The 72,089-nt window shown below is 35.7% G+C and overlaps 1 protein-coding gene and 1 non-coding gene across 3 annotated transcripts; one reads left to right on the top strand and one right to left on the bottom strand.

Annotated features, from left to right (window-relative positions):
• The first annotated feature begins 13,403 nt into the window (after positions 1 to 13,403).
• YTHDF3 (YTH N6-methyladenosine RNA binding protein F3) lies at positions 13,404 to 55,098 on the top strand. 2 transcript variants are annotated; one of them, XM_063079675.1, is made up of 6 exons: positions 13,404 to 13,737; positions 14,222 to 14,246; positions 17,665 to 17,810; positions 20,445 to 20,530; positions 29,510 to 31,108; positions 51,967 to 55,098. In XM_063079675.1, the coding sequence occupies exons 3-6, from the start codon at positions 17,753 to 17,755 to the stop codon at positions 51,988 to 51,990; spliced, it is 1,767 nt and encodes a 588-aa protein (XP_062935745.1). In that variant the 5' UTR covers positions 13,404 to 13,737; positions 14,222 to 14,246; positions 17,665 to 17,752; the 3' UTR covers positions 51,991 to 55,098. The 2 variants fall into 2 exon arrangements, with proteins under 2 accessions (XP_062935745.1, XP_062935746.1); XM_063079676.1 differs by lacking the exon at positions 17,665 to 17,810.
• LOC134364248 (small nucleolar RNA SNORA64/SNORA10 family) lies at positions 41,586 to 41,714 on the bottom strand. The gene has a single exon (XR_010021808.1). It is a non-coding gene; the product is annotated as a small nucleolar RNA SNORA64/SNORA10 family (small nucleolar RNA).
• Positions 55,099 to 72,089: the final 16,991 nt, after the last annotated feature.

Genomic DNA, 72,089 nt, shown 5'->3' on the forward strand with positions numbered 1-72,089 from the left:
GAAGGAAGGAAGGAAGGAAGGAAGGAAGGAAGGAAGGAAGGAAAAGACCATAATAATATGTTGAACTTTCAGAAGGAGAGAACAAACCTAAGTATACTAGAGATGGGAGGAGGAAGGAAGGGCAGTTGGGGGTGATGGTTCAGTTAAAGAGCATAAAGAAAAATTATGATTTGTAATAAAGAATATGCTAATAATATAACAATTAAAAATAATATGTAAAATTTTTTTAAATGAAAAATAAAATGTTTTAGATACCATGCAGTTTTAAGTCCCAACATGCCTTGCTCACTCCAACACTAGTGTCCTGCCACTGGGCCCAGGGGCACTCCTCACGAGGCTGTCTAAGCCCACATCTCTCACTGACATACCACACAGCCACTTCCTCTGAGTCTCACTGCCTCCCCGGAGCCTATCCCAATAGTAAGGACATGAGACCTTGAGCACCCAGCTGGGTGCTGAGCTCACAAGGTGCAGCCTCTTTCTCTAGGGCCCTCCTACACCTCTCTTCTTGGACTCTCCAAACTTCTCTTAACCGTAAGGATTCTTGTTTGTGAAGAGAGTATAGAGATGTGGAAGAGGAAGAGGAAGCTGTATTCCTACTGATAATATCTTCCAAGTACCTCCCAACCCTTTTGTCTATTTATTGTTTTTTTTTCTTTTTATCTTTAGACCTCTGCTTTTAAAACTGAAAAGCCAGGAAGAGAATCCTCCCCACCCCCTTTTCTTTTTGTTTTCTGTAGCCACATTCCTTCCCTGAGTATAAAATGAAGAGTCTAGCTGCTGCTTACATATGGGAAAAGGATCAAGAAGCAAAGGGAAAATGTTGAGAAAAGAAAGGGTTTAGATAAAAACTGATAAATATTGCAGAATCAGTATTCTGCTTCATATTTGTAAGTAAAATTTTGACTGCTGAATGAAAGATTCATGATAGGTTACTAAAGGGGAATTTAGGATTATTTGCATATTCTTACTGTGAGAAGGTAGTAAAGTACAATCACCACGCTCTGTCTAGAACATCTCTCACATCCTCTCAGAGAGAACTATCATCCGGTGAGTCCCTGTGGGGCACCAGGAGCTGGGCACACGATTCCCAACAACCCTGTGAGGGAGGAACAATGATTCCATTTTAAAATGAAACTGAGGAAATGATAAATCACTTATGGCTACATGGCTATGGGGTAGCTCTGCAAGGATTTGAAACCAGATAAATAAGTGAAAAATCTACACATTCTCATTATTTTTTACTGCCTCTCATAGAACTCTGTACTCATAGTTTGGTCCAACATAAAATTTTATCATTCTTTCTCATCTTATTTTTTTATGATTTAAAAAAATTTTTTCAAGATGTATTCTTACTTTTTGAAAATTAAGATTGTCTGACATTCTTGAAGGAGATCCATAAGTTATTGTGTTAGTTTTCTAGAGTTGCCATAACAGAGTACCACAATCTGGGTGGCTTAAAACCACAGAAACTTATTGTCTCACAGTTTTGTGCATTATAAGTCCAAAATCAGGGTGTCAGCAGGGCCACGCTTCCTGTGAAACCTGTGGGGGAAAATCCTCCTTGCCTCTTCCACGCTTCTGGTGGCTTGCTGGCAATCCCTGGCATCCCATGGCTCAGAGATACAGCACATCAGTCTGCTCCTATCATCTCATGACATTATCACCTTTTCTATCTGTGTCTCTGTGTCTTGTCTCCTCTTCTTATAAGGACGCCATTCATATTGAATTAAGGGCCCACCCTACTCCAGTGTGACCTCAATCTTAACTAATTACATCTGCAACAACTCTTTTTCTAAGGACACATTCTGAGGTCCCGAGGGTTAGGACTTCGATGTTTCTTTTTGAGGGACACAATTCAGCCCATAACAGCTATGTTCTAAGTACTTTAACATTAAGTTGTTGTAATTTAAACAGGAATAGTCACTATTTTATATACAGTGAGCTAAGAACTGGTGATTAACATCCCATAAAGCTAGAAGAAAAACAGGTATTAGTAAATAGCTAAACTTTTCATACAGCCACATACTTTCGGATTTAGTAAGTTTTAAGACTAAGTTTGCAAGGAGTATATAAAATGTTAAATACTTAAAATTTTAGTATCTAAAGATTAGTTTATAATAAACACTATTGATATATGTTTGTAAAGTATTTAATGATTTCATGAAGTGTATTTGGATGCAATTTCTCACTTAACCCTCAAAATGAACCTAACATATTTTTATCTATTTTAAAACTTATGAAATTAAAATAGGCAGTGTTAAATACTTGTTCAAATCATACAGTCTGAAAAAGCAGACTTGGGGCATGAACCTAGATTTTCTTAGTAAAATTCTGAAGCTCTTACCAGACATCTTGGCACATTTTAATATTTAATGATGAAAATAATGATAACAACTAACATTTATTGAATGCTTACCATGTGCCAGGGAGAGTGCCAAGCATTGAACATACTTACAGCTCATTTAATCTTTCCAAGAACACTAAGAGGCAAATACAAAACCAAAGCACAGGGCCGAGCCTGTGGCGCACTTGGTAGAGTGCTGCGCTGGGAGCGTGGCGACGCTCCCGCCGCGGGTTCGGATCCCATATAGGAATGGCCAGTGCGCTCACTAGCTGAGTGCTGGTCACGAAAAAGACAAAAAAATAAAAATAAAAAATAAAATAAAAAAATAAAAAAAATTATTAAAAAAAAAAAAAAACCAAAGCACAGAGATGGTGAAGAATTAGCCCAAGGCCACACTGCTAGTAAATGCTAAAAGCCAGGGTACGAACTCAGATGGTCCTATTCCAGAACCTGCCCTCTTTATCGTTTATATATGACCTCCCTGACCTTGTGAAGCTTTCTGAGACAAGTCTCTGTTCCAGAGTTCTTGTCACCAGTGTCCTTACTACACCATTACTAACCATCATCAGAGTGATTATCAGCACATCACAAACCCATATATGACTACCCAGTGACTTTAAGCAAGTTAATATCTCCAAATGTCAGTTGTGTCATGTGTAAAATGAAGGTATACCTGCATGAAAGCTAAATTAAATAACACATGTTAGTGATCTAACACACATCAGCCATATGATAGGCACTCAATCATATTTTTGAGTCCGACTGATATGATAGTTTATTGTTTGAAAAGTACTCTGGGTTTTTAGAGGAGAGAACAATTAATTTTGACTGGTAAGATCACAGAAGCTTTTACGGGAAAAGGAATGGTTAGTCCTGGAAGAATGGAAAAATGTTAACAAGTGAGGCAGGGCATTCTAGGCAGAGAAGCTGCATAAATCAACCATTCCACAAACTGCCCCTGCCTGGAAGAATGATAGAGATCACAATATTAAGCACTTACATACAGAATTATGGGAACTGTAACTCCCAAATCTGTTATTTTCACTACTGTTGCTAAGTTGTTCCAAAAAATGTCCTTTTTGCAGCTGTCAACAGTTTGTAATTCTCTATTCACATATGTGAACCACCGCCATCTACCAATATATCACTTTTCCTTTTTACCAATGCACTGTCACTCTTGTGGTGGCAGAAATAGCTGTAGTGACTGCATCGGTCCCTCTGGCACTCTCTATCCTAATCTTGAGGCATCTGATCCTTTTCTGCTCTAAGGACTGTCATTCCTGCAGCCAGTGGGCTACCCTGGCCACGAGGAGAGGTGAGTGCTTTGGTTTGGAGCTGGAGAGGAGGGCAGCTCCCGTATTTCCACATCTGCCCTGCTGGTCTGAGGGCCATGGTAGCTCACTTTCCACTATCCATGCTCCAGTGACCCTGGGACAGAACTCTCTAGTCCAGTATCCCATTCACTATTGGGGGTGTGGTGGGGGACAGAGTCAGGGTAAGGTGACTTCTCTGTCAAAGCTCCCCTAAGGTCACTTGCAGAGAATTAGCATCTCTTTACAAGACCACAATTTCAGGATTCGTGCCACCCTTTTCTCCCCATAATACTGATGAATTTCTTTTTCCATGCTCCTTCTCATGATGTTTCCACTATTTGGACTTTTCTTCTTCTTTGCCATATAAATGCCATCCATTCTTCAAGGCCACTTCCTAAGCTGTGTTGATTTCCTAAAACTACTATGGCACTTAGCACATGAATTTTATTATTTTGGAAAAAACAGAGTTCATTCCAAAAAGCTGCCTAAGACTTATTCAGGAAACTGGCCTAACTATCTGAAAATCTGTGTTCTAATTCTAGTTCTATCACTCTATCACTTACCGTCACAATCTAAGTCTAAATTTCTTCTTTTGCAAATGGGTTATGTACTACCTATTCTGCCTCAGAGGACTGAGACAATGCTCATATAAGATGCATGTAAAAACATTCCTAAAAACTGTAAACAATTATCCAACTGAGATATTAATATGAACATATTTTATCTTCCTAACTAGACAACAAGTTCTTTTGAGTATAAAGATCATCTCATGTCTTTTTTGCACGCATCTCCCCCAAATGTCTCAAAATGTGCTAAGACCATAGAAGGCATTCAATATTTGTCGGTTAATAAAACACATATTATTTTTACCAAAAGGGTCTTTTAGCAAGTTTCAGGATCTTTATACACTCAATTTTATTAAACAATATTTAATATAATCAATGTTTAAAAAATCCAATGATTTTTCTGATTTTGTGAATAACAATTACAAGTAAGGTCTTTCTGTACTCTTTTACAATGTAAATCTAATTTTACTGCTTATGCTAGCTTTATTAGAAATATCAGTATTTGTCATTTCAAAATTACAACAGGAATTCTTCACCATTTCCACCTAAAAAATTTTTTAAAAATATTTTATTTGATGTATATATGAAATTCAGGAAAGTACAAATCTCATTTAATAGCACATAATCTTTGAGTTTTTGGTGGATTTAGTATCAACAAAAATGTTGCAATTTTAAAACATTTAAGTTAGATTTGTTTTTCTCATGGGTTGAGAGGTTGTATCTAACTTACTATGACCCAACCACCACTTTTAATCAGCTACAGATGACATATTTGTTGAATGTACATATTGCTTTGTAATATATTTAACTCACTAAAAAAACCACAGAATTTATATAAAATTTTACTTAATAATTCACTGTCATAGTCTGTACCAAGATGGAACACTCATTTACAAAGTGTCAATCACTATGCTTGTAACTTAAAACAATTGATCCTCATTATTCTCGAACTCTGCATTTGTAAATATGCCTACAATCGTTAAAATTTATTTTTAACCTTCCAAATCAATTCTCCAGTGCTTTCATGGTCACAAACATACATATAAGCACAATACAGCAAAAAAATTTGCGTTGCTAGAGGAGGAAGACCATCTCAGCTGAAGTTGAACCAGGAAAATGCTCTGTCTTTTTGTTTTAGCTCTTATACCATAAGCCAAATTTCCTTTTTGTGGTCTATTTACTGCCACGTTGTTCATGTTTTTTATTTTTGGTTGGTGATTTCATTGTTTAAAATGGCTACCAAGCATAGTGCTGAGGGCCGCCTAGGTTTTCTAAGCTCAGGAGGCTGTGTGATGTGCCTTAGGAGAAAATAAGTATGTTAGATAAGTGTGGTTCAGGCAGGGGGTAGAGTACTGTTGGCTGTGAGATGAATGTTAATGAATCAAAAATTTATATTAAATAAGGTGTCTTTAAACAGAAACTGACATAAAACAAGGTTATGTAATTGATCCAGTGATGAAAATGTTTTAAGTAGAGGCTTGCAGGAACCTCTCCTATGCAGTCATCCTGTGGTATTAGTGGAGTGTTGGGTTCCAGGAACCTCAAGGATACCCAAATCCCCTGATATAAAATAGCCTATGATTTTCATAAAACCCATGCACATCCACCAGTATACTTTAAGCCATCTCTGGATTGCTTATAATACCTAATACAATGTAAATGCTATGTAAATAGTTGTTACACCGTATTGTTTTATAAATTTGTGTTTTTTGTTGTTGTATTGTTATTTTTTTGTTTTTTTCCTTCAAATATTTATTTATTTATTTATTTTTTTCCGTGACCGGCGCTCAGCCAGGGAGTGCACCGCTCATCCTTATATAGGATCTGAACCCGCGGTGGCGGGAGCGTCGCCGCGCTGCTAGCGCAGCACGCTACCGAGTGCGCCACAGGCTCAGCCCTTCCTTCAAATATTTTTGATGAGCAGTTGTCTGAATCTGTGAATACAGAACATGCTGATATGGAGGGCCAACTGTACTACCCCTGGGAGTAATGGTTCTGTAACAGCTTATTCAGTGTTTGAGGGGACTTTATAGAATCTAACTGCTGTGTATAACAAGATCGATTGTACATTTGCTTCCTTTTATAAGCAAATTCTTTTAAATTTTTTTATTATGGAAAATTTCAAATAGATAAGCAGAGAGAATAACATAATGAATCCCCAGGGACCTATAACCCAGCCTTAGCCACTCTTAGCCACTCTTGTTTCCTCTTTGACCCCCTGGCCCTTTTTCCCCTGTGGAATTGGACACAAATCCCAGACATTGTATCATTTCAACATTATCTTTTATAGGTTACACTCTTGTAAACTTTTTGTTTTAATTATAACAGTAGAAAATCTGGAAAATAGAAAGCTAGAGAAGAAAATAACCACATAAATTAATACTAAGTTAACATTTTGATTTATTTCTTCTCAGACTTTTTACTAACGAGGATTGTGGAGATTTCTTCTAGACTTTTTATGTATAAATTAAAAGGCTGGAATCATACTGATTAGATTCTTTTTCCATTTAACACTAAAATATTTTTATGTTTAAATATTCTTCAAAAATACAACTCTACACATTCTCATTTAATGAGTCATATTGTTTCTTCAAGTCTGCCTCTTTTAAGAGAGGTGTGACTGCTTATTTATTTTAAATTATGCCTTTTGAGATCATTGTAGATTCATGTACATAGCAAGAAATAATACAGAAGATACAGTATACTCTTTTCCCAGTTTTCCCCAATGTTACCATTTTGCAAAACTATTGCACAATATTACAACCAGGATATTGTCATTGATACAATCAAGACACAGAACTTTCCATATGACCATGAGGAGCACTCATGTTGCTCTTTCATAACAACCTCCTCTTTTTTCCTGTCCCCAACTCCTCCTTAAACCCTAACAACCACTAATCTGTTCTCTATTTTTTTATAATTCTGTCATTTCAAGAATGTTTTATGAGTCAGTTTTGCATTGCTATAACAGAATACCTGAGACTGGGTAATTTATAAAGAAAAAAAAGTTTATTTGGCTCATGATTCTGTAGGCTGGAAAGTCCACAACCAGCTAATTGCATCTGGTGAGAGCTTTATGTTGCTTCGACTCATGGAAGAAAGTAGAAGGGGAGCCAGTGTGTGTAAGATGTCACATGGTGAGAAAGGAAGCAAGAGTGTGCTAAACTGCTAGCTCAGGTCTCTCTTCCTCTTCTTATAGAGCCACCATTTTCACTCCCATGATAACCTATTAATGGATTAATCCATTCATGAGGGCTCTGCCTCCACCAATCCAATCACCTCCCAAAGACCCCCACCTCTCAATACTGCAACATTGGGGGTTAAGTTTCATAATGAGTTTTAGAGGGCACATTTGAACAATAGCAATGTAATATAATCATCATACAGTACATAAACTTTTGGAACTGGCTTTTTTCACTCAGCATAATTCTGTGGAAATTCAATCAAGTTGATACATATGTCAATAGTTCTTTCCTTTTTATTACTGAGTAGTATTCTGGGTATGTATGTAACACAGATTCATTAGCCATTTACCCACTGAAGGACATCTGAGTTTCCAGTTTTGGGCTATTACGAATAAAGTGACTATAAACATTCTTGTATAGGTTTTTGTGTGAATATAAAAGTGCATTTATCTCTTTTTCCTGCTGTAATAAATTAGTACAAAGGTAGTGGTTTAAACAACACAGATTTATTATCTTATAGTTATGGAGGCCAAAAGTCTTTACTCCTTTTGGAGGCTCTAGGGGAGAATCTGATCCTTGCCTTTTCCTTCTGGAGGTTGCTGGCATTCCTTGCCTCGTGGCAGCATTAATCAAGACTCTGCTTCCAATGTCACAAGATCTCTGACTCTGACCCTCCTCTCTCTGTCTTATAAGGGTCCTCGTGGATTACACTGGGCCCACTCAGATCATCCAGGATAATCTCCCCATCTCAAGATCCTTAATTTAATCACATATGCAGAAAACCTCCGCTACGTAAAGTAACGTATTCCCCAATTCCGGGGATTAGGATGTTGGCATCCTTGTGTAGCTACTACGTAGCCAACCATGATGAGTTTTCCTTTCTTCTGGGATAAGTGCCCCAAAGTGCAACTACTGGGTTGTATGGTAGTTGCATGTGAAGTTCTACAGAAAATTGTCAAACTGTTTTCCACAGTGACTACACCAGTTTTCAACCCCAGCAGCAATGTATGAGTGATGCAGTTTCTTTACAACCTCACCAGAATTTGGAGCTGTTACTATTTTTTATTTTAGCTGTTCTAATACGTGTATAATATATATCATCATTGTTTTAATTTGAATTTCTCAAACAACTAAAGATGTTGAACATTTTTTCATGTTTTTTATTTGCCCTCTGTACATCCTTATCGGCAAAATATCTATGTCTCGTCTGTGTCATTTTTAATGCAAATTATCAGAAGTTCTTCAGAAACACTCTCACTATGGGTAATAAAAGAATTAAGGGGTTCTTTGGGTAGTTTTTTGAACTGCATCTTTGAGGAAATTTTAGTGTAGTGGTTCTAAAACTTCAGTGTGTGCCAGAATTACCTGTAGGGTTTACCTGATTTAGTAACTATGGAATAAAGCCCTAGAGAATATGCATTTTTAATAAACTCCCTGGTGATACGGATGCTGTTATCCCAGGACCATACTTTGATATGCATTGCTTTAGGGAAAACTTACGGCTACCTGAAGTGTTTCCTACTGCCTTTTTCTTACTGTAAATTTCCCTGTAGTGGAATATGACAATAAATTGAGAATATTGTCGTACTCAAAAGCGAAATTCTGAAAAAGATAGTGCCTATTGACAAATCCCTGGAGTCCATTCTTCCACTTTCCAGTTACTAATACTCATATTCAGAGCCAGAGGTTCTTGCAGAAAAACATGAAGTTTGTGCTACTTTTAAGATGGCAATCAATATCAATATTCTCTCCTTGGAATTTGTTCCCACTCACAAATATTTAGAATATTTTATTTAGTAAGTGATTTACTAAATTGGCATACATTATCCTTTATACTGTACTTATTAGTGTTTTATGTGTAATAAATTACTGAATTGTCAACTCAAAAAAAAAAGTGAAGTTCAAGAAAGAAAAAATAAAATAAAAAGGGGGAGACATGTCAAAAGGACACAAAAACCAACCTGAGTTCCCAAAGGCCATACTGATATAAGTAAATGGGGGCGAAGGGACAAATCTTTCTTACACATTAATTCTAAATAATGCATGTAGGTACTCTCCCACCCAAGATGTGGAACTTTAACTCCCCTTGAATGTGGGCCAGATTTAATAACTCACTTCCCAAGACCAGAGTACAGAAAGGGGAAAATATGTACTTTGTCATAGAGAAACCTGGCAGACACAACCTTAACCAAATGATCAAGATTAATATCTCCAGCGATAAGTCATAGTGATGTTCTGTAAGATGTATAATGGGATGAGAAAGGCCTTCCTTGTGGTATTGCTCCCCCAAAGCCATAACCCCAGTCTAGTTGTAAGAAAATATCAAACTAACCCCAAATGAGGCATGCTCCACCAAGTATATGCCTAGCACAGTTAAAAAGTGTTAAGGTAATGAAAGACTAGGAAAGACCAAAATTGACACAAATGGGAGGAGATTAAGGGGACATGATGTTGAAATGTAACATAGTATTCTGGAACAGAAAAATAACATTAGTGGGGAAACAGTGGAAATCTGAATAGTCTGCAGTTAGTAATATTGTGCCAATGTCAGTATGGAACCAATATCAGTTACATTGTTGTGTAAGATGTGGACATTAGGGGAAGCTTAGTGAAGGATATATATGAACACTCTGTACTGTCTTTGTAACCCTTCTGTAAATCTATAATTATTTCAAAATAAACAAGATTTAAAAAAAGAAACACAGACTTCTGGCCTCAACCCTAGAGTTTCTGATTCAGTAAATATGAGCTGGGACCTGAGAATGTGCATTTGCAATAAATTCCTAGGAAATGCTACTGTTAGCCCTAGGACAACACTTTGAGAAACACTGCTTTAGGGAAACCTTAAAACTACTTGATGTCTTCTGCTGCATTTTTTATTTATTTGATTTTTTTGTCATTGTAAATTTCCCTGCAGTAAACATAAGAATAAATGAAAAAGTTGCTGGCTTTTCTGTTTCAAAGCAGGTTTACTTACTTATTTATATATTTTGGCTTTATTCAGTATCCTTCTCAGCTGTTAGCAGTTTTACCTTAAGCATGATATTTAAGGATAACTTTCTTTTCTTTTCTTTTCTTTTAATAAGGATGCCTATCTTAAAAAAATCCAACTGTCAGTCTTCAAGTTGAATTTTCCATGTTTAATTTACTTACTATTTATTTATTTACTGTTTTTGGTGGTGGCTGTACAGGGATCGAACCCTGGACCTTGAGTGTTACCAGCAACCACACTTTAACCAACACAGCTAACCCGGCCAACCCCTATGTTATTTAAAGATAACAAAAAGGCTTAGTAATTTTGGCTTAAATACTTGCAAAATTCAAAGATAAGTTTAATGCTGCTAGGCAACAAAGTGAATCTGGGAAATTACTATGCACACAGTTTATCACTATCTTTCACCATCCACTCTCCCCTTCTTCTCATTTTTAACTGAGAATCTGGCCACCCAGAATACATTTTCCAGCTTTCTTTCAACTAAGCATTTTCAGAAAAGTATGTTTTAGTTAGGAAGAAGTACGCGAAAGTGGGAAATACAATTTCTACAAAATATCCTTAAAGGAAAGATATGTGCTTTCTTCACCTTGCCTTCTGCTGATGGAAATGTGATGGCTGGAAGTTGAGCAGCCATCTTGGACCATACGCGAAAAGGTGATGATGGTTGAGTGACAGGCTAGAAAAAGCCTGTATATCTGACACTGCAGCAGCCCAACCCTGGACTGACTACCTCCAGACTGCTTCTGCATGAGAGAAAAACGGACTTCTATCTTAAGTTCCTGTTATTTTGGACCCAATGTCACTTATAGCTGAATCTAATTTTAACTGATACAAGTAGTCATACAGAAGTTATAGTAGTGTGTAATGGAACTTCACTGCATGTACCAGGGTTGGCTTAGGGGCAAATGGGGGCTTAAATTCAGCCTGCCCTCTCCTTTCTAAGCTTTGCAGTGTGTTGTGTTCACCATGAAGCTGACATTCTAGTGGCCCTATACAAGAGTGCAATTTTGCCTAGAATCTAGACGAGAGCAGCATTTTACAAACTGCATACTCCTGGAGGCATTGGAGATGGTCTTAGGTAGTTCCCAGATGTATTTCAAAAGTCTGTTAATATTAAATTTAATGGGTTTATAACTGAGGGTGGTTAGCATTTCATTCAGCAAGTTCAGACCTCATTGCTAGGAAGAAAGGCCTCAAGAAAGGAAGGAGTTTGTTGAGGGGCAGGAATAAAAGAGAACTGAAGCTTATCGGAACATTACGTTGTTAGGCAGTATTATATGATGGCTAGAGCTCTGGAGCCAAACTGCCTATGTCTGTGTTATTTTGGTTATGTTTCTTAACCTCACTGTCTGTCAGCTTTTACCATAGCATGTTACCATACAAGGAAGCTGCAAGGATTAAAATGATTATTACAGTGATTGACACATAACGAGAACTCAATAAATGTAAACTATTACTACCATTCTGGGAATCATTGAGCAAAGGAACCAGGAACTAGCCGTGTACAGCCACAATTTGTTGAAAGTTACTGTGCCAGTAATTGTACATACATGACTTTATTTTACTCATAGGAAACTAAGGCTTAGAAATATTCAGTGACGTTCCCAAGGTTATAAAACTAATTCTTGCCCAGCTAGAATACAAACTCAGATTGGCTGGACTCCAAAGCCATGTTTCTAACTAAGATAACAAAGGAGCAAAGAAAAGGCCTGCAAGATTTCATAAGGTCCCTTTTGTATATTATCTCTCAAGTTTCCCTGCTCATAGCACGTTACCAGCAAACACTTTAAAAAGTTTTGTACGGGAGCGGCGTCTGGGGAAATTGGAGCGATCAAGAGCAACAGCTGAGAAGGTGGGGGCGTCTGGGAAAGTGCCAAGGTGCTCTGCCTGTGGCAAAGAATGGGAGAGCAGGGGAAGCTGCACGGACCAGATCTTAAAAATGCCTCTTGATTTATATGAAAAGTGGCCTCTCAAGATAAGTTTTAGTTCTATTATTCAGTGCTTCTAAAATATGGTTGCTCTGTAAACCATAAATTAATCCTATGATTCGGCAATTTTATACTTTGTAAATTATCACTTATTTGATGGCTTTGAAGTAAAAAAAGAGACATAAACCATTTTCCTTACATGGAGTGGAAGTCACACGTGTAAGGCAAATAATCTTTGCCTTTTTTGCAAAGATATTTCAATAACAATTTCAAATTGCTGCAAATTGGCTTCCTTTGGCATTGCTAATAACGTAGACAAGTAACTTTACCAGTTTCTATCGAAACTAACTTTCCCTCCTGCAACTGTTTATCTTTCCCAAAGCAACTTTGCTCATTTATGAAAATCAACGGAACCGGAATGGAGTGGAACGAAGTCAAAACAGAAGTCCATGAATTGGGTGGCGAAATTTGACTCCAGAGATTACGACTGCATTGAGCAATTCCCTTCGTTCCTTGGGTTCGAAGGGAACTACAGGGACCGGTGCACCTCTTACTACATGTTTCAGTGTTAGAGCTCTAACCTAGCCACTTTCGCTGCACGTGTTGACTCTTTGGGACAGCCGAACAACTCTGTCCCGAGGGCGGCTGAGTCAGCCAGCCGCCCACGCGGGTGTGGATGGCCTTGGGAGTCTCCTGCAGAGGCAGGGCCACTGCGGCCCGCTCACCGGGGTCGTGGGCAACTGCTGCGCCTCCGTCCACTTCGCAGCCAGGAAGGAGCCACGGGTCTCGCGCCTTCGGCCGAGCTCTACAGTCTCCTCCAGCCGCCACCTCCCGCCCCTCTTCTCGCCCCGAGTGCGACGGAACCTGGCTCCCGAGGCCACCTCCGAGCGATACAGAAGGAACCCGCCGAAGGCACCCAGGAAGTTGGCACTAGCAGCCCCCAGCAGCCACCCCCAGCAGCGCATGCGCCCAAGCGCTGGCCGCGTGAGGCCGGTCTCCCGTGACGTGCGATGCGGAGGCGGAGCCAAGGTCGGCGGCGGGAGGGTGGGGTAGGCAGAGCGAGGTGAGCGCGGACGTCAGAGTGGAGAGCGGAAGGTCAGGGAGGCTCGGAGCGGAAGTGAGACCGGGGAGTCTGTCCGCCATTGTGGACCCGAGAAGCGGAGAACCTGAGGGGGAAGAGGAGCGTGCAAGCGGAAAAGACGGGCCCCTTCCGCCGACTCCTGAGCGCGAGGCCCTCTTTTTGGCTTTTCAGCGAGCGGCGGCAGCGGCGGCGGCTGCTGGAACAATCACTCGGCCGAGGGCGGCAGACAACTGCTGTGAGTGCACGGGGAGAGGCCCAGTCGGCGGCGGCGGCGGCGGCTCTCGGGTTGCGGTGAAGAATGTCAGCCACTAGCGTGGATCAGGTGAGGGAGCAGAGGCCTCAGGCTCGGCGAAGGCCCGAGCCGTGGAGCTCCACCCTCCCGTAGGGCTTCGGCTCCTCCCCGTCGCCGCCGCCGCCGGCCCCATAACGGTGCCCTGGGCGCATGTTGCTGCGGCCCTGCCGCCCGGGCTGGGGCGTGCGCCCTGGGCCGGAGCCTGCGGCCCAGGCGGGCGGGCGCGGTGCCGCGGTGCGTGGGGGCGAGGACCGCTTGTAGGGGCCTTAGGACACCTCCTGAGCGCGGCAGACGGGCTGAGACGCGCGAGCTGTGGGAGACGGATTGTGAGTGGCGGGTGGGAGGTTTAAAGGCCGGAGGTGGTTGGGAAACTGGTGGCTGTGGAGGATATGGTGGGTTTTACTCCTACGCGGATCGTTTAAAATAACTTGTCTTTGATAATGTCTTTGATTAACACACTTTCCCTCTCTTTGCTTTTTCTCTTCTTTATCACACCTTTCGTCTTGCTGCACAGAGACCTAAAGGGCAAGGAAACAAAGGTGAGTTTGGATTTTTTTTTTTTCTTCTCAATGTTGCCTTGATGTCACTTTTTCAACGGTGAAGGCTCTTTTCGTTTTTGTTCCATTTTTTTTTAAAATTTTTAATGTAGGATTAGAGAAACATTCCTTACGCCTAAGGCAGCCAAGTGCTATCCAAAACTTTTGTAGTTCCTTGCTTGGAATCCACTTTTCTAGAAACCAAAGGTAGTACAAGAAACAGCTTTCTTACTTGCATTTCAGTTAAGCAGATATTTTCGTGAATGTAGAGGTATTTCTTTAGTTTCGCAGTTTATCGGTGTTATATAACTTCTGCCACAAAAATTTCTACATATGTTCTCAAAGTGTGTTCTCCGAGTGGGCATTTTGTTTGACATGTCTGGATTATGTTGGAGCTTGCAACTCACATAGTGTTACATGTCACATTAATGAAAAATGTACTGTTATTCACCGATTCTGTTGAAGTCAGATGCAATGAGGCAACAAAACGAGAGACATTAAAACTGAACAGACATGTCATCTTGCTGTGTAGTCCTGATTGCAAGGTGTGACTCCACCTGGTATTTTATAAAGGTCTGGGAAGGAAATAATTTGTGAATTTTCTGCCAGGATTATATGATTTACTCTTTAAAAAGTACCATTGAAAGTAAAACATTTAAATAAGTGTATTTTGAATTTGTTAATATGGAACTGCAGTCAGCTGACTGAAACATGAAATTTATCATGTGACATTAAGTGTAGAACAATAACTGCTTTCTTGGGACAGTGCCAGTTACATAACATTACAGCGAATTATATATTTATAACATCTTGTAATAGGGCTTGAAATTACACTAAATAGAATTATGCTTCCTGTTTTTTTGTTTCAGTAACAAAGTGTTACTTAGTAAGATCTACAAGAGTACTTCAAAAAGTTAGTGGAAAGATTCCTATTATCTCTTAATTCTATTTTTCCACAGACTTTTTGAAGTATGCTCCTGTAATAATAGCCTCAGTTCAATGTCTTTGTTGGTTCTCTTTAAATTCTTCTAGCGTTTTTATTTGCTGTTGCAAATTTGGTTAATTTGAAAAGGAATAGGTTCTGTATATGTAGATGAGTTAATTTCCTTTGAGTTGTAGTACTCAATTTATATAAGAATTTGTACATACCAAATACATGGCACTGTATTAGGTAACAAATTTATTGCTTTGTTTTGATTAAAGAGGTGTTTTCTTGCAGTATATAAACATTTAAAATTTTGGAATTTCAGTTTTATTTTTATAATTATTTTATGTGTTGTAATCATAAACCTCAGAATTGGACATTTTGATTTATTTTAAATGAGTTTAGAAAGAATGATCCATTAATTTCTTTTTTTGCTAGTCTGCCCATTAGGAAGTATATAGACTTGGAGATATGTGAAATCTGTGGTCATTATTGCCTAGCATAAATTATTTTATCCTAGATCTGTGGGGAGGTGGCACTTTGCAAGGCTTTTTGAAATGCTAAGTGTTTTGTGTTACCTGCTTTAAGGTAAGTACACAAGTTCTATGAAGTTCTTTGATAAAACAAAATAGAGCATCTACAGTATTATAAGCCAGTACTGTGTTGTTATGTTTGTTTATGACATGATTATTTCACTTAGGTGTGACCTAGTGACATCTTTGATATTATAGGTATAAATTATCTATAAACTACAGTACGTATCCACTGTTTATAAATATTTTTTGGTTATCTAAAAATTTTTAATCCATTAGTATCACTTCTTTTAGGTGTATTTAGACACACACATGCACACACAAAAAGTGTTAATTTGGATACTTCTTTATTCCAAGAAATTTTACTTCTTTCTCCCTTAGTGTTCAGTTCAATAATAGTAATTTTATCGAAGGGTAGAATGATGGTCTGGGATTCCTAGTATTCCTGAGTTCTAGCACTTCCTGTGGCTACTGACTTGCCAAATGGTCTTGAACACATTACACCTTTTTGTCAGAATTTTCCCTCTATAAAATGAAAGTAATAACTTTAGCTATAAATCTTATCATATGTTATGAGGATTGTTGTAATTACAATAGTCCACTGCTCTAGTAGCCATTATATTTTCTGTATTTCTTTTCACCTTTCTCACTTCGTCTGTTTTTAAGGTACAGGAAGACTCCATTGCATGGAGTCTTGTCAGGAGGGAAAAAATGCTATTGGCCTAAGAGTATTGGAAATCATTTCATTGCTTTAAAATGGTAGATGCTACAAGTGCACAAATACACATACATTGCTTATATTTTTATACCTCTGCAGAGAGAATTACAGGGTGAAGGCAGCACCTCCAGTGAACTGATAGAGTGGCTATGTGTGTATTTGAGAAAAACAATTCTGCCTTAACTGACTTGGTTTTCAGGCTAGTAAAATTATTTTACAATTCTGTTTACTTTTATGCAGCAGAAAGCCAAGTTACATTTTTCAAACTACAACCTGAGTATTCTGAGAATATGAGTAGTAATCTTGAATTCAGAACTTAGCATGCTTACGAAAAATACATGTCCCTGAGAAGTTGGGGTTAGTTAAAATTTTGAAAGCATAGTTTTTTTCAGTTGACTTAATATCATTTCAGAGATGCTGTTTTCGTTTTCTGAATTACCTTCAGTTGACAGCATTAGCCTAACACCTGGCTTTACTGTCTTCAACTTTCCGCCAAGTGTTTTTCTGTAAGTCCTTAATGACTTAATGCACTAAATGAGCTAAAAGGAATTCTGTGTCAGTCTCTTTGTTAAGGCAAAAATGCTTTTGTAGTATAAATAATAATAGTAGGTTTACTTGTTTATAAATTTGACTTCTTTTTTAATTAATAGGTTGTCCCTATGTTAAATACCAGAATTTTTTATTGTCTTTGGCAAGGGTAATACCAAAGGATAGTAGAGATTTAAGGATAATTATTGACCCTTGGTCCTTAATGTAATACTGACTTTATGTTACTTTTACTTATTTTTTAACAAGCAGAACTTTTGCTTGTTGAAATAAAGATGTGCTGTGCCTTTACTTATGAGCACTACGGATGGAAGTGTCAGATGCCATACTTGTAGGCTTAGGCCTTGCTGCCACCTTTCTCCTGTTCCTCAGTTTATAAATAGGTAAATTCATGGAAAAGAATTTATCTTTTCCCTTCTCTCCTCTTCCTTCCCCTTCCAACAGAGGGACATGTGCATCGTATTTTACAACTGCAGTTGAAAATAATTAGGTTGAATTTCTCTAAGTTTTAATGTTTTAGAAAAGTAGTGGGAAATGCCTTGTATTTAGGCAATATTCTGTTGTATCCTTTCCCGGTCTTCCCCAGAAATGATTTCAAAGCACTTTATTGTCATTATTTTAGATTTCATTTTATTATTAATCCTCAGAACATTCCTATAAGGAGATAGAGGGTATATGGTATTGTCGCTGTTTTTGTAGGTGGGAAAACATGATGCACAGATCTGTTGACTTTCCTAACTTGATGTAGTCAGGACCAGAGCAAAGAATCACCTGGCTCCTAAGGCCCATGTTCTATCTTGATTTGACTCTGCTTCATAGAGCAGAGGAAACAGGCGAAGAATCATGTAAGTCATCTGTTCTTTTTTCCCCTGAAGAACTTTTACAGACTATGGAACTGGTTTGGATTTTATTACTATTTAATGGCTTTCAGTCTCCAAGACATTAGATTGTATTAAGTGGTATTCAAAAACTTAAATCTTTAAGACAGTTGAATTTTGTAAAGAAGGTATGCTTCTGAAACTCAAGGGCTAGTTATTGTCTTATTTGTAGTCTAATTTAATACAAATTGCTTGTCAGTATATGTGAAATACTTTTAATTAAACGTTTTTTCATTAGATTTGACTTACTGCTTGTAAGTCAATGACTTTTTAGACAATTATGTGTCATTTAAACATGTTTGTAGACTGTATTTACTTAGTGTATGAAAATATTGAGCTGTTCTTAGTGTTGCTTTCTTAGAATTAGGAGAGAACAGAAGAAATGAATTAAGAATAGTAGTATGATATATATTCAGATAAATTTGAAGTAAGCATTTTATTGACTATTAGTATGACTAGATTTCTCAGGATTGAATAGATGCAAGAGATAGATGGTTGTAATTTTGAAATGGTTAGCTGTTTCAAATATTGACTAATGTGTACCAGTGTAATAGTCTGATAGTGAAGAGTTATTTTTTCAAGAATAGACCATGCATAATCATCTTTGACAAAGGAGCTGTAAAGCCAGTGGTGAGGGAGAATAGGTATGTCAGAATCTCTTGACTTGAAATGATTAGCCCAGACTTATACTGGCACCAGAAGTAACCTGAGGAGTCCTGTTTATTTACTTTTCTAGTGGCTGTTACACATTTAAATTCTGGGGAGCGCATTTAGCATTTAACCCTAGCTCTGATGGCAGTCCTTATCAAATACAGTTAAAACTATATCAGTGGAACCAGGATCAAGTTGACCTTTGGGTGCTTTTGTGGCCTCTGAGGGGCAGTGCAATATCATAAGAGGTCTACTTTCGAGGCTTCACAGAGTAACATCGTATCTTTGAGTGATCACTGTTACTCATTGGATGGCAAAAGATTAAGGGATTTCACGTATCTTTGCTCCCAAGCCACTGTTAACTGAATATTACATTTCAGGTGGTCTAAACTTACGGGAAAAGTAGGGGTAATCAAAATGTTCTGGAGGAATATACAACTTAAACTCATCTCTTCCAACTTTAATTTATAATGTTGCAACACTATTTTTGAGCAGTAAATCTTCAAATATTGAGTTTTGTTTTCCTGAGACATTAATTGACATCCATCAGAAACTTTCAACTTTTTTTGTCTCCTGTGTTTCAGTAGTATATTTGCATAGTGCCACTACATCAAGTTTTGGCCTAGTGACACTTCTCCATTAATGTGGTTCTAAAGTCATTTTTAATCCTATTTGGATCTTGTAATATTTCATGTCATATCCTAGATTATTGAACACTGTCATTTAATTCTCAGATGAGATGAGGTAAGTACTATTAATAACCTTTTTGAATAGAGTAGTTCTCAAAGGGTTAGAGAGGTTAAGTCACTAAATGCAGATAACCCATCTCCTCAGTGGTGGACTTAGGATTCAAATACAGTACCTTCTTTCTTTTGGAGTCTTTGGTCAAAAGCATTCTGAGATAGCATCCAGAGAATAACAACTTTATAGAAAGTTTATTGAAATGACCTCTGAACAAATATGGCATTCTAAATTATTCTCTGACTCGTTTTCTCATATATTGCAAGAGTAATCATGGTTATCTTTGGTATCTTAATTTTATTTGTACTTTTATGTGAAAGTCCTCATATTTTTTGGGTTTAGAATTAAGGCCCTCTTTATTTAGATTTTTCATCATTGTAAATATTTATTGTGATATTATTTCAAGTGAATTTTAGCTACTTTCTTTAACTGGAGACAAATGGCATATATTATAACTTCAGATGAATTCTTTATTTACCTTTTAGCAGAATAAGTAATAGGTTTAATTAAAGGTGGAGAACATTCAGAAATCTCTGTATTGTCTACAATACTACATGACATAGTTATTTTAGATTCAAATATAGAATTAGAGAACCCTTTCCAACATTTTTGCATAACAGTTTACTCACTACATTTTTTTTTTTTTTTTTTTTTTTTTTGTCCTTTTTGTGAAGGGTAAGGGGATCGCAACCCTTGGCTTGGTGCCGTCCGCACCGCGCTCAGCCAGTGAGCGCACCGGCCATCCCTATATAGGATCCGAACCCGCGGCGGGAGCGCCACTGCGCTCCCAAGCTCTGCACTCTCCCAAGTGTGCCATGGGGCTGGCCCTTACTCACTACATTTTTGAAGTTGGGATATTTACTTTAAGTTTTTGGTAAGGAGAAGTGTATATATGGCTTGTGTTTATATAATCTTGGGCTTATACAAGAGTACTTAAAAAAGTTCATGGAAAAATAGAAGATAATATGAATCTTTCTATGACATTTTTGAAGTACACTTGCATATATCACAAGATTTCTAACTTTTTTGTGGCACAGAAATATTTTTATACAAAATAAAGTATATCTTTAAGAGCATTCTTAAATGCAAAGAACAAAGAACTCAGGATTACTTTTTCTGAGTTGGCTTGAAAAATATTAAAAACTTCAGGTTGTGCTATGAGTTTCGTAAAGATAATTACACCACTTCTAATACAAGCATGTTTTTTAGTTTCAGTACAAAACGGTTCGATTCATCAAAAAGATGCTGTAAATGATGATGATTTTGAGCCATACTTAAGTAGCCAGACAAATCAGGTAAGTCTTCTGACAGTTTCAGATTTTAGGAAATTAAACTTTTATTAGTGTTAATTGATTTTTCAAATAGACATTTTAATTGAATGAGACTAACCATAACATTAATGAATTCATTCGGTGTGCCTGAATGGTAGTGAATAGCAGTTGCAAGTTTATGGCACGGAGAGTTCTCTTTTAGAAATTATAGGTAGTTGAAACTAGATTATGAAATATAATAGATTTGAAGATGAACATTATTTGTATATTATGGTTTTTTTGGAATATTAAAAGAATTTAATTTTTTAATGTCACTGCCATACTTCATAGCTAAAGCAAGTTAGAAGGCTTAGCTAGAAATTTTTGTACTTGGGGGGGGGATTAGTGTGTGTGCAGCGAGGGGGATTAGTTGCTGCTTGAAAGTTTTGGTTAAATGTAGTATTTTTTACAAGGGATTCTAATTTGATTTCATTGATAATTATTGAAAGTTATAATTTGGTAATGCTAGGGAATAGAATTAAGGGTTTTATAAACACTTGCTTCTATATTGTGTGCATGGAGAATCTCATTGAATCAAGTAACTGGTTTTTGCGAATTTGTGTACAGGAGTAATTTAGATTTAAACATTGAAAAACAATAAAACAATGGTATATCGCATCTGTATACCATTTCTGCTTTCATTTTTCTGTCTTATTAAAAATATGTCTCTGTTAGAAACAAATTAAATTTTCAGAATTAACCAGTTTCTTTACAGAGAACATTCTGGAATAAAACTTCTTTTGTTGTTTTGCTTAGAAAGTGATATATGAAAAATATACTCCTAAATGTACTCTGAAATTGTAACATAGACTTGAAAAAACAAGGAACAAAGTGTTACTACAGAAGTTAACAGTAACAGTTACAGAGAAAATGTGAAAAAGGTAGTTCCCAATTTGTGGAATGTAGGATTATTTTATGACTTTGGAGAGTGGTGGTTGTGTTCAACCTGATCTAAGTCCTGGTCATTTCTCCTTAACCACTCCCTCCTTTTTGCGGAGCTACATTCCTAGCATACATTGGAGGGGGATAAATAAATGAGAATGAAAAACTGGTGACAGAATCTATGAAAGTTGGGCTACTTTTAAAGTAATTAAAAAGTTTATTTCATATTTATATAATCTAACTGTATAATGTCAATAACAAATTAACTTTTCTACCTAAATGTTGTGAGGAGGAGATGTTTTGTTAAGAAATATAGTGCAAGTTTTAAAAGAAATATACTTTTATTATATTCTAGTCCATACAGTAATCTCAGTTAACCTTTATGGTAGTGTTTCCCAACCTTTTCAATGAATTCTAATATGAGGTATAGTAAATGTTCCCCCAAAAGGTCTCCATGATCAGATGAGTTTGGGAAATTCATTGGTCTAAACAACCGTACTATTTTTTGCTACTTGATTTTATAGTTTATATATTATAACGTATAAATGAATTTTTTAAGATAAAGGTATAGTATGAAGGTTCTCTGACTTGTTCAAACTCTATTTTTAAGGAGTTTTAGTGGACTGTAAATGACAGTTTGGGAATTGCAACCTGAAAGAATCCTCTAACTTGTCTTACTTGGTAACAGAAACTTTACAGTTTTTATTATTTGTCACAAGGACTTAGAAGGGTTTTTTGTCACAAGAAAAGTTTTTGTCACAAGGGTTTTTGGCATTCCACAGAGGCACTCCAGGGGCTACTGAGGGGAGGCCAGGGGTGCGGGAATGGTGTGCCCTGGATCCCATCAGTGTGGCCAGAGCCATGCTCCGCTTTTTATCTGTTTTATATATTACAATTCTGCATGAGATTTCACTGTTAAAAAAGTTTTAAAAAGTGTTTGAAAACCTTTTTTTTTAAGGATATAAAGGCATATTTACCTTAGTGAACCCAAATGAATTTTTCAGTTGCACCATTGCACTTTAGGGCAAAAAATTTGTATTAAAAACAAAAAAGTTTTGTTTTAATGTTATATTCAAATGGAAAGATCTTACGTTTTTATATTAAATTATTTTAACTCATACTTTTTGAATCAACATATTCTTATCATAGTTGAAAACCCATTCAGTTTTCAAGTTTGATTCCAGTAAGGCCATATTACCTCTCCGTGCCAGTGTTCAGTAGGTTTTAAGCAGTCATCTTTCTGTGGTACTAAAAATAATGATCCCTAATGAGGCATGTATTTATGTTTTAAAAACCACTAACACTAGAATATTGGAAACTGGGTTTATTATAGAGAAAAATTGAAAATGATCTAAAATCTTAAAGCTTAGTTATTTAAGAATTAGTTACCATAATTACCTAGCTAAAATAAAAAATTTAAAAAAATTTGACTGTAGTAGTGGATTAGTGAAAACTGAATTTATTGATGAAATATCTCGAGTAATTATTGGCAGACTTAAAGTTGTGCAAGTATTTAATAAGTTCCTTGTACAGTGACCTAGCTGAAATAATTGTTTAATAAAAGAGATTTAAATGCCCATTGTTTGTAAAATTAAATTCCTTTATCTGATTTTAAGATTATAAATGAAAACGAATCTTTTGACTGGAAAGTGTTTAAATTTTTGGCTAATGATTTAAGTTGTATACTTAAATCTAATTCACTTCAAACCCAGGGATACTTTAAAACTAGTTGTTGGCCTTTCTACTTCTGTGGCAGCATATTTCTGCCATTTTATACTGTACAGTTTCTTTTCTTTTTTCAATTTTAATTTATCAAAATACAATGTAGTTGATTTGCATGTCCCTTTACCAATTCCTTTTCCCCTTTCCCTCTCTCCCCCTCATCAACATCATATCTGTTCATCTTAGTGTACAGTTTCTTAAGGAATAATTTTTATAGTAATTTTAAAAGTAAATCAGTTTTTCATGTCTTAAAATTAGTTTTCTGTAGTTCTTCAGAATAACTTGATGATTAAGTTTATTGGGAAATTCAGGTTTTAATTGGCAGTGTTAATGATGTCATGTATTTTGTGCATATAAATTTGAAGAGTGAATTGGAACGCTGAAGTTTAAGCTTCTCTGCTTGCATATAATGGGGAAATTAATTCCTTGGTATGTTTATCAGAGAAGTATGGAGAATTAGGAATATAAAGTAATATTTTCAATTTTGTTATATTTTGTCCCTGCCGTCACTGCCCTTAGTTAAGGTTTTCATTATCTGCTTGTTAGAATGATTTTCCTAACTGGTGGTTCTATACTGCCACTCAGTAGTCTTTTTATAATCCAAGTCTGTTTGTGTCAATGTCATGTTAAATAAAGAATTACCACAGTTTCACAGTAGCAGATGCATTTATCTCATGAATCCACTTAAAGTGGCTTCAGTTCCCTTTCTAATCCATCTTTTGTTAACTTTTTCTGTCTAACTTAGGGAAATAGGACTTACCACTATTTTCTGAAAATATAAATATTTCCTGAATATTTCTTTCAGAATCTGTCTTTGTATTTATATGTACATTTTATACACAAGCATAAGTATGTGTACACACACACACACACACTCTCTCTCTCTCTCTCTCTCTCTCTCTCCTATGTATCACTTTCTCCATGAAGTCTTCTCTGATTTCCCAGTTACTTGCTGTCACTTCTTTGTACTAAAGTGTTTTATTTTGCTTTCTTTGTACTTCAGTTACAGTACCTATCACATTGTATGGTAAATATGTCTTTCCCACTACCCCTGTGAAGTGCTCCAGGTTGGAGACCCATGTTTTTTATCTTTTTGTCTCCAGTGACTGGCATCAGTATCTAGCACATCCACAGAAGGCATTCATTAAGTTTTTATTAAATGAATGAATGGATTAAATTATTTGATAGAATTAGAGAATGGTTGATGAAATACTCAGATTGAACATTATGAATATCATATGACATTTTTGTAATTAGATATGCTTGAATTATACTTTTCAAAAGTATTAAAAGGATACTTTTGGTTAATTCTGAAGTCAGTTCACAGAACAAAACAGAAAAACAAAACAGAAGTCAGTTCAGGACTTTAAAGAACCTTACGTTCTAATGGAAAACCATTTTAATTTTTTTCTATGCATAAGTGCTGTGATTGGTCAGTAATGCCTTAACCATTTTTATTGAACCTTTAAGTCATGGTCCAGTTCTCTTTCTTGGAAGTTTGGATAGTTATGGAGTAAAAGTGGATATTAAGTTTTATAACTGAAAGATTGAGGTACAATATTAAAATGTCCTCAGGTCAAGACAGTAACAAAGAACTTTTTCTTATTATTCAAGTTTTCTTGAATTAATAGAAAAATGATTGACCTACATCACAAGGCTAAGGAATAATAGTTATGAATGACTTGGAAATACTAAGGAAGCACACGTTTAGTCTTTTTTTTTTTATTCTAGTGTTCAAATTGGGGGAAAAACATGGTAAAAGGTTTTCCTCATATACATTGATATAACACTTGGCAGTTAACAAAGTTATTTTAAAAAAATCTTCACAATTGAGTTAGTGGCAGGTTTTATCCCCATTTTATTAAAAACGAAAGGGGGTTAGAGAAATTAAATGATGTGATAAGATCATTGACTTAGAAAGTCGGAGAGTAAAGAATTGAGCATGTATTTTCGAGACTGCTATATCACACTGTGACTTGATACTCAAGTTTGGACTAAGTTTGAAATTATACCCTTTGTGGTGATTAATTTGCATATTAAAAAGGCAAGTAAAGTATTAATAAATATAATTATTGTTTGTTAAATGCTTAATGTGTTCTAGGCACTGTATATTTATTTCCCTTTAATAGATGGGAAAGCAATTTAGAGTGTAAGTAACTGGCATTTTTACATAGCTGATGAATACCCGGACTGGGATTAGAACCTATGTACCACATGGCTTCACTTTAACCTTACCTTAGCCTGTCCAGATTGTGTTTCTACATTTATGCTGTGGGTAAAGGGTCTGTGAATCTATTCTCACAGGTATGTTTAATTATATTCAGTGATTATTGTATCATTTTTATATTTACATATTACTGTTATTTTTCCCCTTCCAATTAGTTCTTTGAGTATGGGGAAAATATGAAACATTTCTCATTGCTGTGTTTAAAGAGTAGTATATCTTTAAAAAACATAGTAAAATTTACTATTACTGAAGAATTTCCAAATTATGAATAGACTAAAGAGATTGTTGGACATAAATTGTTAAGTTGACTACACATCTATCATTATAACCAGCTTTGAGGTAAAAGGGTAAGAAGTAAGTTTTGAAATATTATTTTCCATCATCAATGAGTAGAAATTTTATTCCTTTTCACTACCAAGGAGCATTCCTCTAATTGATATTCCACTTAGTTAGCAATTAAAAATTTATCTTACATTTAGTAAAACATACATTAATTTACAATTAATACAAAAATTACAGTTGAAACCTTACTGATTCAAAATTAGTTGATTATATCTTTATCAACTTTCTAGAATTTCTTACAGCTGTTCTTAACTAGAACCAGAACCAAAGCCTTGACTCTTGAAAGGAGATTGCTGAACTTTTATAGAGTTAAGAAAAAAAATCTTCCTTAGCCAAAACTACTAGAAGAATTGAGAAATAAATGGTTAGAAAGCAGACCATTTATACCTATATACTTGATGACTCTAGGTGGTAGTAAGGCTTTGAACATCTCTGTAATCACATAGGGATAGGAGTTGTATCTCTGTTAGCCAAAGCTGATAGACAGTTGTAGCTAATGAGTACTTTTTAAAGAAAGTTGAACTATTTAAACAAAATCACTAATTTAGGGCTGAAGTAGTGAAAATCATTACCCCTATACCCAAGAGGGTTTGGGCCTGTTCTAGCTTCCATGTGACAGAATTGACAAAAATTTGTTCCCCATTAATTTAATAGTATGGGTTTGGGGTTTTTCTTTTTTAGGAATTGGTCCAGATTAGGTCATCAGTTAAACCTGGATTGGTAAACTGTGACCCAGAGGCAATAGCCTGTCTTCTTTGAGAAAACCTTTGAACTGACAGCTTTTTAAAGGGTTGTGGAAAAACAACAAAAACAACAGAAAATAATATGTGATAAAGACCAGCCATTGGACATGGCTTGCAATGCCTAAAATATTTACTCTTTCTCTTTTTAGTTTGCTAACTTCTGAATTACACTATGGGAACTTAGTGTAAACAACTAATTTATTATTTTTTATTATTTATATTATATAGCTTATATAATTATATGTATTTATTATATAATTGTTATATAATTTATTTTTTATTAATTACTATAATGTGTAAACTAATTTATTAGGAACTTAATATGTAGCTGTTGTGTTTCAGCATTTGTCATGGTGAAATAAGAATATTCAGTATAAATTACTAGTATAATTTTGTGGATGCTTTATTATAAAGAATGACTTAAAAACTTTCTGTTTGGTTTGTTTTTTCACTTCCCCATCCCGATAAAGACTTACTGAGTCCAGATTTTAGTGCCAGCATTCAAAATTAAAACTTTGAAACAGATTACTTCTGTCTTTAGCCCAGCTCTCCTCCTCTTCCCCCTGTGGAAATTATTCACTCTCCTGTGTTATTTGTCTTCTTTTCCACTGAACTGTAAGTTTTCTTTCAGAATGAGTATCTCATATCAGTGTTTTTCACAATGTAGACATTCAGTAAGTGGTTGAAATAAATAGTAGGATTATAAATAAAAGGATATATTTAAGTAACTGTTTAAAAAAGGATGAAGGCAGTTTTTTATTTTTCAATCAATTGTATACGTTCATTTATATTGGCTGAACTTCTGTTCATTTTTATTAAACTTTTAAAAGTTTTATATCTAGTGACTTTCTTGACAGTATGAAGCACCACGAGTACTTTTATTTTTAGCAGATACTTCAGTGATCGAATTACGTGTATGAGTGTGTGTGTGTGTGTGTGTGTGTGTGTGTATTTATGGCTTCTCAAGTTTACTCATTAATTTCAAGATTTTTTTTCTTTAAGAAGCATTGTTGGTGTATTTGAGCTTCCCTTGGGCTTCTTTATGTAGGTATATTTAAATATACCAGTCAGTATTTCTAATGTTGCTCTTTGCAATGATGCTACTATTGTGGTGCTTCCAAAAATGCTCTTACTTCCCTTCATGATAATATTGAGAGCAGTCTTTGAATATATTTTCATAAATTATTGAGTATTGTTAAAGAACGTTCAATTAAATAGTAACACATGAGTTTCCAGTTTTGAATACAGTTAAATACACTTAATATCAAGTATATTTGAAAAATCATTTTGTGGGTTTTTTTTTTTTTTTCCTTTAAACAGAAATAAGTGACAGAATTGGGTTTTTTTGTTGTTGTTTTTAAGTCTAGGCTTTACCGGCAGTACTAGTAAACTTTGTCAGAATTTGAATGCAGCCTCTATTTGGTTTTTAAGTTATGTTTGTTTTAGTTATATCAGAGAGTCATTTCAAAAGATAATATGTTAAATTAATATTAAATTTCTTATAAACAGTGGACACTTGCAAGGTGCATCACAAGTTACTTAATAATAATGACATCTCAGTTTTCAATGATAACCTTTAAAAAAAGTAATTTAAATGAGTTCTAGGTAGTATTTGTGATGTTATTGTCACACATTTACATTGGTACACTTTCTTGGGTGGAAAAACAGCCACAGAATAGTCCTAAGAGTGTAATAGCGGAAAAAAATGTGTTAGGAACTTTACTTCAGGGAACTAGAATGTTTATGTAAATTAAGTGAATAATTGGTCTTCAAAATGGTATTGACCCTTGCAAGTGAATACCAGTTGCCCTGATCAGGTATTAGCTAATATTTTTCGTCTTGCTTAATTCTACAGATACTAAAGCTGTGGTCGAAGATTTAAAATTATACCCAAATCAAAGATTGAAAATCTATTGTCAGACTTTTTTTGGCATCAGAAACCCATTTTCAAAGAAAATCCTTAAAATATTTTTTACATTGGCTACTAACTAATCTGAAGTTTTCTTTTTCTTTGATAAAATTTGGTGACTTGATTTTTGGCAAATCAGTAAATGAGTGATTACTTAATGTTATTCAAAATGAAGGTTGATGTAATTGCATTAATTCTGGAAAAAATTTACAAGAACTCACTATTTCTAAATTCAGAAAAAAATTCTGATAAAAAAGTGAGAAGTTTTTTGTGTAAAATTAAAAAAATAGTATAAAGAAAAAAGGTATTTGTTATCCAACCATTAAGAAACCATGATAAGTATGTTTTTTTTTTAAATTTCTTTTTTGAAATGAAAAAGGCAAAGCAGAAAAAAATTAGGATTGTGCTGTAGGCATAATCTTCAGTCTTTTTTTCTTCTCAGGATGTGAGCATTCCTCCATTTACATTTTTCTGAATGAAAACACAAAATTGAATGACCTGGATTTCATTATATAAACTGTAATTTAATTTCTCTATTATTTGAAATTGTTTCTAGGTATAATCTTTGTATGTAAATTGTTGAATATACATCAATTGCTTGAAAAACGGTTGTCTGTAAATGGTAATTTTGCATCTGCAAAATTTATAAATCAGCTTTTTGTAGAAATTAGGGCCTGACTCTGTAATCCCCATGCCACCCCGACATAGCCTTTCTTCTAAAAGCCTTGTAACAAATATATGTACACACACACATAATATATATATATAATATATATATATAATATAATATATATAATATATATATAATATAATATATATATATATTATATTATATATATATATTTCTTTTTGTTGGCCAGGACAAGGATCAAACCCTGGACCTTGGTGTTATTAGCACCATATTCTAACCAACTGAGCTAATTGGCCAGCCCTTATAATAAATATTTTAAAATATGAATACTCAACAGCTGATTTTTTTGTTTGTAAGAATGGATTTGAAATTTTAATCTTGTTGATCTAGAACAGATGCATTTTTTTTCATTTACTTAAAACTACTTTGTTTTAATCTTTTGGTTGTCTTCTTTTCCCCTCTTGTTAAGAGGGCATTTCGCTACTGATTGCAATCTTTTGTTTTGCAGAGTAACAGCTATCCACCAATGTCAGATCCATACATGCCTAGTTACTATGCTCCATCCATTGGATTTCCGTATTCTCTTGGGGAAGCAGCATGGTCCACGGCTGGAGACCAGCCTATGCCATATCTGACAACCTATGGACAAATGAGTAATGGAGAACATCATTATATACCAGATGGTGTGTTTAGTCAACCTGGGGCATTAGGAAATACCCCTCCATTTCTTGGTCAACATGGATTTAACTTTTTTCCTGGTAATGCTGATTTCTCTACATGGGGGACAAGTGGATCTCAGGGACAATCAACACAAAGTTCTGCTTATAGTAGCAGTTATGGCTATCCACCTAGTTCTCTTGGGAGAGCTATTACTGATGGACAGGCTGGATTTGGCAATGATACCTTGAGTAAGGTGCCTGGCATTAGCAGTATTGAGCAAGGTATGACTGGACTGAAAATTGGTGGTGACCTGACAGCTGCAGTGACGAAAACAGTAGGTACAGCCTTGAGCAGCAGTGGTATGACTAGCATTGCAACCAATAGCGTGCCCCCAGTTAGCAGCGCAGCACCTAAACCAACCTCCTGGGCTGCTATTGCCAGAAAGCCTGCTAAACCTCAACCGAAACTTAAACCCAAGGGCAATGTGGGAATTGGGGGTTCTGCTGTGCCACCACCTCCTATAAAACACAACATGAATATTGGAACTTGGGATGATAAGGGGTCAGTGGTAAAGGCTCCACCAACCCAACCAGTTCTGCCTCCTCAAACTATAATCCAGCAGCCTCAGCCATTAATTCAACCACCACCATTGGTGCAAAGCCAACTGCCTCAACAGCAGCCTCAGCCACCACAACCACAGCAGCAACAAGGACCTCAGCCGCAGGCCCAGCCTCACCAAGTACAGCCTCAACAGCAACAGCTGCAAAATCGCTGGGTGGCTCCTCGGAACAGGGGAGCTGGCTTCAACCAGAGCAATGGAGCAGGTGGTGAAAACTTCGGTTTAGGTGTTATACCTGTCAGCGCTTCACCTTCTAGTGTAGAAGTGCATCCAGTGCTGGAAAAGCTAAAGGCCATAAACAACTATAATCCCAAAGACTTTGATTGGAATCTGAAGAATGGACGTGTGTTTATAATTAAAAGCTACTCTGAGGATGACATACATCGTTCCATTAAGTACTCTATCTGGTGTAGTACTGAGCATGGTAATAAGCGTTTGGATGCAGCTTACCGTTCCTTGAATGGGAAAGGCCCACTCTATTTACTCTTCAGTGTGAATGGCAGTGGACATTTTTGTGGAGTGGCTGAAATGAAGTCTGTTGTGGACTACAATGCATATGCTGGTGTCTGGTCTCAGGATAAGTGGAAGGGCAAATTTGAAGTTAAGTGGATCTTTGTCAAAGATGTTCCCAATAACCAGTTACGGCATATTCGCTTAGAAAATAATGACAACAAACCAGTTACCAATTCAAGGGACACTCAAGAGGTACCCCTAGAAAAAGCTAAGCAAGTGCTTAAAATAATTGCTACTTTCAAGCATACCACCTCAATCTTTGATGACTTTGCACATTATGAAAAGCGTCAAGAAGAGGAGGAAGCCATGCGTAGGGTAAGAATATAGTAATTTTTGTGTGTGTGTGTGTGGGGTCTTTCTATTGGGGATGGGGTGCCAGCTGGGTATTCTTCAGTGCCTCTTAATATTACAGTCTGAGTTTAAGAACTTTATTCTAAAGGAAATCAACCACTTAGCTTAAGAAACATAGCTCTGCAAACACCCTTGAAGGGTTCTGTATTTGCCCCATATCTATCATTTCCTCTTTCCTTCCCAAGGGTATCTAACCTTCACACTGAATTTGTTTCTCACGTGTTATACTCCTCAGATAATAAAGGTCATTGAGTGTTCATGAAAGCTGAATGAATTCGGTATTTATAGTTAAACAGACTTTTATGGACTGGCCATGAGCTCTAATTACTAATCTTAAACATTAATTTTATGAGAAAATGTGTTTGGACTTTGAAAAAAACAGCTTTTAAATAAATGTTTGGCTATTATTCATTTTATATTTATGAGAAATAAAACATTTTTTTGCAGTAAAACTCCTGAAGTATTTTTATAATTTGCACACTTAAAGCAGTTTTTCAAAATACAGTGAGGATTTGACTTTAGGAAGGCAGCGTAGGGTTGGGAAGACATGGGCTATAGAATTAGACTGCAGAATTTAATTTCTAATTCTTTTATTTACTCTCTGTGAGACTCAGGGAGACTTCCTGAAATTAACACACCCTGTTTATGCTTGCATCATATTGGCCAGAATTTGTTTTCTGTTCCTTACTGTAACATAAAATTGGGGTCCTATTTTTAGGTAGAAAGAGAATGGGTAGAGTACGCGACTAGCAGATTTTTCCACAGACAATACATTTTTTATTTTGAAAATAAATGGGTAAATTTAGAAGCTTCTCTAGTAAATAATTTGTTACTATGGAAAGTTCCTGTGTAGAAATTAACATAAAGCAGGAACTGTTTCTGTGTGTGAACTTAAATATCTTGTGGCTTCTTGGTTGTGTGCAGCAGAGGAAACCACTTCAACTAACATTTCTCAGTGGAGAGTGATGTTGAAATAATGAACCTAGAGCAGTAGTTTCTAAACCTTAGGGAATATATAGTCATGTGTCACTTGAGAAATGTGTCATTAGGTGATGTCTTCATTATGAGAGTATCATAGAGTTTACTTACACAAACCTGGATGGTATAGCCTACTATACTCCTAGGCTACAAAGCTGTATAGCATGTTACAGTACTTAATACTGTAGGCATGTGTAACATATTGTGTATCTAAACATATCTCAGCATAGAAAAGGTACAGTAAAAATGTGATATAACAGATAAAAAATGGTACACCTGTATAGGGCACTTACCATGAATGCAGCTTTGCAGGAGTGGAAGTTGCTCTGGATAAGTCAGTGAGTGAGTGGTGAGTAAATGTGAAGGACTAGAACATTGCTGTACACTACTGTAGATTTTATAAACACTGTACACTTAGGCTGCGCTAAATTTATAAAAAAAAATAGTATTGTGCTATGACGTTACGATAGCTACGACATTACTAGGTGATAAGAATTTTTCAGCTTCGTTATCTTATGGATGACTGTTGTATATGTGATCCATTATTAACTGAAACATCATTATAGGGCTCATGACTGTAAATATCATTTGGGGTGTTTCTTGAAAATGGGGATTCTTGAGACCACTCCCTGATGTATTTGATAAGGGACCTGGTAGTGTACATTTTTTTTTTTTTTTTTTCGTGACCGGCGCTCAGCCAGGGAGTGCACCGGTCATTCCTATATAGGATCCGAACCCGCGGCGGGAGCGTCGCCGCGCTGCTAGCGCAGCACGCTACCGAGTGCGCCACGGGCTCAGCCCGAGTGTACATTTTTAATAACACTTCGGGTGATTCCTGTGCTAGTGATAACTGCGCTGAATTGTTGGAAACTTTGCTTTGGAGTATACTAATGACTAATTAAGGCTCTGCTGAGTCTTTTAAATGGATTGCTGAATATAATTGAATTTTCTCCCAGTTAAAAGTGAAGTGAGGGGAAAAATGGAAGGATCAAAAGTTGATAATGAGTTTTTGAGCTTAGCAGTTGAATAAATGGTCATATTGTAACTGGTATTACAAATAGTGGATTAGGAGATATGATTTGGAGTATGAAAGGTGGAATGCAGATAAAGATTTTGTTTTGGTATGTGCTGATTTTAAGATACCTTTGAGAAATATAGGCAGTGAAATTTCTTTGACTAGGCAGTTAGAGAGATAGGGGAGTCACAGATTTTGGGGCTTTTTGTTCTTAAACAGTTGATTCTGTGGAAGTGGAATGAGGTTACCCAGAAGAAAAGATGCATGACAAGGATGTTTTTTATCAACTTTTCTTTCTCCCACTACTGAGACAGTCACCCGTGTATGTCTTTTCACTTCTGAAAATTTAGTCCTAGTTTTGTTATTTTTAATATTTTAATGTTATATTGTCTAATATTTTATGATAGTTATATATTGTAGTCATATTATGAGATATTGTAACCATATATACAACAGTGATTAAAACTTTAATTTTATATTTATATAGTTTCATTGTTTACTGCCAGTCTTTTTATAATGTCTAACTTGCTTTTGACATCTTTATTTTGAATCTTATTTTATTATTATTTTTAGGAAGAGTAATTTATTAATATGTCTTTAAGACCTTCCAGATCCAAAAAAAGTCTTTCCTTGGCCATCATAAGCAAACAACAGTTTAGTTGGGTATAGCATTCTCAGGTCGCAGTCTTTTAACTCAAAGTACTGTAGGTTTTGCTTTATAGTTTAATGAATTTATATTACAGAGAAGTCTGAGGGCAACTTATATTTTTTGTGTTTATAAATGGCTGTTTCTGTGTGCATAAAAGGTTTTCCTTTATTCTTGCAATATGAACATATATGTGGAATGTGTATATAATGTATGTCTCTTATTTTCTTTAATCCTTTGTCTACAGGTTAAGATTTTATTTTTGTTTTTTCTTTTCTAGTAATGTCAATATGTTGAAATTGAGTGCTATTGTTTCTTATCTTTATTATTTTTTCATTATTTGGAGAATTTGAATTTCCATGTCCATTAATTTTCCATGTCCATTTGATTTCCTTTGTGTGATTCTTTGATTTGTGAGGTTGTGCATTCTTCAGTGACAGTATTTTGATTGTGCACATTATCACATCCAATTCCCCTTTACTTCTGTTGATTGTTATCTTACCTGTATCCCTTGATCATCTTGATTTTATTGAGCATAAAGATGACTATGTTTAAAGCTTACTTCTGCTTCCTGTAATTATCATTTTTAGAAACTTTTATATCGTTTTTCATTTATATTTTTAAAAATTTATGTATATTAAAATTGTAAATTCCCTTGACCTGCCCCTTTGTAGTCAAGCTCTCCTTCTACCCCTAATTCCTGCCAACCACTGATCTGTTTTCTGTCCCTGTAAGGCATTTTCCATAGTGGCCCATCAATGGAATTATACAGTGTATAATCTTTTAAGACTGGCTTGCTACACGCAGCATACTATCTTTGTAATTCATCTACTGTTGTGTATATCAATTCTGTATTCCTTTTTATTACTAGGTAGTGTTCCATTGTATGGATGTACCATATTGTGTTTATCCAATTCATCCTTTGAAGGATATTTGGGATGTTTCCTCTTTTGGGGAAATGTAAATAAAGCTCCTATCAGTATTTGGGTACATATCTTTAAAGAAATTTTTTAAAAAATCATACACTAAAATCCACTTTTTTTGAGGTACGTTGTATAGCTCATGTAGATTTTATGTAACCACTATTTCAGTTAGGGTACAGAAGAGTTCCATCATCCCCTAAAACCTCCTTGTACTATCATTTTGTATTTACATCTTTCCTTCATGCCTAACCCCTGGCAGCCACTGATCTGGACTTACAGTTTTGCTGGTATCCTTTTTTGTGGAGGAAAAAAGTGCCTCAAGACTCTTTTGGGGCTTTTTGTTTCCTGTTTAGTCATTGAACCAGCGAGAGGATCATCAGGGTCAGTATTTACCTCAAAATAGGTAGGTTTTGTCTTTTGTTTAATTCTTGGTGCTAGTTACATATACTTTCCCCATTGCAAATGTGGAAATGGGAGAGTCATGTAAGTTAACTACCTGCTAATTGATTTCATCAGCTTCTGGATAGTTAAGAGGTAAAGCCAGTACAATGGGTACTGCTAGGTATTTGACTTTTTCTTGAGTTTGAAATCACTATATCAGGAACCAGTTTTCCTTGTTTATTAACTGGTTAGCATATGGAGTACCATGTGTCTTTCCTCAGTTTTCTTCCTGGTTCCCTTAGCTCTTATCCAGGCAGAATTTGTGGATTTTCTCTTTGATACACTTGTGCTTGTACTTGGGCTTTCCAGCATAACTGCTGTCAACTGCTCTTGTCATCTGAGTGATGAAGGATGTGTTCCCAGTCTATTCTAGGTCCTTCCTGGCTTCATCAAAAGGACAATTTAATGGTGTTTTGCTACAATTTCCTTTACTTCTTATGCCTGTATTTTTAAAGTAAAATCCGTTGTAAGTTATTATTATTGTTTTCTTATAATATGACCTCATCTGTTTTGTATTTAGCTGAAGTTTCTCAAAGCTTCTGGTACGTGGAGGTCACATTTTCCCAGCTGTATATCTTAACCCAGCTACAAACAGCACTGATTATAACAGAAAAGATTGATAAGTTTAACTAGATTAAAATCTGTTCATCAAAAGATGCTTTAAAGAAAGTTTTAAAGACATGCTTTTGAAAAGACAAGAAGAAATTTGAACATAGCTAATTAAAAGGTTAGTATCGGGAATATACAAAGAACTCCTGTCAACCAATTTAAGAAAAGATAACCCAATAGAACAATAGGCAAAAGATATGGATAGGCATTTAATGAGAGCAGAAACACATATGACTAATAAGTATATAAAGTGATATTTAGCCTTATTAAAAATTAAGAAATGTAACTACATGAGAAGATATATTCATTCATTTGGCAAAATTAAGAAGTTTGACATTATCAGGTATTGTATTGGTTTTAGATGAACAAGACCTCTTACACATTTGCAGATGGGAGTATAAATTGATACAGCCACTTTGGGAAGCAGTTTTGCATTTTCTAATAAAGTTTTACATTCACATACCATGTGATTCAAGGCCAAATACCTGGGAAATATGTATAAGAATTTCATTAGGAGCACAATCAATCACAGCAAAAAACTGGGAAGAATCCAAATGTCCATCAAGTAGGAAATGGCCAGACACATTGGTGCTTCTGACATAGTAGAATGATTCAACTGTAGCTACATGCAATGGTATGGGTGAGTCTTTTTTTTTTTCTTCTTTTTTATTTGGAAATGATTTTAAATTCCTTTGGGAGAATAAGATTTATATGTGGAACACTCTTACCTAGATTAACCTGTATTAACATTCTTCCCCATTTGCTTTATGTTTTTTTTTTTTTGAACTCCTTGATAAGTTCCATATGTCAGTGCTCTTTCCCCCCAAAACTAGTGTATATTTCATAAGAATAATGATATTCTCTTATATAACCACAATATTCTGCCAGTTGATCCAGAGTCTTTTATTTCTTTTTTCTTTCCTTTAGTAAAATATCCAGTCTAGGATCAGGTTAAATAGAAGTGAAAACAACTTTGAATAGTAAGAATGAGTTTAGAAGGCTTGTACTAACCTGCTTTCAAATCTTTGCCTTCCCTAAGTTTAGGAGAATTTTTTCCTGTGCTTTTAGAGAAGTTTCATAGTTCTAAATTTTACATGTGGGTTTGTGATTATTGTAGCTTTCTTCATTTCTTTTCATGTTTTTCTTTTAAATTTTTGAGCCTGTTTATTATAGTAGACAAGAACTTCAAAAAACTAATTCCATCTCTCTTTATTGCTGGATCTTTCTTATTGACTGCACCCCCCCCCCCCCCCCCCCGATTATTTTGGCAATGGGAATTCCTCAGCTTCCCAGCCAACAAGATTCCTCCTGTGGAGGAGCCAACCTGACATATCCTGTTTGTTTATATAAAACTTAGAATATCAGGCCCTCTATTAGAGTGAGGTGTATTGTTGAAACTTCAAACCGCAGGAGGAATTCATGCATTAGTATTTGTGTAGTTAGTATTTGTGTAGTTCTTCATGCTTGGGTTTGAAAACATAATTTTGATATATTTGAGTAAAATCAAGCTTGATGAAAAATCAAAGAAGACAAACCCATTAAAAGAAATAGATGATTCAGGGAGCAGAAGATAATTTAAAATATCAAATGAAATTGTAATTTGTGCTGTTCAGAAAGATTCCTTATGTAAAAAGAACAGAAAATCAGAAAGTATTCTTGGAAATTAGAAACATGGATGTCAAAATAAAAAATCCATGAGCAGGCAGATTAATAAAATGCTTATGTTTTCGATCCAGTTGATGATCTGGAATTTCAAATCAAAGAAAGTTTCCAAATGTAGAGCAATAGAGATGAAAATAAAAAAAGGGGAAAGATGTGATGGTGAAAAGAGAGGTTGTTTATTATCTCTATAAAGGAGTGTTACAAAGAGTGCAGAAAAAAATTGAAGGTAAGAATAATTAAAAATTTCCAGTGCTAAAAACATGTTCTCAGATGAAATGGCCTCACCAAGTGACCAATAGGATAGTTTAAAAGCTTCCTGAGCAAAGGACAAATTACATACAAAGGAAAGAGAATCAGACTGTCATCAGAATTCTCTCCTTTACAACCCTGGATACTCAAATGTAAAATCTTATTTCATGGTGGAGGGGAGTGGGACACAGAACCTCACCTGTAAAGAGGAGTGCTAAATTGTATCAGTGAAGTGGGGTGGGAGATGGGAGGAAAAATAAAGTTCAGGCTTATAAGAACTTAGCCACATATTCTTCATGAAAAAGTTACATGAAGAAGTATTTCAGCAGAATGAAAAAGGAATTCAAGAAAGATAATACCTGGTAGGACCTGGTTATACTAAAACAAATATCTCAACAGAAACTCTATATGCAAAGTCAGACAGGTCTTCATTGTTTATAGACTAACTCAAGACTTTTGGCATCTCACCCTCTCTACTAATTGGCAGTGTGGTCCTTGGAAGTCTGACAAATGAAATGGGTCCTTGGTTGGGAATCACTGATGGTGGGGTGGTGAAGGAAGCTAGAAATAAAAAAAAATCCAAAAACTTCTAGATAATCTTTGTTTACATTGGAACAAAGATTTCTATTGAAGCAGGACTTGCTTTGCTCTCTGTGGATTCTCTAGCACTCTCTAGCACCTAGAAAAATGCCTGTCACATAGTAGGTTCTAAGTAGACATTTTTTTTTAATGAGTAAATGCTTTGAAAAATCTCTTTCCTTTTGCAAAGTTTGAATGTCGTTGAATTTTTCCTTCTTCATTTGTCTAATCACTGTACTATTTATTTGGTCATTCAAGTTATATAATAAATGCTTCCTATTGTTTTTTCATTTGTAGAAATGGACAATAGAATATAAAAGATTTCCTAGTTAGAACAGAATATTATAAGATGAAGTGGGAAGGAAAGATTTGAAGAAGGGTAAAGAAATGAACTTATTTTCTCATCTCTCTGAAAGTAACAGATAATTATTTGTTTAAAGAAAATATGGAGTAGTGCCTTGAGCATATTAAAGTGGTAAGCACAGCCACTAGAACTAGAAATAGTGTGACTTCTAGTACAGGAAGAAGAAAAGAAAGGTATATAGTACATTTAATGTGACAAATTACTCATCATATGCAATGGGAATTGATAGTGCCTGAATTGATAAAGAAATTTTTGTATTAGTATGCTCTTTGGTTTATTGGCAGCTCATCAGAGGAACTTAAAATAGAAAAGGTAAGAGGAAGATAAGAGATATTTACTAATTACCTTAACTTGACTTCAGAGGAAATTATTTGTATGTATTATTTCTATGGTAAAGCTAGTTTAATTGGAAAATGAAAGAAAGCAAAGAATTAATGAGGTTCTGAGTATTTTTGTCTAGTATAAATTCAAGTAATCTTCATGGCAGTAGAATCTACTATTGACTATTTAGGTAATTCTTTTTTCCAAAATTTCCATTATACTGAATGTTAGTCATTTAGATCCTACTATATCCTTTCATTCTTGTAAATCCTTATTGATCAGGAAATGTAAATAGCTCTTTCAGTTCCACATAGGAATAACTTGTTCTCAATTACCTATAACTTCAAGATGACCAAAACATGGCATTTACCTATTCCAGAAAAAGATTGAGCTCTCTGCAGCTTATGCAGAAATAAGCAAGGCATAATTATGATAAAACCCCTATTAAATAGTTTTAATTTTTAGAGTCTTCTATGTATGTTACTCATGTATGCTATTATTATATCTTTAGTATTTCCAAAGACTAAATTTTAGGGCCCAATAAAATTTTTTTTTTCATGTTTGGAATAACTTTGATTCTGAGCCGATGTTAGATCTGTCTCAAAGTACTCAAGGTGGTGTTAATTTAAAATACATTATTTCAATAGTAAGTATACCTGTGACAACATAAGTAAGCATTTCCCTTGCCGTTCTATACTTATTTTTAATAATGTGGGTTGAAGATTATTTGATTACCTTTTGGTAAGCTTTTCTGTGGTTGTAGTTCTCTGTGGCTTAGTTGACTGATTAACAGAAACATTCAGTACATAAAGTCTACTTTTCCTTTGATCACTGTAAAATTTGAAGAATATTTCTTTGGAAAATAGTTTTGGGCTCAGGATTTAACATATGTGATCCAAGAAACTTTATATTACATGTTCAAGTAAATTTCTCTGGCAAACTTTGTGCTATTTTAAATAGTCAAGATGATTCAATTTTTATTGCAGTAACAGTCTCTCCTGAACTTGGTAAATATTCTTTATAAGCCACAGTGGTGCTTCAGTGAACATTTTTTGATTTTGATATGTTTTTATTTTCTTCCCCAGGTTCTTAATAGTGGCTGTGTTATGTTTCATGGCTGATAAAGAATTTTATGAGTTTTTAGTAAATGAACTACCTATAGCTTATCAGGTTAAACATAGATCTTTGGGAGCTATTTCTCCCATACTGTAATTGTGAACATTCATCATTAAATTGAACGGAATTTTAAATTATTTTATTTTTTTCTTCAGCTAATGCATAAGGACTTAAGGGACCGTATATATTTAACTTAATGTGGATATCAAATATCTTAAGTTTCAGAAAATAACTTAAAGTATTGAATTATTCCTGTTTAATAGTTTATGACATGCAGTTTCTTAATTTAAAATAGATGTGTCTAAGAAAAGAAAATATTATTTCATGAAAAGAGATGTAGTTATTGAAGATAAGATTTATTATTCCGTAAGTGAATACTGAGGTGCTCAGCTGACTTCACATGTTCCTTGGAATGGCTAAGACATTTTTGTTCATCTATGAAGATTTCTCTGTTTATTTTACCCTACACATACAATGAATATTGATGAAGTTAGGAAAAGATGCCATAGCTCCTTTTCCTGACAGTTCTGGATTTATGCTAATATTACATCCTCAGGGCTTTGCTACTGATGGATCAGTGAGTATACGTAGTGCTTGTTCTATTGTGAATTGCTGTATTAGTTACCTATTACTGCCTTACACATTTCACCAAAACTCAGTGGCTTAAAACATACGATTTGCAGCTTCTGTATGTCAGGAATCTGGACACAGCTTGGTTGGGTCCTCAGCTTCAGGGTCTCTTACAAAGCTGCAGTCAAGGCTGGGTCTAGAGTTTCATCTGAACACTTGACTTGTGAAGGATCTGCTTCCAAACTCATGTTGGCAATATTCAGGTCCTCCTCAAGAGTTGTTGGACTGAAGCTTCTCAGTTCCAGTTGACTGTTGGCCAGAGGCTACTCTCTGCTCCTTGCCACATGGGCCTTTCCTACAAAGAGGCTTGCTTCATGAAAGTGAACAAGTTGAGGGCCAATTGCTAGCAGGACAGAAGTTACAGTCTTTTGTAACCTAATTACAGAAGTGATGTCCTATCACCTCTGCTGAATTCTGTTGATTAGAAGCAAGTCACTCATTACGTCTAGCCCTCGCTCAGGGGAGGGGATTATACAAGGGTATAAATATAGAAGTTGCCCCTTATCCAGGGTTTCAGTTTCCGTACTTTCACATTCCACAGTTTCAGTTACCTGCAGTCAATGGCGATCCGAATATACTAAATGAAGAATTTCAGAAACAAATAATTCACTAGTTTTAAGTTAGTTTTCTTTCTTTTTAAAAAGAGGCTTAATTAGCTCTATTTTTCTTGTATAAAAACACTATGTTGTTACCACAGCTGGAGCCTGGATCGTGTGCACAGACTCTGGTGTGGGTCTTTACAAGATGGTCAGTGAATTTCTGATAGGGAGACTTGGTGAACACAGTCTCCTCCCAGTGGTTGGGACTCCGATATGTAGGTTTTGGAGAATAGCACCAAGGGTGGCTTTGGCTAGAGAACAGGAAACATCAGGAGGGGTTTGGTACAGTTCTCCCACCTCAAGGCCAGAAGCTGTCGCACTCCTAGGAACAGAGAAGCCACTTTGAGCAGATGTGCCGTGCATTAGGAGGGCCTTCCTTTCTCTTCCTGAAAATAACCCAAGCATGCACTGGGCCTGTGTGATCAGTGTTAAATTAGTTTTCAGTAGTAGCCTAACACTGTGTCATGATGCCTATATCATTCACCTTATTTTATCTCATCATGTGGGCATGTTATTACCTCACATCATCACAACAAGAGCAGTTATTACAGTATAATAAGGTATTTTGAGAGACCATGTTCACCTAACTTTTATTACAGTGTATTATTATAATTGTTCTATTATTACTTATTGTTGTTATTTTCTTACTGTGCCTAATTTATGAATTAAACTTTTATCATAGGTGTGTATGTGTAGGAAAAAAATGTAGTGTATAAGTTTGGTACTATCTGCAGTTTCAGGCATCCACTGGGGTCTTGGAATGGATCCCCTGCAGATAAGGAGGAACTATTGTACTGGAAGGCAGAGACCATGGGGCACCATGTCTAAAACTGCCTGCCACAACTACTTTCAACATTTTCACAGATGGACCATTGATTATATCAAATTGTGATATCTGATTTGAATTTGTGGTATTCTGGGCAATATTTTTTGAGATCACATCTTCAAGTTTTTATGTGTAAACCAAAATAATTAGACTAAAAGTTTCGTATTTGTCCCTAGTGAATATAATTTTGATTGGGAGTATCAGGAAGTCAAGGTAAATTTTTGAGATGGTCCTTGAAAGATCGGTAGGATTTCATAGTAAAGTCAAGAAAGGCATTCAGAGCACAGAATATTGTGATAAGTTGAAGTAATCTAAAGTAGCTAAAATTTGGGGGAGGGGACAGTATAGAAAATGATAATTTTGGAAAGGTAAATCACGAGTTGACGAATTCTTTATTCAGCAGGCATTTTTGAATAGGTTACCATGTTTTAGACACTAAGGGATAGAGCTCATTATTCCTGTCTTCAAGGAGCTGAATGAAGTCTGGTAGTATTGAGGAGTCATTTTTAAAGTTTTAAGTAGGCAAGTTTTATATTAAAGGTATTTTAAAGATTCACTTTAGAAATATTCAAGCCATTGTGTATATTTATATAGATATGCATTGTTTTCAATTACATGTGGAATAATGAGAATGTTAGTAAAACCTTTATTTTACTACTGTTTTTCCATTTTATTAATAAAAGTGAAATTATGCTTATGTTGTTTATAGCTAGTAGATATAATTTAGCAGATGTTAATCCTTTTTCATTGTAGAAAATCCTCACCAAATTTTACTGACTTCATGATTCTGAGTGAAATTGACTTTACTGTCTCTTGGCCGAAAACTGAATTTATTGAAAGATGTTTCAATTCTAGTATCTTACATATTTGACACACTCAATATTGATGTGCTTTCGAAATAACGTAAGAGAATGGGAAAAAAGCATAGTAGAATCTATAATAAAAGCTACTAGTGAATAATTTTACTTGTGAAAGACAGTCTAAGATATAATAATATAATTACTTTAATTTTATGGTAAAGAATCTAAAATCTGACATCCAAAATGGACTTGTATATGGATTTCTTTGCTTGGCTTTTTAAGAGCCTCTGTTATCAGGCCTTTTTTCCTGAGAATTCTGTAGCACACATCTTGTATTCTAGTCAGCCTGTATCACCATATATTTTGATCCTTCATGTTCTTTTCTTAACTGTGTTCCCTCATTCATTCAACAGATAAAGGTTACCAGTAAGCCAACAAAGATAAGTAACTCTTACTGTAGAATTCCAGTTTGCTTGGAGAGACAAACGTATTTCCTCTCAGGAGAGTTTTGTAGTTTTCAGTGTTGAAGAGCCTGTATGTCTTTTGTTAAATTTATCCCCATGTGTTACATATTTTTTTTGATGCTTTTAAAAATGGAATTATGTTTTGTTTTTATTTTCAAATTGCTTGCTGTAGTTCACAGAAATAGGATTAATTTTTATATGTCCTTATATCAAGTGACATTGCTAAATTCACTTATTAGTTCTTGTATTTCTAATAGAACATTCTTAGGATTTTATATCTAACAGTCATGCCATTTGCAAATTGAGGTTGTTCTATTTCTTTTTGATCATAATGCGTTTTTGCTTTTTTTCTTGATGTTTTATTTTTTATATGGTATTACTTAAACATGAAATTAAGTAAAAACCATAAAAACAAGAATACATATAAACAAAAATTGTGTGATGAGTGGTGTTATTTTGAGCTAAATCACAGCTCAGACCACAAATTTAATTTTATACTCGTGTTCTTGGTTTCATTGAGCCATGTAAACTAACATGTTATGACTGTTCTCCACCGTTTTTCTCTATTTGAACTTCTTAACTCTTCCTTTTTTATAGTACATTTTGAGTTTATTTAATCTTTGGCAGAAATGAATAATTTATGTATTAGACTACATCTATTTTTTTCTTAAACCTGAAATACTTCTTTATTTATAAATACAAACTTGGGCACTGGAGCAGAGAAGATAACATTAGAGTCTCATTAAAATGGAAACGTAAGTTTAAAAAATTTGGAGAGTTGACTTCCAAAAACAGAACCTTTCTATTTCCAAAGCCAAATCATTATCTTTTCCCCAGAGGACTGTATGGTTTTGAATTTGTTTGACAGTGCAGAATTGATTTGTTTTCTTTACAGTCTTTGTCTTTTGCTTTCTTAATGCAAAAGGATCTGTCATGTTGTTGGGACAGTGCATGCTGGAAGTTTATCTCAGTATTATAGCTCTTTAAGGGCTCTGGACTCATGCACAGATGCACAGTTTTTTGAGCAGCTGGGTTTTTTGTTTGTTTTTTAATCCATTGGGTACTGCTCTCTTCTGCTCTTTCGCATGAATTTTTTTTGGGGTTTCGGCCACTTATGCAGATTTTGTTCCTTGTTAAGTCATTAATTTTCCTGAAGAATAGAATCTATTAGACGTTTCAACTTCAGTGATTGTTTATTTATAAACTTCATCTTTTCTTGAAACAGGCACACAGTTTTTTTTGTTTTTGTTTTTAAATAAGTCTGATATATTGACTGCTTTTAGCATTTGGGTGGGTTTAAGTAACATTTTTATCCTCATCAACAATAAAGAGAAGCAGGGCAGTCATTAAATAACATTACCCTATAGAATATATATTCGTATATGTATTTTTCATTTATCTGCATTATGCCATTTGGTATTTGGGAGTTGTATGCAGGTTGTATTTTTCTAACTTTGGTGATTTTTTGGTGGGGAGGGGGTAGTTAGAACCCAAAAAGATACATTCCTTCATTTAATCAATGGTCAAAAGCCATATTAAACAGATATAAAGCCTACACATTACTTATATTTAAGCAGAAATACAAACAGCTTCATTAAAAGTTTACGAACATACCACAAAATATATTTTTACTTAAGCAATTATGTGAATGAGGCTGTTTTTAATTTTCTTCACCAGCAACCCTGTTTTATCCATAGAACAAATATTACTTAACAGTAGCAAAAATGTAAAATTAAATTTTAAACATGAAAATATGCAACAAAAAACAGGAAGTATTTTTATTACTAAAGAGATTAACAAGTTCTCAGGCGCTCAGATACTTTTTGAGGCATATCAAAACACCTACATCAAAAGTTGCATTCATTTGAGAGGTTTCAATATATTTTCAGTACTGAGTCTATTTGTAGCACTTATAGTATATACACAGCAGCATTATATTACTGTTGTTCTTTTTTTTTTTTTGGTGACTGGTACTGGGATCTGAACCTCTGACTTTGGTGTTACTAACACTGAGCTCTAACCAGTGGTTCACATTTAATAAAGACAGATTTAAGTTGTATTCCAAAATTTCCCAGTTCAGCATAAAGCTAATACAATGACAATTACTCATTCTATTTTTTCTTCTGAAACTGAATAAGGAAATTGTCATTTAATCACATAGCATAATGCCATGTTTTCTTTCTTATAATAATAGCATGTTTAAAAAAATACTTTAGATCATGGGTCTTGACTTAGCTGTACAAAGGCTCCTAAATACAGTCCAGTCAAAAAGTTTCCTCTTTGCCGATTCCATTAATTTATAGTTACTTTAGTAGAGATAAATATAGGAACCTACTTCAGATTATTGGACAATACAAATTTCAGTGTGTCGCAATTTATAGTGGTGCAGCACACCACACCCATGGCAAGTCCACATGCTCACCTCTTCCACTTTTTTGAAGGTCTTTTTGGGGGTCTTTTCCAGTTCTTAGGAGGTACTTTACAAGGATACTTTGGGTTTTTAACCCATCTCTGAAAGTTTCTTTACTAAGAGTTTTGGAATTTAACTAGTGAAACATATACAGTTCCAGTCACCCAGTTTTATTTGTCATTAAATAGTTCAAATACAATATGTAATGTTTACAGTTTTTATAAACATCTTAGATGTGTTTTATTAAGATGATTAATGGAATACTGTAGCTTTTCTAGTTATGAAAAAATTGCTCTCTGAAATACTCTTTAGTGATGACGTTTAAAAACTTTATTTTGAAGTAATTTTAAATTTACAGAAATGTTGCAAAGATACTACCAGGAGTTTTTGTATATCCTTTATGCACTGTCCCTTAATGTTAACCTGTACATAATTATAGAACATTTATTTAAACTAAGAAATTAACATTGGTACAATCCTGTTAATGAAATCTGGCTTTTTCGGATTTCCCCAATTTTCCCACTAGTATTCTTTTCCGTTTCAAGATTCGGTCTGGATACCAACATCACATTTAGTTTTTGTGTCTCCTTAGTCTCCTCCAAGCTATTGCCGCTTCTCTATCTTTGTTTGTCATTACATTTTTGAAGAGTCTTGGCCAGGTATTTTGTAAGATGTCCCTCAATTTTGGTTTGACTGATGCTTTCTCATTATTCAGCTGAGATTATGGATTTTGAAGAATACCACAGAATTGATGTGTCCTTCTCATCTCATCATACATAATTTATTACTGGTGATATTAACTTTGATTGCTTGGTTAAGGTGGTGTCTGCTGGATTTCTCCACTACAAATGTCCTTTTTTCCCCTTTGCATCCCTAGAAGCAAATCACTATGTGCAGCACATAACTTGAGAAAAATCAAACACTACCTCATGTAGGGAGGAATATCAAAGAATTTGTGAAATATTTTGTTATTCTTTGTTTCCTTTCCATGTTCCTTTTCTTCTAGAATTTTCAGTTTGTCTTAGATCTGTCCTCCAGTTCACTTATTTTTTCCTTTGTGTATTTCATCTCTTTTTTCCTGCTCTGTGATATATTTCTTGGATTTAATATTCTACTCCAGAAATTAAGCAGTGACTATATCCCCTTTTATTTCATCTCCTGAATTTTTCACCTTGCAAATCAGGTTTCTACGCTACAAAAAGTGTATTTTGTGTTTGTTACATTTGGATCTCAAGTGTCTGCTTGCTTGTTTTCTTTGTTTCTTTTCTTTGTTTCTTTTCTTATCAAGTGTTCCTTCAGTTTTTTATTGTATTTGTGTTCTCAGTGCTTATCTATATTTTCTTTATGGATGTTGTGGCTTCTTAGGCACATAGTTACTTTTTCCCTCTGGCTCATTTGGGCTGAGGTCTGGTTACAGAAATATTGCTAATGGTGATAAACCTACAGATGATTAGAAGGAAAATAAGTCATTTACCTTTAATGTTAAGGGCAAGGTGTTGGTTTCTCTCAGGACATTGAAGAAAGTCTTTGTTTTCCTGTTCTTCCTTAGCTTGAAAGGTAGGGAAGTCTTGGCTCATCTGTTAATGTCTGTCAAAAGGGCTTGAGTTGGAAGTCCTCCTGGGTTCATTTCCATAGGCTAAGTTCTAGTCTTGGCCCTAGGATCTGATGTTGGTCTTCAGTGTATTTATTTTCTCAGTTCAGGGTGGAGAAGAAGCCCTATCCCACCACTTTTTTCTTAGAGACTCAGTAGCCCTCAAATCTTAGAATCTGCATGGTTGAGGCATACTAGTGCTGTAATTGGAAAGGGTGGGGGGACAGTGGGGGGTGATGGATTCTTCTGTAAATCATTTTTGAAATGTTAGTCATTATTAAAAGTAAAAATTGAGTTCCGTGAATCACTTTGGAAAGTTTGTATTCTAAAGAGTGTGTGTCTAAAGTGCCTTTTTCTGAACCATCAGAAGGGGCTTCGTCCTTTGCTTAGGTGTACTGGCTCATGGCCCTTTTCATGTAATTCAGATTTTCTTTATCCCTCTGTTACTTCCCAACAACACACCAGTACACATAATTATGCCAGCTGTGTAATGTATACCTTGTTTTTATAACACCAGAAATTAGTGATACTTAGAGCTTATCATTTCTTAGTCTCACTTGGTCTCTTAGTGGTCTGTAGCTCATAGCATGCCTAGAGGTACCTCATTATATAAAAAAATTTTTTTAATAGTAACAGTGTCAGGCACAGTTTTATATCTTGGTAATATAAATGGGTTTTGTTTTTGGGTTTTTTTGGTCTTAAAGCAGAGATTTAAAAAAAAAAAAAAAAAGGACCATAGACTCCTGGAAGACTTCGTTCTGTTGATGTACATTTACCATGCACTTAAGACTTCCAAATTTGTATTCCCGTGCTGGACCTTTTCTCTGATCCCCAGTTGCCTATTTGACACCTTCATTTAATTGTCTCTTAAGTATCTTAAATTTAGTGTAACTCCTGTTCTCTTTGCCTGCCCCAAACCTCCATTTTAGTGGAGGGTATGATTACCACTGTTCTACCGGATGTTTAAATCCCAAAATCTTGGAATCATCCTTGGTATTTCTCTTTCTTACCCCTTATCCATAAGTAAGTCTTGTTGGCTTTGCTTTCAAAATGTATCCTAAATTAAAGCACTTCTTACTAGCTCTACCTCTTTTATAGTTGTTTATTTTGTCTTAACCTTTCAGATTTATTGACATATTGGCATTAATAGTGTTTCTGTTTTTATGCTAATCAGTCTTCATGATGTTATTTATATTTCATTTCTTTGTATATATATATGTATGTATGTATTTGTTTATTTGGTGGCTGGGCCAGTAGGGGATCTGAACCCTTGACCCTGGTGTTATCAGCACCACACTCTAACATTTCTTTTTTTAAATCAGTCAGTTGAGAGATTTCTCTGTTAATTTTTTTCCCCCACAACACCAGCTTTTAATTTTTGTTCTCTTTGATTCTCATTTTGTTTTCTGTTTTCTTATTTTCTGTTGCTATCTTATTTTGTGCCTTCTGCTTTTGGTGGGCTTACTGTTATTCATTTTCTGATATATTAAGTTGGATGATGAGCTCATTGCTTTTTCACTTTTTAAAAATTGTACACATTATTTCACTATTGTACTGATGTAAACCTTTTCTAATTTCTTTTATGATTGTTTTTGGAGGTTTTTAGAAATATGTTTTAGAATTTCCTAATGTGGGTAAGTTTTTCCATGTTATCTGTTTGTTTTAATTCCAAAACTGATGACAGAAAATGTGATCTGTATGATACTGATTCTTTGGCATTTATTGAGATTTGCTTTCTGGTCTAGCATATAGTCACTTTTTGTGGTTGTTTTGTGTACCTGAGTAATATGTGTACCCTGTAATTATTTGTCTCAGTTTTTTGTTTTCTGTATATTCAATCTATATATAAATATATTATATTTTACTAACTTGTCTGCTTTACCAGTAACTAAGAGAAATGTGAAGTTCTTTTGCTATCATTACGAATTTGTCACCTTCTCCTTGTGATTCTGATATAAAGTTGTAGTTTTAGTTTAATAGAGTTGTCCCTTTATTTGTGGGTTCTGCCAACTGTGGATTGAAATATTCGGGGGAAAAATTGGGTTTGTACTGAACACGTACAGAGTTTCTTTTCTTGTCATTATTCCCTAAACAATACAACAACTGTATACATAGCATTTACGTTGTATTAGTTTTTTTAAAGTAATCTAAAGTTAAAGTATACAGGGGATTGTGCTTAGGTTATATGCAAATTTTGTGCCATTTTATATCAGGGACTTGAGCATCCTTGTATTTTGGAGTCGGCAGGAGGTCCTGGAACCCAGTCCCTCACAAATACTGAGGGATAACTATATTCTAGTTTTTCAGAGACTGACTATTTTTATCTCCAACAATGGTTTTTGCCTTTTAGTCCATTTTGTCTGATATTAATACAATTAATTGCATGAGTCTTCATTTGGTTTGTGTTGTCATGTCTCCATTGGTTTTAACTTTTCTATGTCCTTATGTTTTAGGTTTATTTCTTGTAAATAATGTATGATGGGAGTTTTAAACTTTCTGAGCTGATATTTTGAGTTTTCATCAATGAGCCTACATTTATTGTAACTCCTGATAAAAATGTATAAATGATATAAATGTCTACCCTCTTATTTTGTGCTTTCAAATTAATGTAGATCTTTCAAGTTCTTCTCCACTGCCTTTTCTCTCCTTTTGGATTAATGGAATTCTCTTTATTCCTTTTTTCCTGTCCATTAAGTTGTAAGTTATGCATTATTATATATAGATAGATTTATTGTAATATATATGTAATTATATATTTTAGTGATTCAGTTAAAGTGCTGCATAGTTGATTACAGTTCAAACAGTGGATTACAGTACAACTTCCACTTAGATAACACATGATCCTCATTGTTATGGCTCATTATCTCCTTCTGTTTAAACCTCTCTGTCTAACTTATCCTTAGATAGAGTTGCATTTCTTTTCCTGTAGTTTCGGGGGCTCTTCATGAAGTTGATGAATTTATCTAGTTGTGATCATTCATTTTATGGGGAAGAGTGGGCAGTATGTTCTTGCCTCTTCCTGTATGTATGTATTTTATACCTAATTAGAGCATGCTTTAAAATTCCTCAGATAAATCTTCTGCAGGTGAGAACTAAATTTTTTTTTATGAATTTTTAGGCCCTTTATAAAATTAGACTTTGTGATATCAAACTCTTGTTTTGTATTTTTTCCTTTGTTGATATTGTTGGATTTTTGGTTTTGTTTATCCTTTTGAAACATGTAATTAATCTAGCCCTGTGTCTGTTTTCATTTTTGTTTTATTCTTTTATTTCAGCATATCTCACTAATACTTGAGAGTCTATGAAATAATTCTATTTGTAGTTAGTATGTGCTAGGACATTTATTTCTGCATTAAATGCTATTTAAGTATATGAGGGGTCTTAAAAAGTTAGTGGAAAGATTTGTGTTATCTTTCAATTCTGTTTTTCTACCAACTTTTTGAAGTACTCTTATATTGAAATGAAGAAGAAAGGACTTTAGTAACAGAACTTGAAGCTCTGTTTGGAATTTCAATGATAGTTTTCTGATGGTGTCACAGAGGGTGGGAAACTTATTTGACCGCTTGAAAAGTATATTCATATTGAATGAGTATTAATCATGCAAAAATGAAATGGGAGTAGCAAAAACGAAATGAGAGAGTCCTAACATGCGTTAAACACCAGTGGTTTTCAAAGTGTGGTCCCTGGACTGACTGGCAGTCCAAGATCACCTGTGAACTTGTTAGAAATGCACATTCACAGGTTTCACCTCAGACCCTGGAGTCCAGCAGAAAATCAGTGTTTGGACAAGCCATCCAGGTGATTCTGGTGCTTGTTAAAGTTTGGGAACGGCTGAGTTACACATTAAAATAAGGTGGTACAAACTACTTGATGTGTTCAGTTGATAGGCATGTGCATTGGTAGTCATCATTTTTTCAAAGACAGAGGTATTAAAGATAAGTATTTGACTAATAATAAACATCATGAAAGCATCACTCAGTATGACTTTTGTTCAAGTGGTTTCTGCTTTCTTAGATAGAAGGAATTGTTATATTTCTCTGAATAATGTTGTAAACCAGCAATCAACTGAATCTACCTAACACTCATCATGCTTCTTGACCTGAAAAGTTATAATATGCTCATTGTGAGACTAAGATATGGAGGCTATTTGTGATTCCAACTATTTTTTAATACTGAAATCCTAATTTAATATAGCTTTAGTGCAGTTTAATGCAACTCTTCATCTTTTCTCTTACCCTCACCTCAGCCAACAGTTTTTTAGTCTGTTTGATAGCTCACAGAAACTCATTGAAAGAACTCTAAAGACATTATTATAATAATCTCACCTTAAACTAAATCCCATGGGAAAATAGGGCTGAGGAGAAGACCTAAAAACTCTCCCGAAATAGGTATTTTTGTTGGAGTTCTGCATTTAAAATATTTTGTGGTAATCATTCCACTATGATATATTGAGGTAATAGTAAATCGTTTTTAACTAATTACTTGAATTTGTAATTGAAGAACTTTGTATGGAGATGATTTACATTATATGTACATACAGTTTAAATCTTTAAATAATGGTGGTATTTTGTTATAATCCTTATTATGTTTTTCTTTCAGGAGAGAAATAGAAACAAACAATAACCATATGGAGCTGTCCTGTTAAAATCACAACACTAATGATGTAGACTCTGGAAATGCCTAATAAGTCAAAGAAGACGTTATTAAAGCTTTTTTTTCTGCTTAAGGTGACATCTTTGAACACTTTAACACAAAATTGACTCTTCTTGTAATGGTTTTCTTCAGCGCATCTGCCCTTATACTCTCACCAAACACACTTGAGAACTGTAACTTTGTCAAGCACTTTCTGTCCTGAAGCTTTTACCAGTATCTGCTGTCTTTTGTAATTATGCATCCTAGCTAAGGCACAGAAGACTGAATGAATGCAAAGATTCATTAACTCTTTGAATTTGTTAAATACTAACAGTTAACCATTAGAAGTGGTTCAATGATGTAAGAGTCACACTGCTTCAACTTTTTCTTTGTTGTAGTTTTTAAATTGTCAATTTTTAGCTATTTGACAGATTAAAAGCAAAATAATCATGCCATATTTAGTCCTGGAGTTCAAGTCTAAATGTTTATGTGAAAAATTATCGTAGTAAACTTTTAACATGGCAAAGCAACCTTAAGCTCTATTTTAGCCAAATGAAACATAATCTGAAAATATATTAGAACATTTCCCTTGTCTTCAAACTGTTTGGTGTAACAGAATATTGATATGCAGCTTGGTGGATTTCACCAGTTAATGCACATTCTTCTCCCTTCCTTCCCCCAATAATATGTATACTGAAAAATGTGCATTTGTCTGAGGAATTATTTTGTTTGCTACCACTTAATGAATCTCAAAATTTTGAGTAAATGTACCTCAGTCTAATCAGACTTTTTATGACCTTTATAACTACATTTAAAACCCTAATTCCTGTTTCTGGGTGTTTGCGAGCCTGATTGCTATCATGAAGTAAAAATTTATTACTCTAGGTATTCACTAGCTAAATAAACATAGTTCTTGTTTAGCAAGCATATACTGTTCCTCAACTCTTTTCTCCAGCTTTTGCAGTGTCCTGGCATCCTTAAAATACTTTGAAAATATGGCCTTGATCCATGGATTAAATCAGTATCTAAGTGATGAATGTGTTGATGTTTTATTGATCAGATCTATATAAATGGGAATACAGCATATATCTGGGTATTCTTATAGTTATCTTTTTAACATTTTTTTCATTAATTACATATCAACATTAATTTTGTATCTTGAAACAAATTGATTTTGTATAATTCAATGTCGAGCATCTGTATTAATTGATTTGATGGCATAAGGTTATAAAAATAATGTACTGCCCCTTATATTACTGTTCCAAAAGGAGAAAGCTATATAGAAAAATATGTTAAAGGTGAAAATAGCAATACAGTAGATTTGAATACCTTGATGGTTTGCATTACTCCATTTATGTTTACATCATGTTTAGAAATGTTTTCGTTTACTGTGGTCTTTGGTCACTTCAACTCAAATTCCTAGGGACAGATATTTCTTTGAGGATTTCATTTATATAATTTTTATTTGTACAATGTTTTCTTAAAATGAACAAATACTGTATTCAAGTGAGAAAAAAATACAGTATTTGTAGATAACCATAGCTACTTCACAGTTCTTTGGTAGTCCCAGTGTAGTTATATTAGTATTTACTGAAGGGAACATCAAAATGTTTAATGGTATATTATAAAATAAAGACTTTCTTAAAGGAAAATTGCACCTATTTTACCTTCTTAAGTGTAAGCCATGAAATCTTGTAACATGTCTCTTAACTGTTTATAATAAAAATTGGCATTTGGGTATAGTCACCACAGCCATGTTCCACATCCCTAAGATTATACAGGTAGGACATGTCCAAGATGACTGTTGTCATTCTGGAGGTCCCACTAGAGAAAACTGTAAATGGGTGACCTTGTAGGAAGGATCTGAGTCCTCCCCCTGAGGTTCTCTTTTTCTTGGTGCTTTATTAGCAACTCTGAATATTTTTATAAAACTAGTTACATTATAAATGGTTTCAAACTTGTTTAATTTATATTAGGTTTCTGTATAAGAATTGTGATGGAAACACCCAACAAACAGGTTGATTGCAGTAGACTCAGACATGTCAAATGTGGATGAGATTCTATTAATGATGAGGAGTACATCCCAGTGCCTTTAACCTGGATTTCTAATCTTAGTGAAATGGGTGCAGCATTCCTTTGGGAAAACAAAACAAAACAAAACAACAACCTTTTCTTTTCAATTGGTAATTTTGTGGGTTTTTTTTCTTTTTCTTTTTATGTAAGTTTTCTCCAGAGCACCCACCTTCTCTTCCTTCCTGGTCTGTCAGTGTATTGCAAGATGTTTTTTTTCCCTCCAAATGAAATTCTTAAAGGTTGTCTCAAGAGCACAACCAACTGAAAGTCTCTTAACTGTGGGGACCAAAAGGAAGAGAACCTGGGCTCAAGAGGAGGAGACATATAATCAGATGTCTGAATAATCATAAATTAAGACATTATTGACCCAGTAAATTTCTTGTTTAATGTTTTTCCAAGTTCTGGTTTGAATGTTTCTTATTAAAGTTATTTTATGTGGGTATTTTATTTTGAAAGGTATTATAGTTTGTATATTTAACAGTAAGGGGGAAAATGTAACCAAAATTAGTATTCTTTCTCTATACATATTGGTACTTGAAGATTCCTTTCAAAAGAAACCCAGCCTTTTCCTAATTTTAGTACTTAATTCCTCATTTTAACTTGTGATCTTTCTAATTCAAAAGCTGTGTTCTTTTTGAATACCATGCATGGGGGTTAAGCTGATGTTAAAACAGTTTGCAATAAAAAAAGAATCAGCTTAAATTATTTTAATCATTTCAAGTGCATTCTGCATCCTTTAAGTTTGAGAAATTTAAGAGAATTGTGTTTTCATTAAGTTTTGCATATCTTTTGTTATACCATGTAAATTCCCTTTTTCGTATGATTAAAGGAAGGTTATGATAAAATGATTAGTTCATTTACATTCACTTGTAGCAATTACATGAGAATTTGAATTTTGTCGTGTTTGGGTTTGTTCATTCCTGTGAATGATGGTACAGTTAGGTGAGATTTTCTGTTATGGTACCCAAACTCACCATTTGGTCCTCTTTAATCTTTGAGGGTTTCAATAAAAATTGTTCACTCCTATCTGTGTTCTTTTTTTCCATTTTATCTTTGTAAATATGTATCTATTGCCAGAAAACATAACATTTTTGTCCACTCTATCGATTTCCTGATTGACATATCTTTCAAGTACAAACAGAGTATATCACTCCTTGTAGTTGGCCATTTAAATTAAGTGGGGCAATTATAGAGAGGGATGATAACAGTTTATCCTAATCTTTATCCATTCCAATGAGCTTATTGAATTACATGCTCTTAATACTAAACTTGGAGCAAAAAAGAAAGAGAGCCTATTTATTTTTATGTAGTAAGAGGAGGTAGTGGCACCAGCTGTCCAACAACTCTGATCTTCCACTCTTGGTACCAAGGAAAGCTTTTCCAGTAGTCTGTATATTACCCTTTGGGATTGATAGAGTTTATGTGAGTAGGATCATGGTAACTCTGGGTGGTGCATTGATTATCGCTGGGCAGGATCCATACAACACTGTTGCCCTGCAACCAGGGCACAATTTTAAAGAACCCAGGTGTAATACACTGCGGCATCGTCAGAAGCTTCCTTTTTATTGGTCATCTCTTCTTTTAAAGGGAAGGTTCATGTCTCATCAACATACTTACAATTGAGGCCAGTCATTCGTAGTTCAGACCTAATTCTTACCAGCTTGGTTTTATCTTACATACAGATACTAGATATAGTAATCTTAGCTTAGGAACTAAAATATTTTTGATGTCAGAAGTTAACTGACCAATTCAAGGTTATCATCTTTGTTTTCTCATCACAGTGCTTTCCATTGCTTAATCTGATGTATTTCCTCATTTCTCTTGGTGAAATAGTGAGAAACAGACTCTTCATGTATATCACTCACACTTAGTAGTGGCAGTCCACATAGAGTTTATTTATAAATATAAGCAGTGCACCAAATTTGAAGTTTAGTTGTTAGTGTCCTTATTAATAAAATCAGGAGATTGGAGTAGAATGCATCTAAAGTTTTCTGCAGTTATGAGATTTTATAATTTATGAATTAAATACTTAGCTTTGTAGGCTTTGTCTTATTCCAGGAAAGGCAAATACTTTAAAGTAACTTTGGAAACCAATATGATTTTTAATGGTCATCTTTATTTTATTCAGAGTATAAGAAATGAATACCCCAAATATTTTATTGGTTGAGCTTGGTCAAATGTGATGACTACTTTTTTTCAGTGATTTTGAAGTCTGGTGGTACAAAATCCCCATCTTTTCTGTGGTGTTAGTAAAGAGAAGCAGAGAATGTGTGTCCCAAAGAAATCCAGGTTTTTTTTCCTACTGCCATTTTATATTCTTGTATTTTTTTTTTAGTAGACTATTTTTTAGAACAGTTTTACAGAAAAATCGGAAAGACCATACAGAGTTCTCATATACCCTGTACCCAGCCTCCTCTATTATTAACCCCTTAGTAATTAGTGAACCAATATTGATGCATTATCATTAACTAAAATACATACTTTTTTTCAGATTTCCTTAAGTTTCTACCTAATGTCCTTGTTCTGTCTCAGGATCCCATCAAAGATACATTACTTTTAGTTGTCATGTCTCATTGGGTTTCTTTTGGTTGCAGTGGTTTCTTGGACTTGTTTTTTTGGTGAACTTGACAGTATTACTTGTTTTTTTTGATGACCTAGACAGTATTGAAGAGTACTGATTGGGTATTTTAAAAAATGCTTGTTTTTTGGAGTTTGGCTGGTGTTTTCCTTATGGTTAGATTGAAATTATGAGCTTTTGAGAGGAAGACCATGTAAATAGAGTGCCATTTCCATCACCTCATATCAAGGGTACCACCAGCATTATACAATTGTTGATGTTGACCTTGATCACTTGGCTGAGGTAGTGTTTGTTAGTTTTCTCCACTATAAATTTACTCTTTTTTCCTTCTTTCCATACTTCACTGTTAGGAAAGATGTCACAACCCACAATTAAGAGGGGATTTATGGTCTCATGCTTCTATTTTTAAAGGGGAACATAGGAATCTGTTTTATTACTAGTTATCCTTATCCTAGCTGGTTTGTGTGCCAATACATTTTCATTTTTGCTTGTATCTTTTCAGAACCCCCACCTCATCACTTTGCCCATGACAGTTGGATGTTAGAGGAATTCTAAGCGGACTCATACCTTACCTACTCTTTGAATTAATTTTAATGGTGTGTAGAGGGGCAGTGATTCTAGTAAAGGGATTGAAGATGTAGTAATAGAGATTTAGATGTTGGCATAAAATCTGATCTGATGTGTGTAGGTAGGAACTGATTGTCATTCAGACTTGGCTGGGGAGAAAAAAACCTGAGTGAGGTATGGGGTGTACAAAATGAGTATATTATGGTTAGAATGATGCAGTCCTTTTAAAAGGATTTTAAGTAAATTGGCTTCTGATTTTTTTTTTTGAAACATTTCTGAGGCTGCTGTGCAATATAATGGCCAAGTGAATAGACTCTGGAGTTGATAGACCTGTGCTGGAATCCTGGGTTCACTACTTAACTAGCTCTAAAACTAGATTTCCTGGTCGATTAAAAATATAATTAAAGAATGAGGATACAGTCTGTTTCAGAAGGATTATAATATTCGTCCATGGGCCCATAGCATACCTTAAGATTTAGTTGTTAATTATTGATTCTTATGGAGAATTTAGAATTTATAGATTGCCATTGAAGATTTCTTAGTGTAATCTTTACTGCTTAGATGCAGCTTAGAGGCTGTAGTCAAAGTTGATTACTTTCAATTTGTGTTGTTTTATCATTGAGATAATGACAACAGTTCTGCCTGAATAAAACTTTGTTACATTATCATTTATTTTTGTTTTTGCTACTTTTGGTTTTCAGTGTTTTTAGTGGCTGTCAACCATGCCTTTTCTAAATAAGTAAAATATAACAATATAGAGTTTATTTATCCTGCTAAAGCAGATGGCAGAACCAAAAGCGAATTAGACTAAAGGGAAAGCAAATATAGGGGCATAGCAAGGAAACCTGTGAACAATAGAAGAAAAAACAGCCAAAGATGAAAATTAAAGAAATATTTTGCTTTGCTTATTATAAATGTCTCCTCATACTGAATGCCATTTAAACATATAAGTAAATTGTAAGCACTTCATTATGACTACTTAGTAACATTTTAGAATGGAAACACTAATAATGCACATGTATTACCTTCCTATTTCATCAGTGAAATCATGCAACTTTAAAAGGAAAAGAGGTATTTGGTATGCATAAAATAAGGTGGCAGTTCTAACTATCCTAGTATATAGTTGACCCTTGAACAACACAGGTTTGAACCACATGGGTCCAATTGTACATGGATTTTTTTCAATAATTGCAGTACTGTAAATGTATTTTTCTTATGATTTTCTTAACATTTATTTCTCTAGCTTTATTGTAAGAATACAATATATAACATGGAATAAGTGTTAATCAACTATATCAGTAAGGCTTCAGTTCACTAGTAGGCTATTAATAGTTAGGTTTTCAGGGAGTCAAAAGTTATACTTGGATTTTCGACTGTGTGGGGAATCTGCACCCCAACCCCTGCGTTGTCAAGGGTCAACTCTGTATTCAAAAGGAAGATTATGTCTTGAGATAAAACGTTTACAAATTAAATAAAGTTAGCTTCAACATACTGTCGTATACTATTAAATTAAAGCTATTATCCCTAATAAATATATTAAGCTTATTATTTCTACTTGGATTTGCTGAATTAACTGACTCAGTGTCCTCTGGAAAGCACCCTGTGCAGAGATTACAATTAGTACTTGTATCTCCCAGGTATTTTCTAGTTCACTCATGTTTGTATGTTTATCAAGCACTTGTGCTGCTTTCTAAACGTGTTTATTCCAGTTGTACTTGTTTCTTTTATTATGAGAGTTGTTTCTAAGGAAACTAAATTGACTGCTTTGGAAATACCTGATAAAGGTGAGTAGTCTAAATAGGTAGCTTTGAAAAGTGTAAAAGCTTGTGGGAAAATCTAAGTGTAGAAGTTTGCACTTAGTTTGCAAGCGTTTTTCTAGTTTTACATTCCACTGGGAAATCTAGATGATGCATTGGAGGTGTGTTTCTTAGAAGAAAGATACCAGGGAATTTGAATTAACAGATTCCTTATTCAAAGAAAACGTCTTGGACCAATGTCAAATAATTGAATTAAATAAAGTATATGTCTGTTTTAAATTAAAGTGTTTATTTTGTATCACTTTTTATAATCCATTCCTTAACTAACATGTTTCATTATTTAATGTTAATTTTTAAGATTTTAACCTAAATTATACTTTTTAAAGTCCAAAAACTTTTTTTTTTTTTTATCTATATTAAATAGTTTGACTATTTTCTGCATGTGGTGGCATGTGTAGTGATAGGCTATTATACGATCATTGCAAGTAAATGCAATAAAGAGAAGTATTCATGCCACTTAGAAAAACATGATGTGTTAGCACTTATGTATTTATTTCATGTATCTAAACTGTAAGAAATGTTTCCTATATGAAATGTTGTAGAGAAGAAATGTACCCAGCAACAATTCCTGGTATCTAAATTTAAAGCCACTAAAACATGTCAGGTCTTGGGAATTGCGGTGAGTAAACCATTCCCCTTTTGGAAGAGCACATATTTTGTTTCACAGAGCTTGTATAAACAGTTCTTTCCCCAACACTCCCTCTTAATAAGGAAAAAAAAAAAATGCCCAAGGAAGAGGAAGTTAGCCATTAAATACCTAACTTGGAATTATGTTGCCTAGATTTTCCAGCTAAGCTTGTTTTCTTTTAATTTCCTGTTATTTTCCAGGCAATATTTGGAAGGTCATACATTAAAAACAAAAAAATGAATGGAATGCATGTCAATAACATATATGTATATGCCACTTATCTGGATCAGTGTTGATTCTCATGAGCAACCAGATTTTAAAAAGTGAGATTCCACAGAAGACGTTTTGTACAGCTTGCCAAAGAAGGTTCAGATTTGAAAAAGACACATTAATGCCATATTTTATTCACATAGAGACACACAGCTGCTGCTTCCTTTTTAGTACCTGTTTATACTTTGGTGAGGAAACTACTCCATGAAGTTGTAACTTTCGTTGTTTTCAAGGAACACCTCAGATGTTTCATTATTGATTTTTTCTTAAATACAATTCAGGAGTGTTGCAGAGGCCCACTGTAGCCACAAATTGTCTACTGCCTTAGAGTGATCCTTGAGTGTTTTTAATTATTGTATCTACTATCCTAGGTATCTGGTCTTAATGGACTCTCCTGATAATTTATTAATAGTAAAGTTATCAATAATGTTAAATTTGTAATATTTACATAATAGGATAATATATAACATTAACAATCTCATTTATTAACAGGTTGGGCAGCAGTTTTTAAATTTTTAGTCTCAGGAACCCGTTACACACAAATTATTGAGGAACCTGAAGTGCTTTTTCAATGTGGGTTATATTTATTGATATTTACCATATTAGAAATTAAAACTGAAAAATTGAAAAGCATTTATTGTTTCATTTAATAGAAAGCAGCTGGGTTTTCATCTGTTTCCACATTCGATTTGTTGCAATGTCACTTGTCATGTAAGCCTCTGGAAAACACTATACACACGTGAGAGAATGTGAGTGAAAAAAGTATTATTACGAGTATGAATTTGACATTGCGGAATCCCTTTGAGGGCCACTCTTCTGCGGTGAACGTGTAATGGACTATTTGATAGTCTGTGTGAATGGATATTCTTTTGTTCTTGACAGCTGGCTGGTACGGAGATCTGAACCCTTGGCCTTGGTGTTACAACACTGCGCTCTAAACAACTGAGCTAACCAGCCAGTCTGGATGGGTGTTCTTAAGAAGTGGTTTTGAATCACTTCTTGGGCAGCTCTGTCTTTGGCAACTCCACCATATACACAACCTCTCACTGTCCTACAAATGCACACCAATCTCTTTCCTTCTTGATCTTACTAGCATAAAGTCAAATTCACATCTCAATGAACATACTCATTCCAAGAGATCTATTGAGTCATAGCTTTTGTCACTGAATTTTCTTTCCCCTTACCTTCAGATCATTACCTTAACTAGTGTTTCTTGCATATAGCAATAACAAGATGAGTAGTTTAACAGAGTTAGTTTTGATTTGTGTTTGACTGTGCCACAAGAATAATTTTGATTATATCTTTAAAGCGACTTTTGTGAGGATACTTTTTATCTGAAGGGAAATGTTTGTTTTTAACCTTGGTCTTCCTTGCCTATTCTATAACTCCACTCTCCCAGTCAGTATTCTCTCTTCCTTTTTCCCTTTGCTCTTATTTACAGTACCACTAATTTATTAACAATCAAGCTCCAAGCAAAGGTACAGATAACCAAACTGGGGGAAATTGTTAGGTAATTAATGATTCTTTTTCTCCACTTTCCTCCGTGTTTCTCTTCTGTCCAAAATAGCACTCTTCATTCCCATTGTTAGCCAGCTTTAGACCCTCTCTCACATCTCACCTCCCACCATCTTCTGCTTTGTTACTGTGCTCCTGCCACACTGGCTTTGTTTTTCGAACAACTTTCCAGGTATATTTCCACCTCAGTGTTTTTGTGTCTTCGCTGCTTGCATCAGATTATTTTCTCTCTTCTACAGGGCTCTGATAAAATAATACATTATCAGAGACTATGTTCCTGATCACCCTATCTAAAATAGTTACTCTGTCCTCTTCCATTACCTTCTATTTTCTTCATAGAAATTATTATCTAAAATTATTTGTGTATGGCCTTGTCTCATTCTGTAAAATGAGATTCATGAGGGAAGGGACTTTGTCTTCTTTATTGCCATAAACACTGCCTGGCACACAGACTCCTCAATAGCTACTGGTTGAATTAGTCATTGATTGTTCTCCGAGCCCATTCTTAGGTTGTGATGAATGGAGTCTTTACTCTTGATGTTGCAATGATGTTGATGCTGCTGCAATGGTAGTTTTCATTGCTTGGGAGCCAGAAGTCAGTCTATGAACTGGTGATGCATAGAATGGGAAAAAGTTGGTGCTGCTAATTATTGCTTGAAAAAAAGCCATGTGACTTTCGTTTTCCTTACCAAGAGGAAAGTTGATGGCTTGATAATATCAGTTCACCTTTAGTATTCTATTTGGCTGCTCTTTTGAAGCCTTCCTTCCTTCCTTCCTTCCTTCCTTCCTTCCTTCCTTCCTTCCTTCCTTCCTTCCTTCCTTCCTTCCTTCCTTCCTTCCTTCCTTCCTTCCTTCCTTCCTTCCTTCCTTCCTCTCTTCCTTCCTCTCTTCCTCCCTCCTTCCTTTTTTCCATAATTGTCTTTGAGTCTCACTTAAACTGAATTTTGTCTAGATTAGAGAAGGTGGCAGAGGACAGTATGATTTACCCTGAGATTGTTCAGAGTGCTGGAAAGGAGAGGTCATTTAATCTCATCATCTAGTTTATAGATGAAGAAACAGGTTGAGAGGCTATAACTTTCCCAGGGTCCCAGTTAGTGACAGAACCAGGGCTTTAAGCCCAGATTTTCTAGTTCCCACTTCAAAGCCAAAAACATCTAAATCTGTGCTCCAAACCTACTAGTTAGTTGCTGACCTATCCAACAATTAAGTGCCTCTGTCTGTTTTCGTATTTGTAAAATGAGAAACATCCTAACTCAGAATTGTTTGGAGAATTAAAGTGCACATTTCATGGCAACTTGAAGACTTCAGTGTTTGTCAGCCTTTGCTGTTCCTGCCCTCTTCTCACTCTAGCAGTTTTAGCTATCCTTATGTAGAAGGAGATACTTTCTTCCCTAATTTAGCTAGTGCTTTTTTCTTCTCTGCATTCAGTTGTAGATCCTCTAGATCTTCCTCAAAGCTGATGTCTTTTAAACTTTCACAAGTGAAAACTTTAAAGTTTTATTTTTAAAAATTAGTCTAATATTTAGCGATTGATGTTTCCTTGCGATTGAAGCATATATATATATATATATATATATAGCATTTTTCATTTCAGAAATTTAATTATTCATGATATAGGAATAATGCTTCCAATTTTAAAGTGGTAAGGATTTCATCAACCACACTTTTATACTACCCAGCTTAACTGGCTCCTAATTGAATTACAAAACTAAAAATTACACGAAAGGACAGCAGAGGGAGCTATTGAGATTTGTTTACTACATTTTCCATTCTGCTAGCTGGGTTTGTGATATTTTTTCTTTAAAGAAATGTTCAGTAATGTTCAGACTAGACTTTCTCATCTCAATTATCAACATGCAGGAAAAGTTTTACCATATTGAGGAAATACCTGGACTTCCAAAAATGAGGCTCCCCAACCCCACTTCAATTTCATTATCACCCCTATTACTCCTATAAAAGTAGTTGGTATAAGAAAAGAAAGGAAAATTACAGTTGTAATTCTGGAAATGAGTTTATTCCATTAGTGTCCATCTGGGTCATCAAGGCCAGCTACTCATTGGCCATTGTCACCACTTGTGCTTTTGCGGTGCCCTCTGGAGACCTCTGTGTGCATCCAGGGTCTTGTGGGGGTTTCTGGTGTGACAGCCATTGCTCTGTCCCACCCTCCTGTGATGGTTGGAGATTATGAGACCCAAACGGGTTACAGTTCACAGTGTTTATGAAAAACTCTCATTAGAAAGGGGAAAGGTTGTACCTAGATTAGCTCGCGTGTGTGTGGTGTACGAGTGGATGGATGGTGGTTACGGGGAGGGAAGTAGAAAGTTTGTTTCAGGCCTTTCTCTGCTGTGGTCCTCATGCCACAGTCATGTGTATGACCCACTTTGCTCTTGCTATTTCTGTCTCTCTCCATCCCACCCACCATCCCTATGTCTACTAACTGGTCCTCAACCTCAGAGTCGTCCTCGCTGCAAGTCTATGCTCCGCACTTCAGCCACAGCCATCATGTCTTCAACACGACTGAATTCCTCTTCTAGGAATGTCTCCTTTTGTGTGCAGGTGCACAGAAAATGTCTGAATACATGGGGATACTACTTGTAGTATTGCTTGTAATAGCAAATTAAAACATGGGAACAAATCTGTTCGTCTAAAAAGTAAATTGTGAAACTTCCATATAATGAACTACTATATACCTAATGTAAGAAGATGTTAATGTATGTTCTTAAGAACTCATATAGTGATCTGTACCATCAGTTTTAAAATTTAACACACAACTGAAATATAACATTTACATTTAATTTTACTACATAATTTAAATTTACAGCAATTTTTAAAAGGAATTTTTAGGTAGAGAAAATTTCTGGAAATATGCACAAGACACTCATAAACAATGGTTACCTCTGAAGTATGTTGCCAGACTCGTTGGCTGCGGGGACGGACAGAGGAAAGATTTCACTTTTTGTCTACAAAGACAAAAAAAATCTACAAAGTTCAAAACTGTCTAGTATAAGTATAAGTTCTTAAAAGCAAATTTAAATTTAAAAGGATAAATATGATCTTCCAAGATTTAGTTCTAGCATCAGCGTGTCCCCTAACCCTTTCACAATCCCACTGGTGTGATTTAGATGGTGTCCTTTGTGGTCACTGACTTATAATCCTCTTCTGTATTTGAGGCAACTTAATATAGTGGAACCAATAATGGCTTTGATGTCAGGCATAACTGGGCTAAAGTATGACCCAGAAATTTACCTGCTGTGTAATGTTGGCAAGAAACTTAACCTCCTTTAGCCTCAGTTTCTTTGCTTTGACAGTGGGAATATTGATGCTATTTTTGTGAAATTGTTGGAAGGGACAGAGTGAATTTATGCAAAGTGGCATAATATGACGACAGGCAGATGTAGGTGCCCACTAAGCAGGAACAGGTATTATTGAGAGTGGAAATTGTTTTTTCCATTCTTAAAGGCTTGAAGCTTTATTGAATAAATGTAGTAATGCTTCTTACACTGAGTTTTCCTTGTGGCATGACATCATCTCCAGGCTTCGGTATCATGTTGTATCTGTATTATATCTCACTCACTCCAAGCCATCTCTCAGCTGGTTGTTTGGATGAACAGTCCTGATATGGCTTAATACTAAAGTCTGCTGACCTGTTCCCAAGAGCCCCCTAGTGACTTAGCTAGAAAGTGCGTCTAATGGTGGCAGCCAGGCACCATATCAGGAAGAGCACAGTTACTGAAAATTCAGAGTGAAGATTTGGCATTTTCATATCAACTATATAGGTAGTTTCTAGTCATACTATCTACCCATGATGTGAGTTTTACCTGGCCAGCATGAAGCAGAGAAGAGTGGTCAAATTGGTGTTGCTACTAAGAGTATCACCTGCCTGCATCAGATAGTAGGTTGTCTTGTAATTTTAGCAGTGTCAACCCTTGTTATGAATTACCTCTTTTTAAAGGCAGTTTTCCCACACTGCCTTTTATTATGCTTTCACTTTGAAATTATAAGCAGCATTTTCCCTGTACCAGAGTCTTGTCTACACAAAGTTTTGAATGAATGAATGCATCAATCCATGACTTTTGCCCAAGTGTGATAATAATTCCAAATACCTAATTGTATGTCATTTATTTAATGAGATATCAGACTATTTCTTTGGCTTCTTGAGAAGCATTTAGATGGTAAGAATCACTGATTGACTTGATTGTTCCACAAAGATAAACAGTACTGCTGGAGTTCACTTGTCTAGAAGATGCTTCTGTCACCTGGTACTGCAATAATGTGATAAGGTGATGCATCCAGGTAAGTGAAATGCATGTCAGAAATTGATGCTATAAAAATGCAGTGCTGCCTGTCTCTTTTACTTCCTTTCAGTAACAATTTGGAAGTGTGCTTGGTTTTAGCCTTTGTTTCTTTTGATACTTTGCTTTTTATATACAACAGATGTGTTGTATCTTCTATTTTAAATCTCTATTTTAAACCTTACCCCTTTTTCCCCCTAAGAACAAATAAAGGTCTATTTTTCTTTATATCCAAGATTGTTATCCCAGAAAATGAATCCATGAAAATGTGTCTGCACAAAATAACAGTAGCAAAATCTGTTCTCAATGAAATGTATTGTCTTAGCAAGAGGTCAGATGATTCTCCCAGATCACCGTGGCCAAACCTTTGCCAATCTAGTCAATATACTAAGTTATGTACCTGGTAGCAAGTACTTTCTAAAGTACATCTCCAGTAAGCCTATTTGAGGTGGATAAAAAATGGCCACAGTTCTTTTGTCATGCCCTGTGACTTTTTAACCAACAGAATGCAGTGGAAGTGACACTCGCCTGAGTGGCTTAAAGCCTTAAGAGACCTGGAAGCTTCTAGTTTTGCAGTTTTGAGAGCCCTGAGTGGTGACATAAAAAAATCTGGCTACCCTGTTGGAGAGACCAGAGAAAGACTGATACATCCCAGTGTCCAAGAAAAGCCTCTAAATGACTTTGGTCTCATTCCCGTCTGAAGGCAAGTGAGAGACCTGCTGGCTCTTTCAACTTACAGACATATGAGAGATAATAAAATGGTTGTTTTTTAAAGTCCCTAAGTTTTGTTGTGGTTTGTTACACAGAAAAAGAAACCAAAACAGAAATCGTTTCTTGAAACTGGAGTGCTGCTGTAACAAAAACTATGACATGCAGGCTTGCCTTTGGGATGCGTGGGAAGCTGGATAGAATTCAAGGAGATTGTTAGTGAAGCTTGTGAGGATAGGGAGGAAATTGTCAGTAGAGGCTGAAGAAAAGGTCACTCATGGTACTCAAGATAGAAACCTTGGCAGAAAGTTGATAACATGGAAAGTAGAAAATATACCTAATGAACTTGTGGTTATAGCTCATTGCATGTATTTGCTATACTCCTCTCCACAACATGGAAACGATGGCATCAATATTCCCTTTAGAAGGTGAGGAAATTCAGACTAAAGGAAGTTAAATATCTTTGCCAAATATCATACCTGGTAAGTTGCAGAGTCATGCTTTTAGCACAATTTGACTAGGGATTTTCAGGCAAAACAAAAAGTACCAGTGGGTTTCATTTGGCTGTATATTAAAAGGTATCAATAAAGAAAGGTGAATGAAAGAAGAAACTATTTAGTTTGGAGCAGAACCTAAAGGAAACCTTTCCAAGCAGGGAGCTCGTAGAGACTTGGCAGGTGTGTCTGTGTGACGAGGAAGTGAGAAAAGTTATGCTGTCTGACAGTGAATGGCAGCAACTCGGCCAAATCACATGTGACCCAATGCCTCAAGCCATTATGTGGACCATTCAGTTGGAGCAGAAGCATCCTCTGCAGAAAGGCTTTGGATTTCTGTTAAAATGAGCACATCATGGCCAACTCATGGAGATTTCCTCAAGGCTAACAAAATTTCAGGAAATACTATGGAACTGGATGTTCAAACACAAGGGTGATAGCTTCTCCAGATTGGTTATATAATGGACAAATTGGCAACTCTAATAATGAACCCCATACCCAGAGAATAATTGATGAGTTTTTAAAATATGCCCCTCACTGTGGAGAACACTAACTTTGTTGTTGGTACCTGGAGTCATTGTGCAACAGGCTGAGATAATTGCCCAGGATAAAGATTGACCCTCTCACCCCTAAACAAAGCAATGTCTCTGTAACCTGAGAAAAAAACAAGGATAGGAATAAAAACAACCCCCCTTCAGAGGAACCCAGCAATAAGGCAATATAGATATGGGTCAACAGGAATTTCCCAAAGAAGAGATTGGAGGGGTTGGCACTGGAGAAATTTGGTCCAGATATCAACTAAGGAAGGCAGGCCCCAGCAGCCAGATGTCCACTCTGTTGAAACAGAAAGTGCTTCTCTAGAACCAGATGCCTCCTTGGTGATCAACCTCCAGCCACTGGAGAAAATAAGTCACGGGGCTGCTTGGCCCTTGCCCCTGCATCCTGATTTGACAGCCTGTAAGGAGAAGATAGATGAGGGGTGGGACCAAGGTCTTTCTCTCTGATCCTAGAAGTAACTGAAGACCTTATACTCCCCTGAGGGTACAATGGGATAGGATGGAAGGACTGGGGGAACAAAATTTATGGCTCTTTTTTTATCAGTGTTCACATGATCAGGTTCTTTTGAGGGGTGAGGACCATCCATTCAATTGGCCAGATTTGAGAAAGGAGCAAAATGTGGAAGGCAAGTAACAGACACTATCTGGGGTGAGCTGTTTAAACCACCGTTAGGCACTGCTATCGCTCTTATTGCCGAATGCAGAGTTGGTCCTGATGTTTTGCGATACTTCTACTGTAAGTACTCATTTATATCAAGAAGTTTTTCTCAATTAAGAGGAGTTGATTATAGAGAGATGATAGTGGGATGAATGCACTAAGTAGGCCTCCAGTTCCATTCATATTATACAACAAAAACAATATAGAATTACAGGAGGAGAAAAGGAATTCAAAGCCATGATTAAGAATTTAAAGGCAACAGGGGTATGAAGAGATGAAGATTTATTACAATTGTTCAGTGTGACTGTTGAAAAGGCTAATAGAAGCTGGAGGCTTATGATGGATCATTGCTATTAATGCAATTGATATAGCCCTGGCTGTTCCAGACATTGCATATCAAAACTGTTGGCACCTGGAATCTCATCTTTGACATTGCAGATGGCTTTTATTTTAATGCCTTGGCACAAAGAGATCAAGATCAGTTTCCTTTACCTGGCTAGGGCTTCAATACACATTTACGGTACCACAACAGGAGTATATGAATTCTCATGCTACTTGCCACCAATAGGTGGGCTGAGACATGAAAGAAATCTCTCTTCCTTCAGGGAGCTTAGTTTCAGTGCATTGATGACATTATGCAGACAGGTCCTTTATTAGTTATCTATTTCTAGGTAACAAATTACTACACACTTAGCAGTTTAAAATAGCATATTTAATATCACAGTTTCTGCATGTCAGGAATCTGGCATGACTTAGGTGGGTCTTCTGCTTCAGAGTCTATCAAGAGGCTGCAGTCAAGGTGCTGGTGAATGCTGGGCTCTTAATTAGAAGTTTGACTGGGAAAGGATCTGCTTCCAAGCTTACATGATTGTTGGCAGGATTTAGTTTCTCTAAATTCAGTTGTTGGATTGAGGGCCTCGGTTCCTTGCTGGCTCTTTGCTGGAGGTCCCCCTCAGTTACTTGGAATGTGGGCTTCTCCTTTCTTCTTGAAGCCATCAAGAGAGAGAGTCTGCTATCAAGATGGAAATGACAATCTTATTATGAAGTGACACCTCTTCAGTGCTGAGGGATTCTATTGGTTAAAAGCAAGTAACTCAAGGGTAGAATCATACACGGCTGTGAATACAAGGAGGTGGGGATTATTAGACACTATCATAAAGGCTTCCCACCATAGACCTCAGTAAAGAATAAGTGACAATGACTTTAGAGCATACACTGACTCATGTGACAGCCCAGGATGTCTTATTAATCCTGATAAGACACGGGGAACAACCAAATTCTTGGGAGCGATGTGTTATGAGGCTCAAAGATTGACCCCTGGATGGAAAAGAAAAAGTTACATTCTGGTTCCCATACCAAAAAGGGAGCTCAGCAGTTTGTGTGATTATTTGGATACTGGAGACAATATCATCTTGTCCGTTTGGGCTGTTACAACAGAATACCATAGACTGGTTTATAAACAACCAACATTTATTTCTCACAGTTCTAGAGGCTGGGACATCCAAGAATAAGATGACAGCAGATTCAGTGTCTGGCGAAGACTCCGTCCCTGGTTCATACATTGCTATCTTCTCACTGTGTCCTCACATGGTGTAAGAGGCAAAGGACCTCTCTGGGGTTTCTTTTATAAGGGCACTAATCCCACTCATGAGGACTCTGTTGTCATAACTAATTACCTCCCAAAGGTCTCACCTCCAAATATGAAATATGATCACATTGGGGATTAGGTTTCAACATATGAGTTTAGTGGAGGGGAGGGAGGTAAACACTGACTATAGCATGCCTCATTTAGGCATTTTGTTGAGCCCAGTGAATACTTTGACCAGAAAATATGCCAAATGTAGCTGAGGATCTGACCAGCAAGGAGAGAGAGAGGCAGGGTAGCAGGCTGTTTTAGCAGCCCTACTCTTGGGGTCCAAAAACCCCAGAATCTCTTTGAACTACAGGTATCTTACTCTTAACTATGCTTATTAGAGTCTTTGGCAAAGAGTAACTGCTTTTCTGATGGCTGAGCTGAATTTAAAGCTAATAGTGTCTACTGGGTGGCAGCAGCTAGTCTAGACCCAAGACAACATTGGAGATTGACTGTGGTAAGGAAAGGTCAATACAATGGCCTAAATTAAAAGCTACTACTGTTGCTCTAGCTGATACTCTTATGGACCATATATATTTGTTTTACTGCATCTTGAACTGTGACTAACAGCATAACTGTCTGTTTGGGGAACCCAGGTGATTGGTATACTAAAGACACATCTCTATGAGGATGTGGGCTCTGGAAAGCCACTGCTGCAGCCAGTTGGGACGTTTATTTATTTATTTATTTTTATTCTTATTTTTTTAATTGAATCATCATTGATTATACATACTTTTGGGGTTCAATGTTGACATATGTTGATCAAATCAATATTACTAGTATGTATATTGTTACGAATTGTACTTATTCTTTATGCCCCTTGTCCAATCTCTCCCTATACCCCTTTCACTCCCCCCTCCCACCACTGATAACCCTAGATTTCTTCTCTCCCTGAAGGAGTAATGGTTACTCTGTTGATTTGTTGCCTAGATGATCTGTACAATGCTGAAAAGTGTGTTCAGATTCCCCAATATTATAGAGCAGATGCTTCTTCTGTCACTCTGGAATGGGCTTTGTGGAGAGAAACACCCTCTTCTTTTCTTTGGGCTCTGCTGGTGACTCTCCTTGTGTCAATGCACTCCAGTGGCTGGTGGACCATCTGCATGGTGGTTGTGGCGTCTAGCCACTTTTGTGGCAGCCATGGTTACTGTGGTGGCTGTGGTGGGCCACCCACATAGAGGTGATGTTTTTGGCATACTCCTTGGCTCTGGCAGTGTGTGTGGTTGTAGTCAGGGCATCTGGTCCCTGGCTCCATGACCCAGGTCCCCTGGCGGTCCCAAGGCACTGGTGATGTGCCTGGGCCACAACTAATTTTTTGTCTTTTGCTTACTTCTAAAGCATGAGAACTTCCTGTGGGAACCAGTACTTGAGCTGTGTGGCTGAGCTAAATTGCTGCTTTGCAGTTGTTTCCCTAGGAAAGGCTTTTTGTGTAGCTCAGGGTTTAATGGTTGACCTTATAGGTACTTCCGGCTCTCCAGAGACCCAGTGCACCTGGGTTGTGTAGAAACTCTGATCTAGGCCTCTGTCTTTTCATCAAACTGCACCCCATGCAATTCTGCATTCCTGACCAGTCTCCTCTGAGTGGTCCTGTGCTGATTCAGGGCAGATCAGCTGTCCTTGCTGTGTCCCAGTGTTCTCCCAGTGGGCCTGTCTCCCCAACCACCCGTGCTCCAAACACTTCTTATGGGATGGGCCCTGTGCTGGTCCCTTGCAATGACTCACTGGCCTCTGAATGGCTCCCCCTTTTCAGCTATTCTGGCTCCTCACTCCTGTGTGGGTCCACGGGAACCCTATTAGTGGTCTTGCTGTCCTGGGGGCCACCAAGGCCCTCTTCTCCCCTGCAGCCTCCAAGCAACTCCATCCGCAGGGCACAGCTGTGGTTTCTGCTGGCTCCTGCTCCATGCACTCAGCAACTCCAGCCTTAAAGTGACCGTGGCCTGAAATGCTACGAGCAGTTTTTTCTTTCTCTCATCGTCGCTTCTCCCACCTTTATGAACTCCGTAGGTCTCTCCTCCTCTTCCCCTGAGCTCCAGCTGCCCCATCTTGGCTGTTGTTACATTTTTATAGTTGTAAATTGGTTGATTTGTGGGAGAGAGTGACGCTGGGGACTGTCTATTTTGCCATCTTGACTGGAACCTCCAGTTGGGACATTTATGTAACCTATGTGAACACTCTTGGGAAGAGTCCATGCTGAGATAAGACCAAACAATATGCTGATCAGGCCGGCACAATCTAGGCAGGCAGCATCAATACCTGATTTTATCCTTATATACTAATTTCATTATCATTGTCATTTTCTG

The sequence above is a fragment of the Cynocephalus volans genome, chromosome 15 (genome assembly GCF_027409185.1).
Source record: "Cynocephalus volans isolate mCynVol1 chromosome 15, mCynVol1.pri, whole genome shotgun sequence".
Taxonomy (NCBI): Eukaryota; Metazoa; Chordata; class Mammalia; order Dermoptera; family Cynocephalidae; genus Cynocephalus; species Cynocephalus volans.

Excerpts from the sequence above, each read along its gene's own strand:
- YTHDF3 (XM_063079675.1), top strand. The coding sequence starts at position 17,753 with ATGTTCTATCTTGATTTGACTCTGCTTCATAGAGCAGAGGAAACAGGC. Across the intron at positions 17,811-20,444 it reads GGAAACAGGCGAAGAATCAT|TTTCAGTACAAAACGGTTCG; the intron begins GTAAGTCATCTG and ends CATGTTTTTTAG. Across the intron at positions 20,531-29,509 it reads TAAGTAGCCAGACAAATCAG|AGTAACAGCTATCCACCAAT; the intron begins GTAAGTCTTCTG and ends TTTGTTTTGCAG.